Here is a 60,948-nt window from a genome sequence, read left to right on the forward strand (position 1 = left end):
CACTATAGTTTTGCTGTGGTTGTGGGAGGATTTGAGTACTTACCTACACTTTCAATCTTGACCAGAAGCCCCCTCCAAAGTGGATATAATTGGCATTTCTTCCTGGAAAATTGATGTTGAATACAATTTCCTAGGTTTATTAGCAATTTGGATTGACTCTTTGGTGAAGTGTCTTTCACCCATTAAACAAAAAAATTGGTTTTATTTTACTTATTGGCAAGTCTTTTTTTGTCTTACTGTCAAAGCAATGAGTCCTTTGCTCACCAATATTTCAAATATCTTCTCCCACTCTAGGGCTTGCCGTTTTTCTCTAAATATTTTGATGAAAGTAAATTTTAAAAAATATTTTATTCATTTATTTTTAGAGAGAGGGGAGAGAGAGAGAGGAGAGAAACATCAATGTGTGAGGGAAACATCAAATGACTGCCTCTCGCATGCCCCCAACCGGGGACCTGGCCCACAACCCAGGCACATGCCCTGACCAGGAGTCAAACCAGAGACCTTTCAGTTCGCCGCAGGCCCATGCTCAATCCACTGAGCCACACCAGCCAAGATGATGGAAGTAAATTCTTAATTTTTACAAAGCCTGGACTGGCAATCTTCTTCGTGTAATGTCTTTTGTTTCTTACTCCTCGATGAAAGAAAGTATCTTTCTTTCTTTCTTGGCAAGAATTGCCAAGGTCTTAAAGACATTCTGCTATATTTGCTTGTAACAGCTTTACTGTTTTGCCTTTCACATTTAGATGTATGACCCATTAAAATTAATTTATGTGTATGGCACGAGGCAAGGTTCAAGATTCAGGGTTTTTCATATACAGGTCTATTTGCTGACGAGGTAATGCTGTGCCAATTTACAGTGACATCTTTGGTGCAAATCTTTTATGTGTGTTTCTGTTTCTGAACATGTGTTTCTTCTGCCCAACCTTTGTACAGAAACCATGCTTACTTAATTACTGCAACTTTCCAAAAGTCTTGCCATCTAACAGTGTATGTCTTCCAAATGTACTGTTCTTCAAGAGAGTCTTGGCTAATTCTAACTTCTTTGCATGTTAATGTTAATTTTAGAATCATGTGGCACACACTGCTTCATCCTCACCCTCCCTGCAGGGTTGTCGCAGGTGGGCCAGCTCAGTATCAGGGCCAACATGCACTCCTTCCAAGTATTTCTAAAAAAAAAAAAAAAAAGGCTGCTGGGATGTTCATTAGGGTTGCACTGAAGATACAGATTCATTTGGGGAGGAGCGAACACCTTATGTGCCTTCCAGCTCCATGGACATGTTACATCCCTCCACTCACTCAGCTCCTCTTTGGTTTCCCGCAACAGTCTGAGTTTCAGTGTAGAGCGGCTGTGTATCTTTTGTCCAATGCTTTCCTAGGTGTTTGATGCTTTTGATGCTGATATAAATGGTATCTTTTAAACATGTAAATATTTCCTCTTCCAGGTACTTGCTGCTAGTATATGGATACAGGCAAAAGTGTTGGACATTTCACCAAAAATACATGAATGGAAAATAAATACATGAAAAAAGCTCAAGATCACTTGTCATTAGTGAAAAGCAAAGTAAACCCACAACAAACGCCATTTCACACCTAGTTGAGTAGCTAAAACTTGCTTGTAGGTACTTACCCGAGAAAAGACAGAAGTGTATGGCCACACACAGGTCCACCACAGTTTTATTCATAATAGCCCCAAACTGGAACCGACCCCAAAGCAAACCAGATGAATGAATAAACAAACATATACTCTTACAGTGGAATACAGCTCACAGAGAAAAAGAAATCCACATGGATGCATCTCAAAGTAATGATCCTCAGTATAAGAAACCAGACCAAACCAATAAAAAAGAGGCCATCCTGTGTGATTTCATTTCTGTAGAAATAAAAAATTGAAGTAAGTCTATAGTGACTCAGGGAAGCAGGTGCTTGGGGGGAAGGCACTGCAGATGGGCACAGGGGAGAAGGGAGTGCCGAGAACACTGCTGTGATTGTGCTGAAGATTTTGTGAGTATGCACAAAAAACCTTATCACATTGTGTCCTTTAAGTATGACATTTCTTTTATGGAAAGTTTACCTCAATTCAGCTATTTACAGACATATACGTGGCCCTGGCCAGGATGGGTAGCATCCTTCGAACACACCAGGGTTGAGGGTTTGATCCGTGGTCAGGGCACATGCAAGAATCAACCAATGAACGCATAAATAAGTGGAACAAGACATCGATGTTTCTCTCTTTCTTCCTCTCTAAAAATCAATAAATGAAAATTAAAATACACACACACACACACACACACACACACACACACACACACACCTCCTTCCAGACCTGATCATTGTTCTGAGACCATCTGGCAGAGATCAGGAGCCCCAGTCCCCAGCCCACCTCCGACCCTGATTGCCAGAGTCCTGGGCAAGTCCTGCTCCTCAGCTTCCCTCCTACCATCTGCCTTGACTGAGGGGAGGTGAGGGCCAACCACTAAGTCCCTCCCAGACCAGAACCAACACGAGTCTCCCAAGTACTTTCTTTTGAAAGATTTTATTTATTTTTAGAGGGGAAGGGAGGGAGCAAGATAGGGAGAGATACATCAATGTGTGGTTGCCTCTCATGCACTCCCCCCTGGGGACCTGGCCTGCAACCCAGGCATGTGCTCTGACTGGGGATCGAACTGGCAACTTTTTCGTTCACAGACCAGTGCTGAATCCACTGAGCCACACCAGCCAGGACACCTCCCAAGTACTTCTGCACTGCCCCCCTAGCCCTGATGACTTCACTGTCACCAATGAGAGACAGTCACCCCAAAGGGCAGTCAGCCCTCACAAGTCCAGCTTCAGCTACCGCCTGAGGGCAGGGACAAAGCCAAGGACAGAACTCTGGGCTGCCACTTAGAGTATCTTAAGCACAAAAGGGAAGTCATTTGGCTCCTGTGACATTCAGGGGCCTAGATAGGTAGGGGCACAGATGGTGTCCCGGGAGGCCCCCTCTTGTTTCCTCTGGGCTGGCTGTCCTCACTCTTCGAGCGGCTGTGTTTACCCAACAGCTTATACTTACCCAGTTTCAAATCCAGTGAAAAAAGAATTTCTTTTCCCCAACAGTTTCAACAAAAGTCACAGGCCCGACAGCACCAGCCCCAACTGCACTATTTGTCCTCCCATGAACTAAGTGGACTCTGTGGCCACCTCCACACCAGGGAGGTTCCCTTGCTCTAGGCAAGTGATCTCCACATGCACAGAGCAGACCCTGGCCTCACAGGCTGCAGAGGGCTAGACAGAGTGCCCGTAGGGCGACAGGGATGTGTGGACGTGAGTACAGCACTTGCCTGGGATTGCTGCACAGCTGAGGTCCGCTCCGGGCCCCAAGAAGCCATGTGGGCTCCTACCTGGCCCCTGCCCGTACTGGGAGCCCACCCCAGGGCCCCGCTCACCTAAAAATCTACTCTGAGATCAGGTCCGTGCTGCTCGGGCCAGGCTGGATCCATTCCCCACACCACCTGACATCTGGGTTGAACTCAAATTTTATGTGACAACATCACTTGTGCCAGGGACGGACAGCTGTCCTCACCGGGGAGGCCGTACATGGCCATCTCTTGTCAGGTTGCTGGCTTTGGCGGGCTCTGCTGGGTGAGGACACTTGGGAGGAGTGGATGTTGGCCCCGATACTGAGCTGGCCCGCCTGCGACAACCCTGCAGGGAGGGTGAGGATGAAGCAGTGTGCGCCAGACCCCGAGCGTTGGCACACCTGTTATAGAAGTCCCACAGTGTCCCACGGGCCCCGCTGCCCCCTTCAGAGGCGAGAGGAGTGAAGTTGCTGGAGGCCACCAGCGTCCTGACTGTCACAGGGCTGGAGAGACCCTTGGCGAAGGATCGAAGCTGAGGGTGCGCATGAAGGGCAGAGTGCAGGCAGGGCCGGTATGACGGGGGCCGGGAGGGGAGGCAGCAGCCTTGGCACCTGACTCCCGGGAGCAGCAGTTTTCGATGTCTTTCCTCGTAGGGCGCACACCAAGTAGTGACTGAAATTCTGCAGCGCACCAAAAAATGTATTTTTGCCAATCTGACAAAAACTAGGTATAATTTTGACTCATTCATACCAGATGACTATTATTGTGTTGACTGTTGTCACTTTTTTATTGACATTTTGTCATCCTTATTGTCATTTTGGCAATCTAAGGGAAAAGAGGTTGGTGCCCCTGGCTACACAGGCATTGCATGCTGTAAAAATTCTTGCGGCAGGCCGGTTGAAAATCGCTGCCCTGGAAGATGGAGGAGATTCACCCGGGTTGCAAAGGTGTCCCCCCTGCACGCCTTTGGGCTTAGGTTTCATCAAAATCCAACCAGCAAGTATGTACAAAAAAGTTACAAATATCTCAAAACACAAAAGCTCAGTCCTTTTATTTTAAAAATGTTTCCTTTTTCCTTCATAGGGAGCAGCAGGGGATGGGAGGGGAATGGATTGGCGGGATACTAACTCCGGGCTGTCCCCCAAGCCGTCAGAACCCTGAAGGGCCCCCCCCTCAGCCCCAGGGCAATGGGTGACAGCTGCACTTCCTGCTTTGGGCATGGGCCATGTCCTTGCAATCTGCGCCATCAGTAGCCGCAGGGGCCAGCCATTTACAGGCCCCGGAGTGGCTGGGAGAAACATGGGCACTCTAGGCGAGATCTCAGCTGCGCTGGCTGCTGGGGGAAACCAGGCACCAGTAGGGGCCCTGTGCCCATGATCTCCGCTGCCCTCTGGGGAATCAGAGACTGAGTCTCCATGGGGTAAGGGGTCCTGACCCAGACTCTGTGCCCCTACCTCAGAGTCCTGCGCATGCAGAGGAAGGAGATGGAGGCCAGAGGAGGGGGGTCTGGGGCTGTGTGAACCCCTGGGGACTTACGGGGGAGGCGGGCCTTCAGTCAGGCACTTGGGCTGGACCAGGGGCCCAGGGCAAAGAGGTGGAGTGGGGGGAGGCAGGCCCTACAAGAAAATTTATCATCTCTCAAAACCAGCAGCTCACTTGGGGACCCCCACGTCTGTAGTTCCCCCACCGCTGCGGCCAGCGGCCGCTGTGCTCAGGCGGGCAGCCTCAGCCCCGCATCAGCCAGTGGCTGCACAGGGACAAGGGATTTTTCCCAGAATTGTGCTAGGTGAGAGGTTGGCGGCAGACACCTCTTGGTGAGCGACCCCAGTCCCCAGCTCCATGCTCCCTACCTCCGCCCATTGCAGTTACTCCAACAGCTCAGCAGTATCCCAGTGACCCACACGGGTCACAATCTAGAATGCACCAGAATGTTCCAGGGCAGAGAGGGCAGCTTTCAACTACCCCTGTCCCCAGCCTGAGTGCTGATCGCCAAGTCAGGGCTTAATGGGAGCACCAGAACTTGATCACAATGTGACAACCAATGTAGCACTATTCTGTGGTAGAAGGGACAGGTATCAGAGAACAGGCCAGCGTCTTTTTTCTTTTTTAATGGCTGAATTTCAAAGAACCAGCCCCTTACGTAGGACAAATTCCCAGGAAGGAGCTGTATTAGTGCAACAAAGAGAAAGCCTTGACCAGACGCAAGCACTTTCCAGATATCTTGAGGACGAGCTCTCTTCAGCCCAGGCTGGCCACCAAGTCGGGGTCATGGACACTGGCTATGAGAAATGACCAGTGAGCATGGCCTCTCTCCTAACCCTGCTCCACCCTCCCTGGGATGCTGAGGAGACCACCACCTCCCATCCCGTTCCCAGACCAGGAGCTAAGGCACCAGGGCAGCGGGAGCTGGAGCCCCCATCCAGGGCTGGCAGGACCCCTGGGTGCATCAGCAGGCCAGCAACTCACTGCCCTCCACCTGCAGGCCTTTGCTCAGGAGGAAGGCATCCTGCTTGGGGTCACGACCCAGGAAGAGCTTCAGCATGACACTGGCATCCTGGGAGCCACCTGGTCTCAGGATGCGGTTTCTGTAGTCCAGGCCAACCTGCAGTGGGGCAGAAGGGCAGGGCTCAAAGGGGGTCCTTGAACACCCTTCACCGGCTCCCAGGGCGCCTGTGGGTGCTTGTGTCAGCATCGCAAGGAAGTGTGTGCTGACACCTCCGATGGGGATCTCAGAACACGTGTGCGAGCGTAGGTGTGTGTGCGAGTACATGTGTGTGCAAGGCTACATATGCACTTGAGTGTGTGGGCAGGAACGCTGTCCTTCAGGACCAGGGTAGTTGAGCCTCTGCTTTGACTAAGCAAAGGGCTGGAACACTGGCCGAGCCCCCAGCCCCACAGGGCCTGAAGTGGAGCCCTGAAGGGCTAAGGGAGGGCCCACCTCTGCCCCAGCGCCCTGCCCTGCCAGGGCTGGCTGCACAGGCACACAGGCACACAGGCCCAAGGCCAAGGCCAAGTGTCCTTGGTCCTAGGCAGTGGAATCATCATTCGAAGTCCTCTCCTCACCTTGCCATTGAGGACGCCCTCCTGCTTGAAGCGCGTGTGGAACATGTCCATGGAGTACACCTCGCTCCACAGGTAGCCGTAGTACTGCGCGTCGTAGCCTCCCGCCAGGTGGCCGAAAGTTGCAGGCATGTTGGTTCCTGGGAGACAAATGAGGCTGTGGGGAGGATGCCCTGGTCCCTGGTCTGCGCTCACGAGAGGGGGCTTCAAAGAGGCCACGTCAGAGAACCCTCCCCATCCGGAAGGAGGGAAACTGGTTCAACACTTCCAGAGAGCAGAGGCCAGGTGATCGGCCAAAGGAACTCAACTGACCTTTGCCTGTGAGCCGCTGAAGCGCGGAGGGCTCACCTGCAGCATTTTCACACTGCTAGCTGCCACAGCACTGGGGCTCAACGCCGGGAGACCCTGGGACAAGTCAAGGCTCGCCCACAGAACGAAGAGCATGTGTGGATGCAACACACTTTTTGAAGAGTTTTTAAAATGCTCATGAAACAGTAAACCAATGCAGTAATACCTACATTAAATCTCAGTATATGTTTATTATCGTATATGTTTATTGATCGAGTGTTTATGCCAACATGTGCATACATGTGAAGTAGGCGCATGCACTTGGATGACACACATTAAAATGTCATCTCCAGGGTACAAGACCACTCATCTTTTCTACATCTCCCAGGCTGTTCACAAAGCAACATGCAGGAGGGCGCCCTGAGGAAGCGCATAAAGGCGCTGTGGGGATGGAAGCAATGCATAGCCAGTGAGGAAGGATGGAGCCGCCCACACCAACTGCCCGTGAGGCTCCACAGCTAGAACCAAGGACCGAGGAAGGCAAAGCAGAAGTGAGGCCATTGGCTGCCTGCTTCTCTCAGGGCAGCCGAACCTACAAACTGGCCCAACTCCCTTCGCATGGTGCTAGGTCCTTGGTGACTCAGAGAACAACAGAGATGCCTCACCTCTGAGGTGGTCCGGGCCCATGAGCAGTTACCTGGCGTGGCTGGGACGCCGAGGACCTCCTGGCAGAGGCGGGCGTACTCCTCGGCCGGGTCTGCAGCCTTCTGCGTGTGCAGGGCCTGGTCTACCTTGGCCAGGACAATCTGGCGCAGGTTGAAGAGACCTAGTTGAGAGGAAGGAGACGAGAGGCTGGCACTGCACTCCCCAGCACCCTCCAGCTGGGGCTCTCCAGAAATCCCAAGGGCACACCTGGGCCTCGCAGGCTGCAGCAAGGGCACCAAAGACTCCCCTATTTTCCCTGGCCTCAGGGTCCGGAGGACAGAGGCTGGCAGGGTCCCAGAGCTGGCTGAGGCCTCGCTGAGCGGGGGCGCAGCAGGGTGCACCTGTGTTTGCCTGCCGGGACTTGATGAGCTTCTCGAGCAGCTCCTGGGGGATGGCGCTGCCCGTCCTGTAGTGCTGAGACATCCTGAGCAGCGGCTCCTTCTCCCACACCCAGTTCTCCAGCATCTGCGAAGGCGCCTCCACAAAGTCGCGCTCCACGTGTGTCCCACTGAACATGGCGAACTCCGCCTGTGGGGACGGGGCAGAGCACCCAAGAATGCGGACCCTGCTCTGCCAGCTCCTGTCCGCCCAGCCTTATCTGGGTGCACAGGTACACAGTACCCTAAGCACACCTGGGAGGGCAGTTACCATCCTGGGCATAGGCCCTTCCTCCCCGCAGACTGTGACACTTGGCTGAGGATAGGGACAATTGAGTTTCCCTGGGCAGCAGCTGGCCAACCTGTCTCAACCCAGGACACACAGAGAGGCAGAGAGTACGCATGTCCCTGCTGGTCCCCCAGGTTCCCTGTCCCTCCCATGAAGCCAATGCTCTCAAAAAGCCTGTAGCCCAAAAGGCCAAGGCCTGGAAACAGTGAAACCTGATAACGGACGCTGGATACATTCTATTTTGTCCACTTTTGTGGATCTGAAACTTTTCCTGAAAAATAGCACTTTATCCAGTGCAGCCAGGACCTAGGTCTGGCAGCTAATCAAGCCGCTGAGTGACTTAAGGCAAGTCCTATCCTGGCCCAAAGTGACACAGGGAACCCGGAAGAGGAGGATACATGGTCGGTCCTTCCTAATCACAGATTCCGTACCTGAGAACTGTAACTAAAATCTGTAGCCCCCACATCAACCACTGCAGCGTTTGCACGGTCTTTCAACGCTCTGCTTTCTGGTTTCAGCTCTGACTGTAACAGGTCCTTTTTATTTTATTGAGTGCCCTGTTTTTTGCACATTTCTGGTTTTATGGTGATTTCAATGGTCAAAATGGCCACCAACTGTGGTACTGAGGTGCCGGCTAGTGACCTCCAGTGAAAGAAGATTGTGACGTGCCTTAGGGAGAAAACCCATGTATTATAGAAGCTCATTTAGGTATGAATTACAGCACTGCTGGATGTGTAGCAACCATGTACATTACATAAGGTATCTTTAAACAGAAACACACATAACACAAGGCATTGATCAGTTAATAAAAATATTGTGGCCAGGTTTGCAGGAACCTAGCCCTGCATTTCCCTAGGAGCAAGTGGTTTAGGATCTGCTAACTTGGTGTTTGTGGCAACTTCAAAACACAGAACTGCTTTCAATAATGAGACTCAACTGTGTGTATCAGAAAAGACCCAACAAAAATGATATGGAACTGTGACAGTCACTGGTAGAAGGCTGTTCCAGGTATGGGAAATAATCCATCAGCTTGCTGCGCAGAGCGGGGACATGAACTGCCCAGGTGGTCAGAGGCGGTGGGGGCGCAGAGCCTGGTTGCGGACCAGACACTGGCTTTGCCCTGAGTTGCTGTTGGCAGTGAATAGGTGACCCTCACCTGACACCACAGACATTTACTTCACAATCGGTGACAGGTTAAAACAAAGAGCTAAGACTCAAAAAAAATTAGTGAAAAATTAGTGCCTTAGGTTAGAAAACAATGTCTTTTGGACACAAAACCCCTGCAAACTATGAAGGAAGAGTTAATAGACTAAACGTCATCAAAGTCAAAAACTTCTCATCAAAACATATTTCTAAGTGGTCCATCCACACACTGGAATATTACTCAGCCATGAAAAGGAAGGAGGCAGTGACAAAGGCTACAACATGGAAAACCTTGTATACATGATGCTCAGTGAGGGGAGCCAGACAAAAAAAAGCCACACAGTATATAATTCCATTTATGTGAAATGTCCAGGACAGGCAAATCCAGAGACAGAGAGTAGATTAATACTCGTCAGGACTACGGATGGGGTGGACAGAGTGGGGAGTGACAGCTAAGAGGCAGAAGTGATCTTTTGGGGGTGATGGAATGTTCCAGAACTGGACAGTGATGATTGCTGCCCAGATTGGTGAACTGACTAAAAACCACTAAGCACCCAGTTACCACATGCTCCCATTTCGCCCACATGCTCCCATTTAGCACACTTTTGCTATCAAGAAAAATGGCTATGTGTGAGAGGCCAGAGAAGAAATGCCCATGTGTAGCTGGGGTCCTGTGGCTTGGACACTAGGCTGGGGACTCAGAATACCCAAGTGAGTCCTGTCGCTGCCACTGAGAGCTTATTTGGGGAGTAAGCTCAACTTCCTAAGCTTCTGTATCTCCATCCAGAGAGGACAGCACCCCTCGAGCTCTTCCCCAGGCTCGGTGAGTGCCTGCTGGCCCCCGCGGCCTGAGCTCTGGCTGTCACTGCCGGCTTTCCCAGATGGTGCAATGTTTCTTAATGTGAGTGCTCAGGTGATGAGGCGGCATGAGCAACATCCTAGGCATGTTACACATATGTATCTTCACTAATCTAACAGCTCTGCGAGCTATTAAGGGCTAAATTGTGTCCCCCCAAATTCATATATTGAAGTCCTGACCCTCAGGACCACAGAATGTGACTATACATTTGGTGATGGAATCTTCAAGAGGTGATTAATTGAGGTCACTAAGGGGGCCTCGAATTCAATATGACTTGTGTCTTATGGCATCTACACACCAAGGAGAGAGGTCTCAGAAAAACCAACCCATCTGACACCTTGACCTCAGATCTCTAGCTTCTAGCACTGGGGAAGCATAAATTTCTGTTGTTTAAGCCACCCTTATTGGACTTTGTGACGGAAACTTATACAAGAGGGTGTTACCATATCCACGGTAATGTCATATGAAGACTCCAACATGGAGAAACCTGCCTCCAGACCCACTAACCAACAGGTATGAGTGGGGTACCCCTGCCCTCCCCCGCAGCCAGCCCCTCAACCCTGCGCCCACCTGAGAGCACAGCTGGTGCATCACGTGCCCAAACTCGTGGAAGTAGGTCTCCACTTCATCGTGCTGCAGCAGGGAGGGGGCGTCCGGGGTGGGCTTGGTGAAGTTGGCCACCATGGCCGCAATGGCAATCTGGCGGCTCCCGTCCGGCCGCAGGCAGCCTGGCTGCAAGCCAAAGCAGGCTGCATGCCCATACTTGCCTTCCCTGGGGGGAAGGGGGCAGTGTCAGGTATGGCTGGGGGTCTGCTCCACTTGTCAACTGGCCCAGAGGGGTAGCAACCCCAGACTAGTCCCCAATTCTACCAACTCCTCAATCAACCCATCTGCCAGCTGAGGCGACTAGACGCCCCAAAGAGCTCTTAGCAGAGGGGCGAGCACCCAAGTCCCCAGATGGTATGAGCACCCCTGGTCCCCCGCTCCAGCTCAGACGCACCTCGGGTAGAGGTCCAGGTAGAACTTCCCAACGACTGTCCCTGAGGACGTGTCCCTCACTGAGTACAGCTTCACATCTTCATGCCACACAGCGGCGTGCTCCTCCAGGTCAAAGGTCAGTCCTAGCAGCTCCTCATAGATGCCCAGCAGCCCCCTGGTGACCACCTGCATGGGGAAGTACTCCTTGAGCAGGTTCTGGTCCACGCTGTAGCACGTCTCCTCCACCTGGTTCATGTAGTAGCGCATGTCCCAGGCGTTGATCCGCCCATCGAAGTCCAGGCCCCTCTTCTCACATTCGGCCTTCTTCAGCTCCAGGATCACTGCCCGCTCCTTCTCTCCGAGGGGCTTCAGCTTCTGGGCCAGTTCGTCTGGGGGGACAGAGGGGAAGGCAAGGCTACCTCCCTGCAGCGACACCCCAAAGCCACCCATGCTCACCCCCACTGTGGTGAACCCCGATACATTGGTCTTGGCTTTCTCCGCTGTCCGGGTCCTGGTGCCCCCACTGGAAAGGGCGGCCCTGAGACAAAAGCCTGACCGAGGTAGTGCCCTACCACCTCACAGCAGCTCCAGAAGGGGTCCTCGGTCTTATTTTCACAAGGAAATGATAGTCACATGTGAGTCGTTTGTCTGGAGCCTCACTCTCAGGATGGCAGGACTGGGCCAGTTGCAGGCCTTGCCCCAGACCCAGCGCTCAGCGGCGGGGCTGGGATCCCTCAGGTCACATACAGGGCCAGGGGAGGCATTGGGATGCCCACCTCAGGGGGGGACAGAATGGGGTTCTCAGAAGCACCACCACGTCACAGTCAAGAACAGCACGTGGGAGGTAGAGGAAGGCCAGTTACCTAGGAAAGTAGCCACTTCCTGGCTGGTCTTGGCCATGTTCATCTCCAGGACGTAGTCGGCGTGCGTGCTGAAGCCCAGCAGGCTGGATTTCTGGGCCCGCAGGGTCACCAGCTCCCTGAGGATGGCACAGTTCTCCTGGAACCAACAAGTGAGCAGGCCTGTGGATGCCACTTCCCCCACGTGGCGCTCCCGGGCCAGCTTCCGGCTCCCCCAGTGGGTCTCAGCAGCTGTAAGGCTGCCCAAGCCCCTGGTTGGCACTGCTCTGGAACATCTGCTTTCCATCCCTCCTGACCTTGGCCTAGATCTCTACATACTTGCTTCTGTCCTAGCATATAAGCTATAAGCCCTCAGGTCCTTTCTGCAAACACAAAGGGTGTGAGTCATGAAGGGTTCTGAAGCTGGGTAAAAAGCAATGTGGGGGCTGGGACTCTCAGGATGGCCTCCGGAGGGCACTGTGCACCGGGGTGCCCCTACCAAGCAGGGCCTGGCCCAGGGTCAAGGCTGCACTGAGTCTCTACCGGCACTTCTGAGCAGCTGAGCCAATCAACCGAACTCGTGGGGCCAACACAAAATGAAATCTGTCTGTTTCATTTGCAAGGAGAGACAGAGGGCTGTTCAGAACATCCTGCTGGCATGATCGGTCCACAGGAAAACAAATTACAACTGGAAAGCTGAGTGGACAGCTTCCAGTCACATGAGGGGACACAAGGCTGGTGGCCAGCAGTGCCAGTCAGCATGCCATGTCCCATGGGACCTGGAGCTCTTCCTGTCCCCCCGTTCTGCCTCTCGGGTCAAGTCTGGGGGCCAGGACAGGAATAAAGACAAGGGGGCGCCAACCCCTATCCAGTCGTGAGCAGCCAAAAAGCCTGCAGCTGGAGCTCTCAACACTCTATACTGCCACCCTGCAGAAAGCAGCACACGGCATTGGAACCATAGCTCCTTGGCTCTGGGACGAGGCAGCCCCATTTCTACAGGCATCAGTAGTCCCCACTGTGTGTGCTGCCTCTGCCAGGGCTACATCTCAGATTCTGCAGTGCAAACCCCAAGTTATCTTCATATCAAAGTGGTCTGTCTTCTGCCCCAAAATGCGGAGAACACAGGACTTCACCATGTGCGTTTCCTGTTATCCTGTGACCTCTAGCCAGTGGCTCCTCTCCACCAGCCATGTGCGCACCAGTGGTGTCGCAAGAAGGGTGATGGAGGCTCCTCCCATCGCCCCTATCTGTTTGAGGGTAAACAGGAGTTGCCCAGAGGCCACAATGGGGTGTAGACACAAACCCAAGTGCCATGTGGGAATGGACATCTGAGGGCCGAGGCCACGCCCAGGGCCATGGCCAGAGGCCCAGGCCCCACACAAGCTGCTGAAGAGCAGAGGGCAAACCCAAGCTCAAGCCTGGGCAACGAAAGAACAATCCAAAGCTAAGGTGGGGCCATGGGAGACAGCTGAAGAGAGGAGGGTATCGGGATTTATGCAGGAGCAGATGCATGACAGAAGCAAGATGAGCTCGGGACAGAGGCTCTGACCCTTGCTGTGTGTGGCCCCGGGGACAGAACCGACCCAATGAGGCAATGAAGCCACCAAGCTCACTGAGGGCATTCCCGGTCACTGGACCTAGGTCAATAGACACTGGGTGACCCTTGTAGGCAAGCCACTGAGGCACCTCACCCCAGCACTGAGCAGACAGGACAGGCCCGGCACTTCCAAGTTCCTGATGAAGCTGTTTCGCAGACAGGCGCCCCAGGCGAGTCCCTGAAGCCAGACCCTGGCACCGCCTTCTCACCTCCTTGCATCGACAATTGAAGGCCTCCTCCACCTTCCTTCTGGTCTCAGGTACATGGCATTTCTTCAGAAGAGGAAAATAGTGAGGGTACTTGAGGGTGACTTTGAATTTCTCATCCTCAGTCTTTTCCAGCGAGTTCAGGAAGTCCTCAGGAAGCCCTCCTACGAATCAAATTAGGGGGGCTTTTAAAGACCAGTGTACGTACAAGGTGGGAGGGGTGGGCTAGGAGTGGGAGCCAACAGGAAACGACAGGCCCGGCCTCCCCTTCACACTGCGTTTCTGGCTTCTGCCCTAAGCTAAGCCCAAAGGGAAGATGTCAAGGACTTGCCCGCCTAGGAAATCTGCTACCATTTGCATCAGGACTCTCTGGGGAAAGAAAAGCTACAGTCGGCTGGGCCCTTGGACAGGGGGGGCTTCCGAGGGCTATGTTCTCCTCCTGTGTCCTTTCTCAATAAATGGCACCGCAATGAACAGAACCCAGCCAGCAGCCCTGACCACGCCCCCACTGGGCAGCACCCCCGACCCCAGCGGCCCGCACTGCTGCAACAGCCTCCCCGCTGGTCCCCTGCGCCTGACCCGTCTTTCCATGACAGAGATCTAGGTACACTGCCCTCAGACTGAGCACGTTCAGGGCTTCCACCTCGTGGGGAAAAGATGGAATGAGCCTAGAAGATCCTGTGTCAAAAGAAAGCTGCTCAAAGCCTAACACAGACATGCCAAGCTTGAATCTGTCCCTTGAGGTCAAATTGGGACTGTAAATGATAACGGCAGTAGACTCTAATCCATTGAATAAAATAGGATCTATAGTCCACACTGATATGGATAAATTAATAAATAAATGGGGGGCCCGGCCAGTGTGGCTCCCTTGGTTGGGCATTGCCCTGCAAAGTGAAAGGCCACCGGTTCCATTACAGATCAGGGCACATGCCTGGGCTGCAGGTTTGGTCCCCAGCTGGGGCACATATGACAGGCAACCAGCCAGTGTTTCTCACATCGATGTTTCTCTCCCTCTCTCAAAAAATAAATAAATAAAATCTTCAATAAAATAAAATAAATGGGGGGGAAGAGAAAGCTCTGACTTATGAGAAAATCGACTAACATAGGTACAAAACCACCCACGGGTGCTACAGCTGGTGGGTGGAAATGCGGTGAGCAGCCATGTCAAAGCCTCACTTGAGAAATTATTGATCATGAAGGGAAAACTGGTGTTACAATGGGGACACCTGGCAGACAATCACCTAATTAAAATTTGGGGGGAGAAAAGGATATGCAGAGAGAGACACATCATCTGTATTTTTGTAAAATAACACCAAGTGTCTTTTGCAACCAGGAAAAAAAATAAACAAGTGCCACAATCTTGCTCCGCTAGACCTGCAGACAGGGCCAGACCCTGCCAGGCAGGGCAGACATGTCCCAGCCACTGCTGCCGCCCCCACTCCAGCAAGACAGAGTGTCTGAGGCCAGGCAGGGTGCACAATCATCTGTTCCATGTGCTGGGAATTCAAGCTGCCCACACAGGAGGCCAGTCTGACAAGCGAGGCCCTCGGGCTGGACAGAAAGCAAAGCAGTCCCATGGACAGCATGGGCGAGCAGATTCCTGAATTCCAGAGACCTGGGGCTCCCTTTGGTCAGGAAACATGGCGGCTATCCTTAGATGCGAGGAGCCACATAGTGGGACTTGCTGCCCGGGACACAGTGGGAACTGAATGAGAATGAAGGGCAGCAGAATGTAGCTATGACCAGTCTGTAAGCACTTGTTCTAGAAGATGCACATTCACGGGTCTCTGTGTAGTGCAGCCACCTTCGACAAGGGTCTTGCGTCCTCCCACCTCCAAGTCAAAAGCTACTGGACTCACGGAGCCATACCTTACATAACATGACTCCACACTGCACAACATGCAGCTGGTTAGGATACAGAGCCTGGCCGGAGCCACTCTCAGGCTGCAGCACAGCCACTGGCCCGGAAACTTCAAAACTGACAGTGTCGGGAAAGATGGGGGAAAATTTGCAAAAGGCCAAGGAACTGTTCAATAGGAAAGGAGCCTGATGAGACACAAAAAACTAAGTGGACCCCAGTTGGGAGAGAGAACACCGCGGGGAGAGCTGACGTGGGAAACCTGCCTGCACTCTCAAGGACACGCTGCTTGATGTTCTGTTTCCTGAGTGGGAGAGCTACACCTCTGATGCAGGAGAATGTCCTGTTCCTGCTTAAGTGTCACAAGCCAACTAGTAACTCTCACGGGTCCGGAAATAACACATGGGTATCGGCAGAGAAGGTGGGGAAGCAGAACCCTAGCAGGGGATGAGCCTGGGTGAGGTACACAAGGCTTTCCAAGGCATCATTCTCCCAACTTTCCCATAGGTTTGAAACTTCACAAAACAAAATATTCAGGGAAAGAGAAGTAGGGAAAAGTAAAAACTAAAAAGGATGCCTAAGCCCTAACCCTTCAAAATTCCTGTGTACAGCCAGGCTTAGGAACTGCTGATTCAGTCTATCCTCTTTCCTTTCTAAGACTTTTAGAAATAAAAACGACAGCCCTGGCTAGTGTAGCTTAGTGGACTGAGTGCCAGCCTGCGAACCAGGAGGTTCCCGGTTCCATTCCCGGTTGGTTACATGCCTGGGTTGCAGGCCAGGTCCCCAGTTGGGGGCATGTGAGAGGCAGCTGATCAATGTATCTCTTGCACATTGATGTTTCTCTCCCTCTCTTTCTCCTTCCCTTTCCCTCTCTCTAAATATAAAGAAAATCTTTAAAAAAAATAAAATCAATAAAGAGGCATAGAGCATGATCTCAGAGGTGATATCCCAGCTGACTCAGCGGCAAGGCTGAGGCTGCTAACCTGCTGCTCCTACATCCTCACCCAGGCCCCTGCCACTGTCTCAGGACAGCACCCATCAAGGTCAGAATCAACAGGCAGAACACGGCCCTCTCTAAGGAAGCATCTAGAACCTTAAATTCCAAAACACCGAGCGCTCCAAATGAAAAAACCCAGATGAATGCCTTGACCTCTGAGGGAGGAGGCAGTGGACCTGGAGCGCCTCCCCAAGACCGGCTGTCGACGTTGCTACCTTCCCCACCCAGCCCACCACGCACCCAGCTCCTCTCGTGTGAAGGGCAGGAAGGTCGTGTCCTCGTTCAGGTTCTTATTGAAGTCAATGCACAGGAGACTCAGCTTCTTTTTGATGCCTTTGATTTTCTGAAGGAGAGAATAGCCTTGAGAGAAGGGGAGCACCGCTGTTGAGACCCACCACAGAAGAGGCAGATGAGGTAGGAAAAGCAAGAGGTTTTTGGCACAAACGCCTGTCTGCTGTGCTGAGCAACCTCGTGATGTGGGGACTCAAGGGTGTCCTCATCTGTCCAGGTCCCTGGCCAAGAGCCTTCGGGACCCTCCTACTGAGGAAGTGCCCCAAGAGTCTACAGCCTAAGCATTTGGACATCCCACCAGAGTTCAAAGTTCAGGCTCCATCTGGTTTTTAGAAAGTTAAAAATTGACCCGTCCGGGTGAGGGAGTGACATGGGGGGCACAGAGAAGTGCCTAGGCCCAGGGTGTCAGGTGGGATCGCCGGGGCTGCCTGGCACAGGGAAGGAAGAGGGAACAGGGTGAAGGCAGACACCCCACTTACCAACCACGGGACTGGGAGCAGGTGTCGCCCTCCCAGCTGGAAGACAGGGGATACCTGTCTTCTGTGATATTTTGACACAATAAGAAATGTGTATTTTTGACTAGACCCTGTTCCTAAAATGCTTGGAATTTGCTAAGTGAAAAAGCTCTAGGGGGACAAAAGTGACAGGAGCCCCTTGCAACCACACTTGAGTTTATGTTAATGAGCCCACTTTCGGAAAGCCCCAGAACCAGAGGATTTGTTGAACTTTTCGTCCCACCCTATTCCCCACCTTCTGCAAAGGGAGACGGGCTGAAGGTTGGAGGTTGAAATCAGTCCACTGCCCTGGCTGGTGTGGCTCAGTGGATTGAGTGCTGGCCTGTGGACTGAAAGGTTGCTGGTTCGATTCCCAGTCAGGGCACATGCCTAGGTTGTGGGCCAGGTCCCCAGTTGGGGGCATGTGAAAGGCAACTGATCGATGTATCTCTCGCACACGCATGTTTCTCTCCCTCTGTTTCTCCCTCCCTTCCCTCTCCCTAAAAATAAAAATAAGCAAAATCTTTAAAAAAGAAGAAAAAAGCTCCTTCATGTGGGATCCCCACATATCTGTTCATGCATCTGAATTCAGAAGAGAAGCTGTGATGCAGCACTTTACTACGGGCGGAGAACTGAGTTTTTCCTTAATACCATCACACCGAAGTCATGGGGACAACTGAATGCAGGAAGGTGCCTGGGGAGGCCTGCACTCTCTCCTTCACTGAGGGAGCCCCATGACCCTGGGGAAGCCCCGCATGACCTCAGAGAACGAAGAGCAGAGCAGGTGCAAAGAGAGAGCTGCTCCAGACAAAACTCCCACCAGAGTTCAGGCAGCAGAAAGATGGCATCAGGTCAGAGGCTGGGCCCTCCCCAAGGCCCGGCACTCACTTCTTGAGTTTCCTCCGGCAGGTGGAGCCCGTTCCTTCGGCCTAGTTTGATCAGCCGCTCCAGGTACCGTGCTGCCTCTGGCCTCAGCGAGTCCTTCTGAACTTTTTCCTAGAAGAAGAAAATCAAAGTTCTGTTTACAATGAAAAATTGTGACAGTGCCAAAGGCTGGGAGGCAGCGGAGAGACCGGCTCACTCAGACGCTGCTGGGGGAAGGCAAAATAGTGCAGCCACTCCAGAAAGTAGTTTGGTGGTTTCTTGAGAAGACAAATGTACAATGACCCTGTGACTCAGCAACTGCCCTCCTCGGCATCTATCCCAGAGAACAAAGCCTTAAGTCCACACAGAACCTGCATCCAGATGCTCACTACTGGCACAGCAGACTGCCCAGAGGGTGTGCAGCAAGTGAGCACTTGCGCAGGAGTAAGGTGAGCGGGCAATACCCTGCTTGTGAGGGTGACTTTGGTTCCACAAAACGTTACATTGGGGAAAATCAGACAGTGTAGATGAGACTTTTTTGAATCATTTCTCAAAACCGCATGTGAACCTACAATTGTCTTGGTAAGAATTTCAATGTTAAAAAACAATACAGCTTGTGCTTCCCCAGCGTACGCCTCCACGTGCACCAAAGCACACGGGAGCATTTTCCTGATCCTGAGGCCGACATGTTGGCACATTTGAAGGGGGTGGGTAAGCAGCACGAGGAGCGTCTGCGTTCACCTGCGAGCCCTCCGTCCTCAGCAGCAAAGGTTTCCCCTGCCGCTGAGAAGAGCCCCAAATGGAGATGGAACCCACTCTCGTGCTGTCATCTGGCATGTCACTCGACCCTGCTCACCTCAGGAGGGAGACAGGATATTATCTCTGAGTAACACCCAACGAGGTCAGGAAAGTGCGATGACATGGTGAACGCGGGAGAATCGTAAGGAGTCCTAGGCTTTTCATACTGGGTTTTTTGTTCCTCTCCATTTGACTTTTCATTTTTTTCTTTTTTTAATCCTCACCAGAAGGCTTTTTTTTTTTTTTTTAAGAGAGCAAGGGAGAGAAGCATCAATATAAGAGAGAAATATCGATCGTTTGCCTTTTCGTATGCAACCCAACTGGGGAGCAAACCTGCAGCCTGGGTATGCGCCATGACTGGGAATGGAACCTACAATCTTTCTATCTATGGGACAACATTCCAACCAGCTGAGTCACCCGGCCAAGGCTATTTCTGTCCTTTTTAAAATAATTTTTTTAAAACTGTGGTAAAATAAACATAAAATTTATCACCTTAACCACTTTCAAGTGCACAGCTCAGTGGCATTAAGTCCATTGACACTGCTGTACAGCTGTCCCCACCGTCCACCCCCAGAGCTGTTTTCAGCTTTCTGCCTTTTAAAGTCTGGGCAGAGAAATGGTCCAGTTGGAAAAGGTGTCAGCCCACTGGTCCCCCTGGAGACACAGCCCTGCCCCCAGCTTTTTACCTCCCATGTGCCCAGTTCCATGTCCTCGCAACGTCCTCACCTGCAGCCAGACGATCCTCTGGTACACATCCTGCCTCATGCTCATCTCCACGTCAAACTCAGACAGCTTCTTGTCGGCCTCTGTGCTGGCCGTCCGAATGTCCTTACATGGAGAAACGTGCTGGGGGAAGTCAAGGATATTCCGCTGAACTAAAACAGGGAGACAAGGGGGCAGCTGTGAAAATGGGCCCCAGGTGGAAACTGGCAAGCGCGGACCGCAGGCCCCAACCACAGAACTCATCCCTGTTTGTCCATGCGCTCAGTTCGCATTCTCTACACCAGGTCCTGGGCTGGGCACCAGGACAGAGAAATGAGTGCTGTCACCCATGTCCTCAGGGACCTCACAATCCAAATAGAAACATATTTAACTCACAATACTCCAAGGCAAGGAACTGTAACAGAGAAGTATGACAAGACCAGGAGAGGCTAAAGGGACTCCACGCTAGAGAAAGAGCCAGGGCTGCTGATGACTCAATTTAAATTCACGAATGATTTTGTAATTTACATACCACATTCATAGTTTGTTAAATAGAGGAAGAGTGGGTGGCTATAAGGGCATAAGTTTTAACACAGACTCATGTGACCCAGCAATTCCATACCTGAGTGTCCACCCACAAGGAATGAAAACAGGTCCACACAGAAACCTATGCACACCCATTCACAGCAGCAGGATGCGTCTGAACCACATAGTGGAAATAACCCAAATGCCCACTGATAGAGGAGTGGATATACAAACGTGGTTCATCCACACAGGGGACTATTACTGAGTCTCGAAAAGCAGTGAAGCACTGATATGCACTACAATGCGGATGGACCTTGAACACATGGCGCTCAGTGAGAGAAGCCAGACACGAAAGGCCCCAGAGGGTGTGATTCCATTCACGTGAAATGACCAGGACAGGCACATCCAGAGGCAGAGAGTGGATTTGTGGGTGCTGGGAGAGGGGGAAGGAGCTTCTTTTGGGGGTGTCAAAAATATTCTAAAATTCAATTATGGTGAAAGTTGGAAAACACTGCAAATACACTAAAAACCACTGGAATGTATGCTGTAAATGGGTGAATTACACAGTATGTAAATTATATCTCAAAAAGCAGTTAAAAAAAGCACACACTTTGCATGGAGAAGCCTGAATTCAAATCACAGCTTGGCCATTTCCATTGTTCTGGGCCTTTGAAATGTGCCAGGTCTGGGTGCATCTCACTGCACCATGGAGACCTCTGAAGGCAGCACAAGGACTCACCTGCTCAGTTGACTTGTGTTAAACAGTGGGGTTCTGGGTGGGCCAGATGCTGGCTGCCCAAGAGAGAACAGTGAAAAGGACAGAACCAGCCTCTAGGTTTGGGGTTCGCCGACTGACATGCGCTGAGTGTGACATCAACAGTGCAGAGTAAGGGATTAATCTAGGCAGCTAGCGCAGGACAAGAGGCCAGGGAAGGGGCTCCTGTGATCACAGAGCAGTGTGACATCCAGCAAAGTGGAAGGTGAGAACTCCAGGCTGAGCGCACAGGGAGTGAGCAAGTGCAAGGCCACATGGCCGGGTGGACAGCCTTAGAGGGTGAGAAGGGCCGACAGTGCAGGGCACTAAAGGCCGCATCTGGGACTCTGGCCGTCACCCCGAGAGCAGTGAAGAGGCCCTGAAGGGCCGGCCCAGAGGAGCGCCGCAAGTCAGTTTTAGTTTTCCTTAAAATTACCATAGTTACTGAGTGAGGGTGGGGGTAGAATGACGCTAGACAAGTGGGAATTAGCATCCTCAGCCTTCGAGCGCCTCCTGTGAGAAAAAAGGGGGAAACTGAGGCCCATCTGCCCAAAGTGAGGAAGGGGAGGGGAAGCAGGGCACAGAGCCTGACCTGCAGGCCCTCACCTCATGGCCCAGCCTTCAACACCAGCAGAGCTCACATGGTGAGGCCTCAGGAACAAGTGAGAATCCTGCAGCAGGGATTCTCGATGGTTCCCAAGAAAATGACTTTTGCTAGAGATGTGGGGTCAGGGAGTTTCTGGGCTCAGGATGCTCCACTCTGAGACTTCCCTTGCTCTCTTGTCATCACATCATCATCCTGTACAAGAGGGGGCTCTGGGAGGTGGGTGTTGCTATCTATTTAATAGAGTATCTCACTCCTCCCAAAGACAGACCCCAAGGAGGAGAAACGGAGCCAGGCTGGAGATGGCATCGGGTTACCCAAAGCACATGGGGAGGCCTCAGGGAGCAGAAAAGCAAGGGGGCCAAGTTCAGTTCTCAGAGAGAAAACAAATATCCCCTGGGACTAGAAAAGGGGTGAGAAGGGCTCCAGTTTCAAGGCAGGCACCTGAGCTGGCTCTCAGGAGGTGGGTAAGGACCTATCGTGCCAGGTGGCCAAGTGGAACAGGGTACACAAGGGAACAGGCCACACCTGCTGGATGCTTTTACCCTCATCAGCGTCTTCACCCACCACGACCCCAGGCGATAAGTGGCGCCACCTCATGGTAAGGGTTCAGGAACTCCATGCCCAGATCCTGACCTGGACTTACCTGTGTAGAACACCTCCACGTCAGCCAGTGCCTTAAGTGTATTCTCATAGGACACTTCCTCAAACTTCTGGGAGCCCACCTGGTCATACACGCGCTTGGTCTGCTCCATGAGCTCCGCCGTGAGCTCCCCTATTTGTTGGGCGCTCAGGTCCCATCTCAGGTAGTTCACCACGGAGCAGGGGGCTGCTGTGTCCAGGGCGTCTCCTGCACAGGCTACACAGAGGACAAAACCCCACACCAAGCATCTGCTTCACATCCAGAATTAGGGTCAGAGTAAATGGTGGGGGGAGGGGTACAGAGGAATAGGAGAGGACCGCTGTGTGTCCCTCTGCAGATGCGCAAGGTTCAAGGGCTTGGTGGGGATGCACAGGGTGATCAGTCCTCTGGAGAAGGTGATTCTGCTCCCCAGGGGACAAAAGATGACATCCGCGGAGATTTGTGGTTATCAGAACTGAGGAGTAACGCTACTGCATCTAGTGGGTGGGGACCAGGGATGCTGCTCAGTACCCCACAGTGCCCAGGATGGCCCCTCACAGAGAGTGAGTCGGCCCCAAATGTCAATAGTGGGGAGGTGGACATTTGGTGGACACATGCATTTCACTCAAAGAATAATTTGATTACAGGATGTAACTCCCAGTGACATTTATAATGTAATACCTTTCTAAAACAGGGAAAATTCTGATTATCTAAACATCCCTAGCCCTGCGATCTTTCGGATAAGAGACTGGTCTGTACTAATAGCAGTCACTTGACAACTTCCACATGAGGTTCAGAGAATAAGATGTTTTGTACTCTTCCCCTCTCTGAATTCTCAGACAGTTCTGTACTCTGCCTCCCATTTGCCTGTTTTATGGATGGGAATGCTGAGAACTGGAGGATTCAAGTCTCCCGCCACAATGATCCCACAGCCAAGAAATGGTGAAGATAGGGTTCACGGCCGCAGTCTGATTCTACTGCCACACTGTGAACTGCTGTACTGTACTCATAGCACCTTTGTTAATCTGCTCATCTTGTTTTCAGGTCTTCCTGTCCCCTTCCCAGGGCTCCACCCTATACTCAAGATTCAAGTTCAAACCTTTCATCAGCATCTACACCTGCCTGTTTTTATACAGCCCTTGAGCTAAAAGTGACTTCAGGTGGGAGGTGGTATGTGGCAGCCAAGCCTAAACCATGTGTGCCCTTACAGAGCAGGTGCCGACCTCTGATCTACATTGTCCAGACTCTCCTGGATCCAGTACAGCAGGTTTGGTTAGCTGGTTTTGCCAACTGCTCTGTGCCCAGCCACACTGGCCTTCCTGCAGGTTGACATCTCTGCCCTGAGCTCCTCCATACCAGACTTCCTTTCCACATTCCTCTCTCAGAGAGGCCCCGCCATGGCATTCCTATAGCACCTGTAGGTCTGGAATGGCTACACCTGTTTCCAATTACTTGTTGAGTTAGAGAACAGAGTGGGTGTGGAATGTATTGCTCCAGGAAACACCTAGATGTGCCTCATTTTCCCCTTCTGGCCTGCCAGGAGTTGAGCAGGGCCAAAGTAGTCCTGGACTCCCCTTCTTGTGAACACTAGGAATCTTTGCAGGGTGCTGCTGGCTCAGACTTGTGCTTGGCATCTTTGCAGTAGGGTTTTTGAATAGCACTATCAACATTGGGGGCTGGGTCGTTCTGGGAAGGGGGCGTCCTAGGCACTCTTAGGGTTCTAAGTAGCATCCCTGGCCCCCCACCCACTCTATTCCAGGAGGATCCTCAGTCATGACAGCTACAGATGTCCACAGACATCACCCAGGGTCCCCTAGGGTGGCACAATCATCCCAGATGAAGACCACGGATTTACACTAAGGGGTGGGGGGCGGCGGGAGCATTTAAATCAGCCCAAGTCAGATTCTCTGGCCAAAAGATTGCTGCAAACTTAGGGGAAATCTGCTTGCAGAGTATTTTGGATTTCGGAATTGTCAAAAAGGGACTGTAGGTCTGTATTAAAATTGGTGGTAAAGAAGGGCTCCAAGAGCTCAGGAAAGGTGGGAGATCCACTTGAGCTGGAAGAGTTAAAAAAAAAAAAAATCTCCTGGAGAAGCTAGGATTTGAAAAATCTGAGCAGATACATTTATTCCATAAATATTTACTGATTATCACCTATGTGCCAGAACCCCAACCTAACAATCAATCCTGCTGTGAACAAGGCAGACATTCTCTGCCTTCCTGAGTCCATAACCCTAGTTGTAATTATTATCATTAATACAATTATCATCACTATCGCAATGGGCTAGAGAAAGAACTGCAAAGGACAGGTGGCCAAGGAAAAATACCAGGAGGCATGACACAACCTGGGCGATTTTCTAAAATACACACTTAACAGGTCACATCGTTTCCCTAATGAAAACCCATCCATAACGCCCATTTGCATTTAAACGGTGTGATCTAGCCAAAATGACTTCTTATTCTCCAAACGCGTTACCCGTGTTCCTGCCTCCCGGCTTTAGCCCTCACGATTATTGCCTACTGGGACGCTCCTCCCCGAGGTCTTAGCAGGACGGAGGTTTCTCCCCATCTGAAATGCCACCTCCTCCCAGAAGCCCTCCAGGAATACCCTAATAAAAGCGCCACCAGCCCCAGCAATGACCGCTCTCTAAAGCCCTCTCTTCTTCTTCACTTTCTGAACGTCTGTCTCCGGCTCTTGAACTCCGTCTAGAACTCGGGGTCTCTCCCAGAATCCACCCCAGGACCCTACTCGCCCTTAGTAGAAGCGACATGTGTTGGTTGAATGAGTGAAGCACTAGAAGAATTGGTTCGTTCATTCATTCTGCCACCGAGCGGACGAGGTCCTGCGCTCGCCAATCCTTCTCCAGGGACCCGGTCACTCGAGGGTCACTGCGCCCCGATCTTAGGCCCAAGTCTCTACCCCCGAAGGCACGAGGGTACAGGGGGCGTACGGGTCCCACTAGCGGGACCGCACCGAGGGATGACCAGTACCTGCAGGGGTCTTCATGGCGGGAGGGTGTGCACCTGCGATCTCTCTCTCTCTCTCTACCTAGTCCGCGTGGGGCTGCCTCAGCTGCCGCGGACAGCCGCCTCCGTCCGTTCAGCGTACGCTGCCGTAGCGACTAAGGTGCCCGCCGCCCGCGCGCCCACTGAACGCTGGGAGGGTGCTTGCGCCGGAGAGTAGGGCGCACGCGCGCCCCAGCTCCACCCATAACAGGAGCAGCCCTGGCTAGTCATGACACTCACAGTCTGCGCACGCGCTCCGCAGCCGTCCCTGCCCGTCATTGGCTCTCAGCTGCAAAAAGCGAGAGGCAGTGCCCCGAGGAGAGGGATACGTGAAGACAGGCATCGCGCTGCGCGCTGGCACCTCTAACCCATTACACATTTGTGGTTCTCTGCTCAGTACTTCGCCTGGGCTTCTAGTCTCCGTAGTAATTGGTAACTGCGTCCTGTCTACCTAACAACAACAAAAAAAGCAATTAAGTATTATTGAAAAAGCCTCAATGAACGACGGATCCAGAACTTCAAATTACAATAGGTATTTTGGAATAGTGCAGTAACAAGAGAGAGACAGAGACAGAGAGAGTTGTCGGTTAAAATAAAGTCTTGAACTAAGGCACCCAGAAATAAAAACTTACTAGAATTAAACTAAAAAAACAAACAAACAAAAAAACCCCTCTTATTTCTGCAAGAGAAAATACGCCAAGGCGTTAAACGTGCATGCGTTTTAAGTAAGATAAAATGAATCGAGAGAACACTTCTGGCAACTTTAACACTAGCGGTGGGCAATTCTGAGTCATCCTAGGGAATTTCTCGTCACTCCCTCTCTATTAAGCGCACTGAGCTTAATTCTATTTTAGTCTTCATTTTCACTCTTCTGTGTACCTGGAGTGCTTTCCCTTACCTTCCAAAACTGCATTTAAAAATAGAGACCCTCCCTAACCATCCCAGCGAACCTACCTCCCCAATCACGATCACAACACCCCATTTTTTCCTCATAGCGCTTGCCATTCAGTGAAATTCATTAATTTATGTACTAGTTCACTTTTATTATCCGCCTACTCCAATATAAAGTAATGAGTACACTTTGCCGAGCTTTATAGTTATCTTGCAATAAATATTTGTTGACTACTAGGTACCCGCTGTGACCAATTTATGTATTCCTTCACGCCTTGTGTATTGAATGAGTGAAAGCATGCATTTGTGGGTGAGCGGGTAGGTGAATAAACGAACAAAGCTAGTGAATTATACTTGCTGGTATTCACAGAATGCCAATAACGCAAACGCAGCTGCTCCACGTGGCCGGTTCGACCCCACGTGACAGTCCCCGCCTACCCGCAGGAGTCCGTCGCTGTCCCACCATGCACCGCTCCACTTTCGCTCTAGATCTAGAGGACAAGTTATCCCTAATTTCCGGCCTTCATTCGGTCTCAAAGGTCAGTTGCCCTAACGACCAACTCGTTCCCGCCTCTAAATTGCGTCACTTCCCCCGCTCCGGCAGGGACAATTGACGTGCCTGCGCAAAATGAGAGCCAACACGGGCCCGTTCCTTTCGCGCAGGCGTCCCGACTGGGGGGCGGGGCCTCGCGGCGCCACGGTGCGCAGGCGCAGCCGTCGGTGGGTCGGGGTTCGGCCACCTGAGAGGTGAGTTGGGGGCTTGGCGCAGAGCGAGACTGGCTTCGGGTCCGCGGCTCGGGGCCTCCGGGGCTCCGGGACCCGTAAGGGAGGTCGGTCTAGGGCTGGAGTGGCCTCACGATTCTCCGGGTGCTGTGAGTGGGCGGTGCGGAGGGGAAACTGAGGCCAGGCGTCGACTGGCCGTCGTCTGACTGGCCATCGCCGCCCCTTGACCCCAGGGCTGAGAAATGCTGGTTCGCACGTCCGTGGGTAGAAAACGAAAAGTTAAAACACCCCGCACGTAGTGATCGTTCTCTGGGTGTCCGCTGCTGTCTGGAGCACGGTCCTTTGAAATCAGGGGACCCCTGTTCGCGGGGTTCAGGTAGGGGCTCCTGTGTCAGCGCCGCTGTTCTCCAGGTGGGTGACCTTGGCCAGCCTCTTCACTTATCAGAGCCTCAGTTTTCCCCTCTGTAAAATGTGCATTGTTCCAGTTCCTGCCTTGGGGACGGTGGCTGGGGAGAGTTAAAGCCACAGGGCCCAGCTCAAAGGGGCCAGCAGTTAGACTTACTTCACACTTAGGGTCTTCTACGTATTGTGCTAGAGGCGGGAGAAATCCGGACTTGACGACCAGGTGCACCACCTCTCGCTGGCTGTGTAAGCTTGGACAAGTTGCTTTCTCTCTCTGAACAGCACTTTTCCTCAGCAGGGACTGTAGAAGTATATGCTTCCTAGAGTCTATGTGAGAACATTCTTTAATCAGGTTCCTGGTGCTTGTTAAGTGCTCGCTAGAGAATAACTAGTTTAGTCATCAAGTGTCAGAACATGGTGTACACCCTGCATCCCTGAGTGATGCTCCTGTTTCTTTTGTTTTTATCCCTGCTTGTTTGTTTAGTCTGTTTTTCCTCTCCCTAGGCCAGTGATTTTGTCAGCCCCTCCACCTCCCCTTGTGGCACTGGGTGACGGGGACATTGGCCATCACAGCTGGGGTGCTCCTGGCATCAAGTGGTTGAGGGTCCAGGGATGCTGCTCAGTCCCCCTCGCTGCCCGTGATGGTTCCCCAGAGAATGATCTGCCCCAAATGTTAGCAGTTAAAACCTGCTCTAGACAAGTGATTCTTCAGCAGCAGGGCCTCTGCGCTGGTGGGGGAGGTGAACCCCAAGAAATCATATGCAGGGTTTTGTGTGCACACCCATTTTTGTAGAGTGTAGACTGTCAAGTCAGACTGCCTGGGTTCAAAACTGATTTGTGTCTTAGCTGTTTGATCTTGAGCAGAGCCGTTGTCTTTCTAAGCTTCAATTTATCCTTCTGTAGAATGGGGATTAGGTAAAAACAAGACAGGGTCTCAGCAAACTGATCAGGGAGCCAAATCCAGTTGAGCCCTGTTTTTGTAAGTGAAGTTTTGTGGAAATACAGCCACGCCCAGTGGCATACACTTTATCTGTAGCTGCTTTTGCATTGAGTCGTTGCCACAGAGACCCTGTGGCCTGTGAAGCTGAAGGAATTTACTCCAACCTTTTTCGGAAAATGTTTGCTGACAACTGAAGTAAGCCATTGCATGTACAGCACTTAGCTCAGTGGCTGCAAAGTCCTTGGCATTCCAAGGACTTCACCTGAGGTTTATAATTACCTTTTCCTAGAAGGGTGAGCGACTGTAAATGGAGTTAAGCTCTGCCCCAGGTCAAGAGCTGTAGTCTTACTTGATCCTACTTATTTTGGCCTAAGACCCAACTCCAGCCGAGGTAGGAAATGCTCAGTGAGGGTTGAAGGAATAAAATAGATTGTGGGTAGGTAGGCAAGACCAAAGACCTACTAATGAGAAAACTGAGACCCAAAGAATAGGGCCTCCCCAAGGAATCTGGTCATGTGGCTCTGAATTTGACAGTGACCTCACATTTTCCTGAGTCCATGTGGATCAAATGCCACCAAGTGCTAGTGTTCAAAGGAAGATGATCTGGTCTGTCTGATGGCTCACCTTCTGCTGGCTGAAGACATGCCAGGAAAGAGCCTGGTAGAGGGTACTAGACCAGAGGTGGGAATAGTACTTGGTCTTTGCTGGAAAACGAGGGTGTCCAGCTCTGCTTGAGGAGGTGACTGTGCTGCTTGGTGTTGAAAGGAGATTAAGAGTTTTCCCAGTGGGTCAGAGGAAAAGTGAGTAATGGGTTTGAGTGGCGCACAGAAGGTTTGGAGCACAGCAGGTGACACATCGATGCTGAGGGGCTGTGCGTGCACACTAGTTACATTTCGGGGAGCTTTCAAGGGTTCGTAATTGTGCAGGACAACCTGGTGGCATTTTAGAAGAAAACAGGGCTGTGTTTTGGGGAGTGAACCCCAGTTCTAGCTTTGGGGCCTTCTTTCTTGGATACCAGAGGTGCCCTAGGGAGTAGCACCCACAAGTGGTGGACTGTCCTTCAAAAAGTGGGTGCTGCTTCCTGGGGTGCATGTCACTCATTTTAGTAAGGTGTGCCATATTTTTCCATTTGAGTAATCAGTCCTAGGCAGAGAAATAAAAGAAATGGAAGCTTGGCGCGGGGGGGGGGGGGGAGGATTTAATGATAAAATGAAAAAGTAGACTAAGAGCTGGAAGGGATTCTAAAGGTGCCAAAGAGGAGCTGCCTCTGGGACCTCCCTCCACAACCTGGGGCGGCGCCTGCCCACCCTCACCAGGCTCATTCCTGTACCCTGCACCCTGATGGTGCTTTCTGAGAGCTCATACAGGCCTTACTGTTAGGAGAGAGTAGGCCTTTGAGAATGTTGTGCAGCAGCCAAAGACCTACAAGTTGTGATTGTTCCAGAGACACAGAGTGCCTAGTAGCCATCGAGTAGAAGTGCCGTCTCTGTGTCAGGCTGGGCCCTGCTCTCTGAGGAGCAGAAAGTTTGTTCATGTTGAAGCCACGTGTTAAAGTTAGATGTTCCTTGTCCTCCCCGCTTGGTGAGGTGAGAAGAGAGGCAGCAGTTTTTAGGGACTACCTGTGTCAAACACTGTGCCCGGTCCTCTGACGTTGACCCACAGTCCCTCTTCTGCACTTCCAAGACCCAAATAGATACTCAGCACACAGAATATTTCTGAAAATTTGTAGCAAAATCATTTGGCCAGAAAAATCTGATTAATGCTGACCTAGAGCCTTTATTTTTCCCACTTAGTGTCTACCAGTGATTTTCAGCTGGCGGTGGTTTGGCCATATCTGGGGGCATCTGTGATTGTCACCACTTGGGAGTTGCTCCTGGAATCCAGTGAGTGAGGGGTCAGGGGTGCCGCAGAGAATGACCCAGCCCCCATGTCTGTATGCTGAGAGGGAGAAACCCCCTCTTAATTATTTGGAAAAATAGTGAATTTAATCCCTGTTCACACCATATACCGGTATAAATCCCCGATAGTCAGACAGTATAAACCAGGGAGACCCAAGCATCTGTGAGTCACCTCTCTCCTCCCACTCACTGTTTTTATTTAAATGTGTGTAGCCCCCTAGGACCTCAGTAGTCACATGGTCGTGGAACACAGTCTCCTGGGGTCAGTGGAATCCCTTGACCTGGGGGATCTCACCTGGGATGATCCTGCCCCCACCTCCAGCTCCGAGGGGACATTAGACAGATGCCAGGGATGCTATTAAACATCCTATATTGCACAGGAAAGTTCCTCACACAGAAAATGATCCATACGTCAATAGTGCCTGAGGGGAGAAACCCTGCATTAGGTCACTGAATTCCCACGACTACCTGTGAAGATACCTCTCCCACCCCATTTTGTAGAAGAGGAAAGTGAGAGCATCATCTGGGACTCTTCCAGATGTGACACAGGGACAGGGAACATGACATGCAGTTGGCCTTGAGGAGAAATGGCTGGACCTAAGGCATTATGACTCCAGATCTTCTCCTCCAGGAAAATGGGATGTCCCTGGCCCATCATCCATACACTGGCCCAGGGCAGGCTCCAGGGGGGCCTGACTTGGGGACACGGTATGTCACCCTGCACTGTGGGGGGAGAGGGGTGCTGACATTTGGGATATTGCATCAATAGATCAGGAGAAGCCTAGAGGCAAATAGAGAGAGTTGCCTTATATTAGTTCAGTGGGGACAGGAGAGCTGAGAGTAACATGAGCAAAGGCCCTGAGGTACAAAGGGCCAGGAGCACTGGAAGAGCTGAGAGCGTGCCAGAAATGAGTGTGACTTCTTTCCGTTTCCTAAACGCTCAGTGATCCCCTTGGTAGTCACTTCCTCTGGCCTCAGCTCAGTTCAGAAGGGCAGGAAACAGTTATGGTAAAGATCAAGTTTCTTTTTTATTCTTAAGCAAACACCCATCACCACCAGGACCTGTTAGTTTCCCAGGCAGGGAAGCAGATCCCCCCCTAAACACACATACCCCACCAAAACGCACTGTGAATCTCACAGGACCCAGTGCTGGCTCCTGAGGATCAGCAGGGAAACCGTGCTCAGAAGTGGTGCCCAGGACACTTAGGCAGAATCCAGTTGCTCAGCCGTGTGATTTTTGCCTTGCCTCCCGTCTGAACTTGTGGCTTGCCCTATAAGACCCAGGTATGCTGCCATCCAGTTTGCCAGAACTGTGGTTGGGGCGAGGAGGGGTGCCAGCAAACATAAAGGCCCAAGTGGCAAATGCTGTCAGCTTTGGGAGCCACGAGACAAAATCAAAAATGTTCCATAGGCTCTTACATACATAAGAATGCAAAAGCTATTCTCAGCTAAGCAGGCAGCTGCCCCATGTGATTTAAAACCTGACCCGTGCTTTAAAACACACCATGCAAAGGATCCGGGTCCTGGGATCTCAGAGGTTCATATATTAAGGGGGGGACCTTTGAAAAAAAATTTTAAGCTGTAGTAAAATAGACATAAAATTTACCATTTTAACTATTTTTAAGTAACAGCTCAGTGGCTGTAAGTACATTCACCTTGTTGTGCAACCATCACCACCATCCGTCTCCAGAACTTTCTCATTTTCCCACGCTGGAACTCTTAACTCCCCCTTCCCCAGTTGTCACCCACCATCTACTTTGTGTCTCTGAATTTGACTCCTCTAAGGACTTCCTACGAGTGGAATCACACAGTATTTGTCCTTCTGTGACTGGCTTATTTCACTGAGCATAATGTCCTCAAGGTTCATCCATGCTGTAGCAGGTGTCAGAGCTTCCTTTTTAAGGCTATATAATATTCCATGGCGTGGATGGACCACATTGTGTTTTTCCACTTACGTGTCAGTGGGCATCGGAGTTCTGACTACCTTTTGGCTACTGTTATCTGTCAAAAATAGGTGCAAAACAGGAACATTTTTGACATTCTCAGCAGCGTGTCGGTCTCTTGGGTTTGGAGGCTGGCAGGCGTCCAGTTAGCTCTCAGACTACCCCAGCTGGGGAGGATGAGTCACCTTTTGGGGCTTCGCTGTCTTCAAGACAAGCAGGTTGTGGTTGATCTCCATGCACCCCTGTGTATCACCCCCAAGATCCTCTGGATCTGGAACTGGCCATTTGTCCCCTGGGCTCTGGCGCATTCTAATCCTAGACCTGGTTCCAGGGATGCTCTAGGGCTAAAGGCACTTGCTTGGTCAAGGCTCATTGTGTCCAGAAATAGGAGGGAAACTTATCACCATCCCCCTAGAGCTTTCCAGGAATGACTGTAACTTTCTATTCAACTCTACAAAACACAGCTATTTTAGGTTTTTCCTCTTTTTAGAAATTGAGATATAATTCACATACCATAAAAACCAGTAGAATTTAGTATATTCACAGAGTTGTGCGACCATCACCCCGAGTTCCAGAGCATTCCATCACCCCTGAAAAGAGCTGGGTCCCAGTTAGCAGTCACTCCCCGATCCCTGACAACCACAGACTCACTTCCTTTTTCCGGATTTGCCTCTTGTGGACATTTCACTTGAATGGAATCACACATGGCGTGGCCTTTTGTGTCTGGCTTCTCTCCATTTTTTTAATAAGCACTTATTGATGGATGTGTTTTTCCATGAACCAGAAGCAGCTCTGAGCATGGCCAGCATCACACACCTTGACTGCACTAGCACCGCAACCTTGAGGCGTGCCGTCAGCCAGCTTGTAAAGCCTGGGGGTTAATGACTTGTTCTTCTGACCCCTGGCCAGTGAGTGACAAGTTAATGATGATGCAATCAGGAGGCCTGCTCCTTGATTTCTAAGAGGCACAGACTATTCATCCCACTGGAGATGTTTCAAGGGGACCAAGACACTTCGCAGTGTGGCCCCCAGCCATGCTGAGTGGATATGAGAGGCCTTGGGCAGCATGTAGGTCCCTATCGCGCTCCTGTGTCCTCTCTATGGGAGCAAGATGCACCTCAGTGTCAGACGGGAGTGAGATGTGCTGTGTGAGCTACCAGGTGCATCACAGACATTTGGGCAGCAGACTCCTTGCACGTTTCTAATTCTCACCTCAGCACCAGGGACATGAGGGCCTAATCGCTCTCTGTGGGGGGCCATCCTGGGCACTGTTGGGGGTTGAGCAGCATCCCTGGCTGACCCACTCAATGCCAGGCGCACCCCCAGTCATGACAATCGCAGGTGTCATTGGACACAACCCAGGGTCCCCTGGGGCAGGGTCACGCCTGGCCTGGCAGTACAGAACATTGCAGAGGAACACAGGAGGCCCTCAGGCAGCCTGGAAAGGGATCCATGCCCTGCAGTGCCTTTTAGTCTGCCCAGGCCACCCTGTGATGCTTGGGTCACCCTGGCGTCCCTTAGGGACATCAGGCTTGGAAACTTGGGGTTCATAGACCAACAGGGCTCCAGCCCATGCAAGGCAGCCCTCAGAGTCCCTGAGGAGCCCCAGGGTGACCCCCCTTCAGCCGGTGAAAGGGCAAGGGCCTTGTTGACCTCCTGTGAGTACGAGGGGGAGGAACTTCCAGGGGTGCTCTGCCCACCCACAAGCCCAAGAGCAGGGGCTTCGAGCATGGTTGCCTGAATGTCTTATCTGTGAAATGGGATCGTTAACTTTTTACGTCACAGATAAAAGTGGCCAGTGTGCTTAGGTGGGGGACACATGTTCTGCAGATTCCTGCCTGGAGCAGGACCTGGGAGTGGGTGGGAGAGCGCCTGTCTCAGTCGCCCAATCCTCATGCTTTTGCCTAGGGTCTGCAGGTCTGAAACCCCCTGGGCATCATTTCTTCCTGTCTCAAGATGGATAACAAGAAGCGCCTGGCCTATGCCATCATCCGCTTCCTGCACGACCAGCTGCGGCATGGGGGGCTCTCATCTGATGCCCAGGAGAGCTTGGAAGGTATGCACGGACCTTCTTTGGCCTTGGGAATAGAGTCCCCTATCTCCAGCTTCATGCCCACACCTCCTCCTCCCATTCCTGCTGTTCCTCCCCACCTCCCTCCCTTCATTGGTGCCTAGGACCACCACAGGGTGGGTATGATAGGCCAGCACACTTGCCCAGCCATGGACACCGGTCCTGTCCTTGTTTCACAGGCAAGGCTGCCGCTGAGCCCTGGGCAAACACAGGACGGAGCTCTCTGGCCTCCTCGCCCAGGACCCTTCCCCCACCACAGGGTCCCACCCACCGCCCATTGCCTTAGGCCAGGCCTTCTGTAGGAGGGAAAGGAGGCGTGTATTCTGGAGCAGAGAGTAGGCAGGACAGCCCCCAGATAGGTGGCCACAGGTCTCTGAATAGTTCCTGTCTGTCCCATGTGCAGCTGTGCAGTCCCAGGAAGGAGCCTAGTCATGAAGACTAGGGTCGGGGGTGGTCTGGTCTCAAGCTTCGTGTTCCAGCCTAGCTCCTGGCAGGTCCAGCAGAGTGTCCTTGGCACCTGGCTTCCCACATGGCACTCGAGGCTTAGCTCTACAGGTTCCCAGCCAGCTGGCCCCAGCATTGTGACCCCACAGGGAGCCCCGATATCACCCAGCTGAGCCCCATTGGGCAAGGACAGCATCTTCCTCCCCACTTCCTTGCTGTCAGGACTCAAAGCATGGCCATCCATCCTGAGTTTTCTAAGGCTCTCAACTGCAGGAAGAATCCAGACCAGGGCTCGAGGGGCACACACCACACAATGCGCCTCATGGACTCTGCCAACCCACTTAAAGAAACCTAAGCCTGAGCCCGGTCCCCTGAGTCCCTGTGGCAAACTTGGGTACATTCAGAGGATAATACCTTCGTGTCTCTTGCAGTTGCAATCCAGTGCCTGGAGACCGCTTTTGGGGTGACGGTGGAAGACAGCGACCTCGCACTTCCTCAGACCCTTCCAGAAATATTTGAAGCGGCTGCAGGCAAGGTGAGCCTCAGGGCTGCCCCCATCACCACCCAGAACAGTGAGAACAGCGCAGAGAGCCCGTGGCTCCAAAGCGTGTTCTCCCAAGGGAAGGAGTGGGGCGCTTGCATCGCAGGCACTGCGTCTGGGTTCCTCTCCCTCAGAGCTCAGCGGCCCCTGATGGGGAGGGAGGCTCAAGGGGCTAGGTTTGGGAAAGGTGGAGGGCAGTGGGATTGCCATCTTTTCTTTGGGGCCAGGAGATGCCACAGAACCTGAGGAGCCCTGAGCGAACCCCACCTTCAGAGGAAGACCTGGCCGAGGCAGAGCGCCTCAAAACTGAAGGTGAGAAAAGGGCTCTCCATCCCTACTGAGCACCTCACCCACCTGACCTCCAGGTGTTACGGGAGGGTGAGGCCAAGGGAGGGGTGCTGTTGGGCAGTGGACAGCAAACCAGCCTTTGGAGATGGGAGCCCAGGTAGGGGTGGCGTTTAAGAACACTGATGTGATGATGAGGAGAAATCAGAGCCTCACATACGATGGGTGGGAATGTAAATGGTGCACCTGCTGTGGAAAATGATCTGACAGCTTCCCAGATGGTTCACAGAGTGATCACATGACCCCCCAGTTCCACTCCTGGGTACATCCTCAGGAGACATCCAAACACACGTCCACAGAGATGCTTGTAAACAAATGCTCACAGAAGCACTGTTCTTAGTAGCCAAAAAGTGTAAACTACTCAGATGTCCATCTGCTGGTGAACGGTTACACACAAGGTGGCCTATCCCTGCACTGGAATATATTACTCCCCACGAAAAGGAGTGAAACACTGACATTCACTACAGCGTGGAAGGACCTTGAACACATAGTGCTCAGTGAGAGAAGCCAGACACAAGAGGCCCCAGAGTGTGTGATTCCGTTTATGTGACATGTCCAGGACAGGCACATCCACAGACACAGGAAGTAGGTTCATGGTTATCGGGCTGGGAGGGGGCAATGGACGACTGATGAGGACAGGTTTGCTTTCTGGGGCGATGGAATATTCTGGAATTAGATGGAGGTTATTGTTGTACAACTCTGAATATACTAAAAAAACCACTCAGCTGTATACTTGTAAAGGGTGAGTTTTGTTGTATGAATTACATCTTACTGAAACTGAGCTATTTCTGAAAGAAGATGCAAAAATAACAGTATTTGAGACTTACGCCCCCAAGCACCACAACCAAAGCAGTGACAGCTGCTATCACTGAGTGCTGGCTCAGGCCAGCCCCTGTAAGACACTCAACGCAAACCGTGCCCTCCTGCCGGTGCCTGACTGTTGCATCCTGACCCCAAAATTTCAGACCTTTAGTTCAGACTGAGGATAGCTAAGAATGTTGCTTTGGATCCCTCAGGTCTCTTATGAACAGCCAGCTTAACGTTTTATTTTTCTTTTCTTTCTTTTTAGGAAACGAGCAGATGAAAGTCGAGAACTTTGAGGCCGCCGTGCACTTATACGGGAAAGCCATTGAGCTCAACCCTGCAAATGCCGTCTATTTCTGTAACAGGTACCAGCGGGCTGGCTCGGAGGCCACGCTGGCCAATCTCGCACCCTGGTAAAAGGGATGGACCGGTATACTGTCGGTTACCGATTGTGCCACCACAGTCCCGAATAGCACAGTGTCAGGCAGTCAGTGAACTGTCAGAGTTGATGGTAATGTTAAAATTAGGTGGCACCATTCTCTACTCAGATGTGGAGCTAAGAAAATAACCCCAAATTTGGATAATGTGTCATGTACATGTTCGTGACAGCATTTACAATAGTGAGGAAGTGTGTCTGGCCTGTATTTTTTTCTAAAAAATTAAATTTATTGTGCTAATAACATATAAATTTCAGATCTACAACTCTGTAACATGACATCAGTATACTCTGTGTGTGCTCACCACCCAGAGCCTAGTCGTCTTTCTGTCACTATGTATTTGACCCTGGCCTGTGCTTTTAAAGGAAAAGCCAAATGAGCTATTACATAGCCTCACTGTGTGGAGTATTGTGCTAATGAGAGGGACTGGGTGGCGAGCAGGAGGCAGTGTCGCACAGTTGGCATAGAAGACGTGGAAACACACAGCGTGTAGAAGACACCGGAAGTGTGTATGCCGAAGGTTGTCCACATCGCCTCTGGGGTAGAGGTGCTCTTGTTTTGATTTCTTTCTTTAAAAAACTTTTTTGAGGGGGAAATAATTCTAGATATACAGGAAAGTTGAAGAGAGGATACAGAGACTACTTGGCAACATAAAACAGGCATGCGCCGCCCGCCCGCCCCCCCCACCCCTGAGCAAGAAGAGCATACACAGCAGGACACTGGCTGTGGGTTCAGAACCAAGTCCTGTCACTTCTGGTCTGCTCTGCAGTGTTGGGTCATAACCCTCTGCTTCCCTTCACCTCAGTTTCCCCTGGTAAATGGGTAGCACCCTCACATGGCCCCCCAACACAGGTGCCCAGCAGACATGCCCCCTTCAGAGCCTGCATTCATTTAGCAGTGTTACATACCCCTTCATGACCCCATATCCTCCCTGCCTTACAGACGGGGAAACCAAGTCCCGCCCCTAAATGCCTCATCCTAGGTGGCCAGTGAGGGGTACAACTTTGACCGCCCCGCTTTGTTTCCCAGAGCCGCAGCCTACAGCAAACTGGGGAATTACGCAGGGGCCGTGCAGGACTGCGAACGGGCCATCTGCATAGACCCGTCCTACAGCAAAGCGTATGGGAGGATGGGGTGAGTACCTGGGTGGGAGGCTCCAACCGACTTCTCTGTCTGGGCCTGGCCTGCCCCGCCCCTCCCCCTGTATCCACCACATTCCTCCTCTTCTGATTGTTTGGAAGGCTTTCCATGCCAACAACCAGCTCTCCCAGTGCCAGCTGCAGGTCCAGCCATTCAGTTCAGTCCTGACACCACGACCTGGTGTTAGTCAGATTCCACAGGTTCAGGGCTCAGCCCCACTAGACCATCCCCACTTCAGATACCAGTCATGAGTCCAGGTCATCACCTGTGTTTCTGACCAACCAGCTTTCATAGGGGTTTCCCATGATCCCCTTCCCTGGATGCGTAATTCTCTAGAATGTCTCACAGAATTCAGGAAAGCACTTTACCTACATTTACCAGTTTATCAGAAAGGTTATAGATGGAGCAGTCAAATGAAGAGGCACACGGGTCAAAATCCAGCCTTCATCCCTGTGGAGTTGGGGGTGCACCACCCTCCTGGTACATGGATGTGGTCACCCTCTTTAGGTGTGATCAAAGGGGGCTCCTTACGAATAAGAAAGGACACACCTATGACTTGGGAAATTTCAGGGATTTTAGGAGTTCTCTGCCAGAAGCAGGGACAAGGACCAAATAAACATATCTTTATCTGACCACCCTGCTCCTCCATCCTGTGGGCCTTCAGAGCCCTTGACGTTGGGCACCAGCACTAAGACACAAGCACCCGTGCATTTGAGTGTTGTCATACATCCAACCTCTTAGCCCCCCCTCTTGTGTCTGCTCCCCTGGAGCCCAGGTTGGACAAGGAATGACGACAGTGACTTGTAGACAGTTTGCAGTTTGGGGGCTGAGGGAGGGGCCGGAAGCTCCCGGGTCCTCTCCCTCTCATTCCCAGCATCTCCCCCTAGCCTGGCGCTCTCCAGTTTGAACAAGCACACAGAGGCCGTGGCCTACTACAAGAAGGCCCTGGAGCTGGACCCCGACAACGAAACATACAAGTCCAACCTCAAGATAGCGGAATTAAAGCTGAAAGAGACACCCAGTCCAGTAAGTCCCCCTGGGAACGAGGGATATGACTCTGGCAGGGAGGCAGAGCACGGGCAGGCCAGGCAGACACTCTCAGCGCACTATCTGAGGGCTGGGCTTGACCCGTGTGCAAAAAAGGTCTGTGCTGTTAGGGGGCCGGGCATGTGCTTACTCAGGTATGAGGCATACATACAGAAATGCTTGTCGGGGAAGAAGACGGATTTATTTTCCCAGATCCCTAGAAACAGGAGAGAACATGCTGTAGGGCCATCCAGAGAATTACCAGGGTTAGTCATTAGGCAACAGGAGGGAGGATATGTGGACAGGAGCCTTTATGATGATTTCATGGGGAGGAAGGGGTGATGCAGGGGAAGCAAGCTTAGGATGGGCTCGTTTGAGTAATCCCCAGAGGCTCTGGGGTGACTAGGGCCGGGGACTAGTGGCCCGAGTGTGAGCCCTGTAGGGGCGGGGTGGGAGTAGAGGCGGACTTGGCTCACTTGCATTGGAAAGGTGCACTCCCGGGTGAGTTACTGCCTCTGCAAATTTGTCACCTCTGGAAGGGCCCGTTGTCCCTCCAGGGTCTACCAGACCCCAGATGTCAGAGCATCAGTAAATGAAATATGTGGTTAACGAAGTGCTTTTCCCAAGTGATGGCCACCTGGGCTCACGCCTTTTATGCAGTACCCCTAGCCATCTGGCTTAGCTACTCAGGCTGAGAATGCATCTGTTTGAGCTGAACACTTCTTAGAACTCCACATGGACCCCACACAGGGTCTTACCTCTCAGTTCCTAAGGCCAATATCATAGTCCTGTGTCCTGATAACACTAACCAGCCCTTTCCTCATCCCTACAGACGGGAGGGGTCGGCAGCTTTGACATCGCAGGCCTGCTGAACAACCCCAGCTTCATGAGCATGGTAACTGCCCTTATCTCCCCCCAGCAGCGTCCTCGCCACCACGGGGTCTGCCACATCGCTGCCTGCCATAGACCAGGGCCACTGGCACTGTGGACACTGGGGCCCAGGTCATTCTCTGGGGTGGGGGCCTGCCTGGGGTGTTGAGCAGCATCCCTGGCTCCACCCACTCTGTGCCAGGAGCACCCCCGGTCATGACAACCACAGATGTTTTAGTTACTGTCATGTGTCTCCTGGGGGTGGGTTTGGCACCAAGTTAGACCCTCAGTACTGGGCACCAAGGACAAACTGAATCCTACCTCTACTGGCTGCATGACCTGGGAAAACTACCTCTCTCTCCTCTGCCGCAGCATGGTGTTCTTACAGGGGGACAGTAATAGTGTTATGGCCACACCTGCAGGTTCAGATGGGACACTGGAGCGCTAGATGTCTCGAAATGTTAGTGCCACCAAAGATTTGAGTCTGAAGGCACTTCTGTCCTTTGAGCGCAGACTCCCAGGTGTCTGGACTTGTAGGGGCTGGTCCCTGTACTCACGCATCCATTTCTGGGTAACTTACTCGGCCTGACGCCACGCTGTTGGCTCATGGGGCCTCAGGCTGAGGGTCTTAAACTGTCAGGAAGAGAAAAATCCGGAACGCACTGTGAGTGAGAGAAACATCCTCACTACATCAAGGAGCGTCTCACCTTCTAAATTGACAGAGGTTGCCCTTTTCATCGTAGGCCACCCAGCAGCAAAAACCGGGGTCTCTGTCCATGGACAGAGATGAGCGGGTACCAGTTCTCCAAAGGGCACCCTGGTGCAAGGACTCGGCCTAGCAGCAGTTGCTCCTTTTGACCCCATCTACACAGTCGTCGCTGGTTGTGTACTTACACTGGGCCAGCCACGCCTGTGTGTTTACTTGTTCCTGCGGCTTTTGGCGGAGCTGATTGGTTGGGGCAGACACTGTCCTGGAAAGCCAGCAGTAGTTAAGCTCCAGCCCGTTACCAAAAGTTAGGCAGCCTGTGAGCGGTGGAGCTGGCAGGCAGCTCGCAGTTCTTACCCTGCACCCCCTGACCCAGCTTCTAAGGAGATGTCCTCAGCAGAGGAGTGAAGGCACGAGAGGGCCCAGGGCAGTGTTGTTTGCTGCTGGGGCAAAGCTGGGGACTGCCTGGCTCTCCTCATGTGCTCAGTGACCCAGAAAAGATCTAAAATACATCCACCTGGTGAAGCCTAAGGTGCCAGCAAAAAAAATGATAGCTGCCCTGGATTCTCCTCAAATAAGGGTCCCAAACAGGATCAAAGTGGTGAAACATGAGTCTCAGCGCATGGAGGAGGAAGCAAGGTGCAGGGAGGAGGTGGGGGGAGCAAACACCCGGGGTGACGCGCTTGCAGCAGAGCCCAGGGTGCTTGAGAGGGAGCGTCCTCAGAACGCGTTGGAAGCTGCTCTCTGACTATCGGTTCTTTTCTTCAGGCATCAAACCTGATGAACAATCCCCAGGTTCAGCAGCTGTAAGTGATGGCCCCTCTCCCCTGGGTCTTGTGCTTAGATCTCTTTTTATTGTGGTAAAACACGTAAGATTTACTCTTTTAACCATTTAATTTACAACTCAGTGGTATTAAGTACATTCACAGTGCCATGCAGCTGACACCACCATCTAGTTCCAGAACATTCCATCATCCCCAAAAGAAACCCCATCCTCATTGTAATCACTCCCCCTCCCCCAGTTTCTGGCAACAAGTAACCCACTTCCTATCTCTGTGAATTTGTCTGTTCTGGACATGTCACTTATATAGAATCACACACTGTGTCACCTTTTGTATCCTATTTCTCTGTCCCTTGGGAGCCAGAATTGCCCCATTAAGAATCAGTGTCTTCAGGGCAAAAGGCTGATCCTGGGAAAGCTGATGGAATTCACAGGGGCTGCAATCAGGGAGAAGGGTGGGCCCATGGGACCTGCCAGATAGTGGCAGAGAACGTCTCCTACCAGTAGAGGCCAAGGGCTGAGTGGAGGCACGGTGGGACTGGGAGGGCTGGGCCATCTTGTATGAATCATAGGCTCTCTTTTTGCAGCATGTCTGGGATGATTTCCGGCAACCACAACCCCCTGGGGACTCCCGGCACCAGCCCCTCGCAGAACGACCTGGCCAGTCTCATCCAGGCGTGAGTAGGCCTGCTCGGTGGGGGCGCAGTGGGCCAGCAGGGGCACGCCACACGGGGAAATGGAAGTGTCTGCACTGTGTCCTCCAGTGAGTGGCCACGCTTCCTTTCCTGGGGACACACATGGGGGACTCATGACGAATGCCCAAGGGACATTTGTGTGTGATCAGCAGGGGAGCCACTGGGTATGTCCCCACTCAGCTGAGCCTGGCACCTCTCTTACAGGGGCCAGCAGTTTGCCCAGCAGATGCAGCAGCAGAACCCAGAGCTGATTGAGCAACTTCGAAGTCAGATCCGAAGTCGGACGCCCAGTGCCAGCAACGATGACCAGCAGGAATGACCACCTACGTGAGTCCCCTTGGGCCACGGGGGTGGGGGTGGTGCAGACCCCCATCCAGGTGTTTCCACCGAATTTTGCTCCTCCCCCTCCCAATTCCCATGGAGAGACACAGGCCAAAACACCACTGTTCTTGGAAGGGCTGGTGCCAGAGTGTCTACGGGTGGTGTGCATGCAGAAAGTGATGACAGAGTGCTTTTCTTTGCATGCACGTAACGTGTCCAGGTGGCCCTAGTGGTGCGAGACGAGGTCGCCTGGGCAGGGAAAGGACAGGCCAGTGCCTGGCTGCTTCTTCATGCCCAGGAATTCTGACTGGGTACTGTGATTTGGGTTTTTTGTTTGTTTTGTTTTTACTGTGAGCATATATTACATCTAGAGTTGCTTTAAAAACATACTCACAGGGTCCCTGGTGGCCTTTGCTGGCTTGGTTCGCCATCCCCCAGGCCCCTGACCTCCACCCTGTCTGTCTCCAGTGATTCTCCTCCCTGGGAATGGGTGGCAGGTGGCTTTCCTACATGTTCCCATCCTGCTGGGGTATCACTCTTTATTTTGTCATTGACCTCCTCACATTTTTCTTTAACCCATGATTTTTTATGAAAAATGTAAAAAAAAAAAAAAAAAGGAAAAAACAACTTTAATCTTTCCATGAAAAACAATTCATGTTGATATTTGGGCCACTTTTTTTTTTTGGCTTTAATTTTAAGCGGGGGCGGGGGGGGGACATAGCTCAGGTCAATTTTGTATTCGTTATTCATTGGGACCCCATCCCCAAAGTACCTTCAACATTTTTATGTCTGGGCCCCAGAACCACCTGTGATGCCGGTCATGCTGTTTCTGCGCTTACGTGGCAGCCGCAAGCCACTCAAGGGTGGACTGAGTTGAGATTTCATCAGCCACAGTAGTGCCCTCTTGAATGTGGGCACCCACCTCACCACTTGCATGTCTTGTCCTTCCAGCCGTTCCAGCACATTGGGTTCTTCCTAGCTGACCGGAGCCTCCATGTGTTCTGCGTTTTCTTCTATTGGATTGCCCAAGAGGGAAAAAGAAAAAGAAATTGGACCTGCATGAGATAGATTTTTATGCTTTTATTTTTTTTCCCTTCACCCTCCCCCTTCCTTTTTGTACTCCCTCATGGCTCCCAGACCCTTCTCAAAACAGAGCCAGCAAGCTGTGAACACAGACCAGCACCAATCTCCAAAAACCCAGTCACTAAAGTATTTCCTAGAATATTCCAGAGTGGGGATTGTCCTCGGGCCGCTCTCCGAGAAGCCACCGGTTTTATTTCCAGCCACATCTGAAGCCCACTCCTGGGTCCCGCTCCCTTGGTCTGTCTTCACGAGAAGCCTCTTTCTGAGTCAACTTGGGCTGCTCAGACGAGCTCACTGCCAGCCGTGGTCTGGGCACCAGTGTCCACCAGGCTTTCGGACCACAGGTTTTTGCATGAGGAACTCTAGTTGCAGATTCCTAAAGACACTTTCATTGCTTGTCGGGAGTGGGACCGTCTTGGGGTGCCTAGGGCCAGTTTCTGGGACAATCGAGCATTTTTGATAGATGCGCTTTTCACCCCCTTCGTTCCTTCTTCCCCCGTGCTGACACCCGACAGACCCCAAGGGGCACAATCGTGACCTTCCTGCCTGGCCCCCTGAGCAGTCCTAGCCTGCCTGTGTGTCTGGGCCCATGGGCTCCCAGAGGGCTCTGCCTCCTGTTCCGGGGCCCCTGGTGCCACCCTGCTCAGCCTGCAATTGCCAAGCAGGCAAGAGCTGCCTCCAAGGAGGGCAAACACACAAGCCAGGGCTGGGTAGCCTGCCCAAGATGCAAGGTCACCATGGATGTCCCTGCATCCTCTGCTTGGGCAGGGGGTTGGGAGATCTGGTGAGCCCCCCTGTGCTGGCAGCAGTGTTGGAGGCTCCCTGGTGGTCTACAAGGTCGACCCGGTGCCGTGTGTTATAGGAAACTAGTAGGAAGAAGGGCCACTGCCAGCCACCTGCAGTCACCACATGTCTGGCAAGGTGGCCCTGACTCTTGAGTACTAGCCATGGTAATGAGAGTAATGTGTGGGGAATAAATAGACATCGCGACCTCTGCCTGTCTCTGCATTAACCTCTTGGCGCCACCCCTGCCCTCCCTCCCCCAAGTTTCCAGAACCCCTCAGCCTGGAGTTTCCAAATTTCCCAGCACACGCTGAATTACTTCACTGCCTTATACCACATGACTGTAAGCTCTTGTGCCAGAGGTCACAGGTGGTTCCAGAAATAGCAAACCTCTGGTCTGCCTTGTGTTCCCTCACCTTTGACCCCAGCCACATACACCCTCATCCTCAATGTACAGAATGACCCCAGGGATCAAGATAGACTCCTAGGTTTGCAGTAAGGTTATTGTGCGTTCCTCTCCTAGTATGTTGTCATGGCATGTAAACTCGCCATTTGATAACCTAAATACCCTGCCTTCTATAACTTAACAGGGGAGAGATGTCCTAGACAGGAAGGAGCCCAGAAAATTTAAGGTTCTGTCCCCAACTGCTAAACCTTTGTGGATCTATAACAGGGAGCACTCCATAGTCATTACGTAATCCTTGAATGGACGCCCAGTTCCTATTTACAACATTCCATGGTGAGCACCATCATAGCTATTTCATGGGCGGGGTGGGGGGGGGTGGGGGGGGGACGGGAACAAACTTAACCCTTGAGCTCACCTAGCCCTTGAATGGAAACCCTGGTATAGGGCCTGACTGAGGACCCCCACCTCTGTGTGAAGGCTGCCTGCTCCATCCACAGAGGAAGAAGCGAGCTTATTAGGCACAGCAGTGTCTGTCACAAATCGGGGGAAAAAGTTACAAAACAGGGGCTGGGAGTCAGCCGCCCCAGGAAGCACTCAGTCTGGTATGGACAGTAGATGGAGAGAGGGAAGGAGTGAGGTCTGTGCCTGTCTTACTGAGTCTTCACCAGGCGTGATTCTGTCAAGGATCAATCTTCGAGACAGAGTGTTGGCATCCAGCGGGTGGGGCCAAGAATGCTGCTTAACCCCCACAGTGCCCAGGACAGTCTCCCACAGAGAAGGATTTGGCCTGAATGTCCACAGTCCTGAGGGGGAGATCCTGCACTAGGACAATATCAACATGTGGCCTCACCCACCCCAAGCTCAGCAATATCAGAAGATAGGAACTTGGCCTGACCCATGTGGCTAAGTTGGCTGAGCATTGTCCCACAAGGTGAGAGGTTGCCAGTTTGATTCCTGATCAGAGCACATGCCTGGGTTGCAGTTTAGGTCTCCAGTCAGGGCACGTGTGAAAGCAACCAATCGATGTTTTTCTCTTGCATCTACCATTCCCTCCCTCCCTTTCCCTCTCTCTAAAAATACATAAAATCTTTAAAGTTGGTATCTTCATAGAAATGCAAATTCTTGTCCTCCCACCCCCAGACCGACTGGATCAGAAACTGGGGGTGGGTCTCAGTCATTTGTATTTAAACAAACCCTCCAGGTGATTCCGATGCCCCGCAGTGTTCCAGAACCACTCGATAAGTCTATGCGTTCTGAATGCATTTAGCCAGCCCCCTGGGGGTTCTGCATTTTAAACAGGCAGTCCAGGTGATTCTGACCTGCATGTTTGGAGAACCCCACTTTGAGAAACTGGTGGGAACTTGAAAATGAGCCATACATTCCAGAAGCGTCTGCATAAGCCTTAGTTCTTCCCAGACAACCTTTGCTGTCCCACGCCCGTGTCCATCACTATGAAGCCCTGCACACGTACTTCCAGATTTACCCCAAACTCAGCCTACCTGATCAGGAAAGACCCAGAAACTTTCTGGTTTGGAACCACTGGCTGAGTGGGGAAGGAAAAAATAATTAACTGTCAACATCTCATCCCATAAGCCAGTGACTTCCGTGGGATTTGAGAAGTGTGTCATGATAATTACTGCCCCATCCCACACGAGTCAGAAATAGGGTATTTCTGAATATTCTTGTCAGAGGGTGCACTGAGGAGGGGGAAAGGCAATTAAATATGGATTTAACAGAAGTCGTGACTTGGAAAATGCCTCCAGGAGTAGGTTGAGCCCAAGATGTAAGGCAGGGGCTGCTACCATAGATGGAGTTACGAAGGTTCTGTCTCATCTCTACAGATTTAGGATGTCATTCCTGTGGGCTAGTCCATAAACCCCACCCAGATTAAGTCCCCGGAAGCAAGGAGAGGAAAAAAACAGTGTGTCTCACAGAAGCAGGGTTCTCAACTGGGAGCAGTTTTGCTCCCCAGGGGACACTAAGCCATGTCTGGGAACATCTGTGGTTGTCACAACTAGGGTGCTCCTGATTTCAAGTGGGTGGGGGCCAGGGATGCTGCACAGCACCCCAGAGTGCCCAGGATGGCCCCACAGAGATGACCCAGCCCCAGTGTCAGCGGTGCCAAGGCTGAGAATCTCACCCTCTGGTATTACCAGCACACAGGCCCTAGATAAATGTGTCAAACAAATATCCCAAACCATTTTCCCACCAGCAAAAATAATTTGTTCACTGGCTCTAGAGTGCTCTTGCATCTTTGCAGCAAATATTTCGCCCCAGCGTGAGTAACGTGAAAACCCCGAACTGACTTGGCTTCCCTACTCCACTCCTCTCTTGCAAACTGCGGATTTCAAAGTTGGAGTATAGGTGGAGCTCTCTGGACGTGGCCCTCCTGCATAGGAAGCTGAGGCCACCAGGTGGCGCGCCAGCACCACAACCTCTATCCCTGCCGCCTCCGTCCCTGGCGGGGCACACAGCATCAGGACCATGAAGTAAGATGCCACGTCTGATCATGAAACTACCTAAGTTTGGGCCTAGAAACGGATCAGTTCTAGAGAGTAACATTGTGCTTTTAGGGCTGATTTTCCTCTCAGAAATATAAGTTTTCCCCACCATGGATGTCTGCTAGGCTCTGTGCTGTGATGGGGCCACCATCCTGAGTTGCTTGATGCAATACAGGGTCAAATATGAACCCTCTGATTGGTGAGGGTGGAGGGTACAAACCACAGATTGTGCTCAGCTCATAGTTCTTCCCAGGTCTTTGTAAACTCTGGTAAACTAGGAGTCCATTCTGTATTTTCTATTACTGTGCTTCTTAAGCTTATCAAATTGTAACACGCATACTCAAAAGTACACAGATTATAAGACACAGCTCAATGAATTTCCACAACGCCATGTCATTGGCACCCAGACCAAGAACAGAACCTGACCAGACCCCTGTCATGTCCCCTCCAGTAATTGCCACCCCAAAGGGTAATGCTACCCCAATATTCAATGTCATGGGTTAGTTTTACCTGTTTTTGAAATGTGTACAAATGGAATCTGTGAAAGGTAATCCATAAAGATTGTATAAGAAAATGTAAAGTATGATTTGGGGTAAGCAAAGTTTTCTTAAAGAGAGCACAGAAGCACTGTGATGGTTCATTTTATATGTCTACTTGGTTAGGTTACATTACCTGGTTATTTTGTCAAACATCAGTGTAGATGTTACCAGAAAGGTGCTGTTAGATGAAATTAACGTATAAGGTGGTCGACTTTGAGTAGGGCAGATTATCGTCTCCAGATGGATAGGCTGCAACTAATCAGTTGAACGCTTTAAGAAAAAACCTGAGGTCCCCCCAAAGAAGAGAGAATTCTGTATCAAGACTCAAGCTGCAACACCAACTCTTTTAAGGGCCTCTGGCCTGCTGGCCTGTCCTGCAGACCTCAGGCTTGCTAGCCCCCATGACCACATGAACCAATTCCTTAAAATCAATCAGTCAATTAGTCTGTCTATCTATCTATCTGTCTATCTATCTCCTCTATTAGTTTCTGCCCCGCTCTGGAGACCCTGACAAGCTCTACCATAATTTTTTTTTAAATCAACAAATTAAACTGCATTGAAAGTGAGGGAAAGGGTGAGCCATTGAGTGGATGAAAGCATTTGCAATGTGTAATTGACAAAAACATAAATTACTCCTATAAATCAATGAGAAAAAGAAATAACTCAATTTTCAATTTTTTTAAGATTTTACTTATTTTCAGAGAGTGGGGAGGAGATGGAGAAAGAGGGGGAGAAAAATATCTATCTTTTACCTCTTGCACACCCCCAACTTAGGGACCAGGCATGTGCCCCAACTGGACATCAAACCGGTGCCCTTTTAGTTTGCAGGATGACACCCAGCCCACTGAGCCTCACCAGTCACAACTAACCCAATTTTTCCAATGGGAAAAACACTGGGGCATTTTAAAAAGCAGGACATGCAGTTGGCCAATGAGCATAAGAAAAGGGGCTCGATTTCACGATACATCAGGGGAACACTAATTAAAACCATAATGTGAGGCTACAGCAGAATGGCTAAAATGAAAAGCAAGTGCTGCTCATTACAAACATGTGTCAGTGTCCCCAGGACCACTCTCAGGTGCAGGAATTCGCCAGGAGGACCCCAGCCCTCAGCAGATGGTTGTCCCGTGACTCTTGGTTTGCAACGAGACAGGGCAGAGCAAAATGAGCCCAGGGAAAAGGCATGCAGGGCAAGGCCAGAGGCCAGGTGCAAACATCCAAAGTCGCCTCCCAGTGGCATCACCAGGACACAATTGCCTCAAAATGAGATGTGACAGTGCAAGGGAGGTGTGGTCCCCAAGGGGTTCCTAGAGACCCAGTACCAAGGTTCTCACCAGGCTCCAGTCATGCTGGCCCTCCGTTCAGCATATACAAGACCCCAGGTTCTGGGAGTGCAGGTGCTCAGCATGAACCTCGTGTTTGCGCAGACAGTTTAGGGACAGGGAACCCCCGCCAAGGTCCAGGTCCACATGCCAGTGAGCGCCAGCCTTGCCAGCCAGACTTTCCAAGGACAAAGGTCTCAGGCCTGCTGTGGGTTTGTTTGTTTGTTTGTGGTGCCTGTGTGCACCTAAGGGGAGAAGCTAGCTTGTGGATTAAGTTCTAATGCCAAGCGTTGGCATACCCTAGGACTCCTGGAGGTCCAATTCCACCTATAGACATACACCCAACAGCAGCATGTAAGAACAGACACTCAAAGACAGGCAGAGGAATATTCAGAGCAGCGCTGTTAGCAACAGCCAACACTGGAAACTACCTAAGTGAGCAACCACAGCAGCATGGTGACTGCTTGGGAGTTGAAGTGGAAAGAGGCAGAAGGGAATTTTGGGGGATTGAGGTTATTGCACTATCTTGACTGTGAGGATGATTTCACAGATATATACATATGTCAGTACTTATCAAATTGTATACTTTAAATCTGTGTAGTTATTGTATGTCAACGATACCTCAATAAAGCTTTTAAAATGGTTTTATTTCATATTTCCATGATTATCTGTATGGATCAAGCATCTTTCCATGTCTTCACTCCCATGAATTGTCTGTTCATCTCCCTTCCCACTTTTATTTTCTTTTTTTAAAGATTTTTATTTCATTATTTTTAGAGAAAGTAGAAGAGAGGGAGGGGAGAGGTAGAAAGAGGGAGAGAGAAACATCAATGTGTGGTCGTCTCTCACACACCCCCAACTGGAGGAGACCTAGCTTGAAACCCAGGCATGTGCCCTGACTGGGAATTGAACCTGTGACTCCTTGGTTCACAGGCTGGCACTCAGTCCACTGAGCCACACCAGCCAGGGCCATTTTTATTTTAAAATGTCTGTTCATTACCAAGTGCTCTGTACCATCTACTATCAGCATTTCCTCCTGGTCAGTCACTTGTGTCTTAAGCCAATTCATTGTGTTTTTCACTATGAAAGATTTTGAAATATTCAACAGAGTCAAATTTGCTGGTATTTTTTTCTTTCATACCTGCCCATACAAAAATTTTGGAGCCTACGACTCTTTCAAAAATGTGTCTTAAATAAAACCCCAGACCTTATGTGGCTCCTCTTCTGAGCAGCTTTGTTCCCTAACCAATCATGAATAAATATTGCATACCCTGAATTCTTGTATAGGAAGGAGTCATCCTGTGGGAATTTACCTGGCGTGCTATTAATACAAGTGATCTTTTTTGTTGTCATGAATGATGAAGACCAGGAAAAAAAAAAACAAACACCAAGGCAGCCCTGGTTGGGTAGCTCAGTTAGTTAGAGCACCATCCCCTTATGCCAAGGTTGCTGGTTCGATCTCTGGTCAGGGCACATACAAGAAATAACCAATGATGCATAAATAAGTGGAGCAACGAATCAATCTCTCTCTCCCCCTTTCTCTCTCTAAAGTCGATTTTTAAAATTTTTGAAAAGTCAAGGCACTCTGTGTCTAATGATAAAAATAGCTACCACCTATCATGTGCTTATCATAAAGCATACAGAAAGTGGCATTTCAATATTAAAAACTCACAGACGTCTCATACTTTACCTCTGCAAAATCAAACTCAGTCTTTTGACACCTCCAGTCTCTGCTCCTCCTCCAGTCTTTCCTATTTTAGTGAATGCCAGCAGCCATCTCTGACACCTCCCCCCCACAACCCACCCAGGGAAATCAGTGCCAAGTCCTATCGATTCACCCTCCAAGATATTTCTCAAATTCATCCACCACCCTCTATCACCCCTGCAAATGCCTTCATCTAAACTAGCTTCCAGGCCCTGGCAGCGTAGCTCAGTTGGCTGGAGAGTTATCACAATACACTAAGGTTGTAGGTTTGATCCCCGGTCAGAGCACATACAAAAAACAACCAATGAATGCATAAATACATGGAACAACAAATCAATGTTTCCTTTTTCTTTCTCTCTAAAATAAATTTTAAAAAACTTAAAAAAATAAAAAATAAACTAGCTTCAATTCCTGCCCAAGTGCTTCCACTCTGGCTCCCTTTGAATTCAGTCTTTAAAAAAAATTTTTTTTATTTTTAGAGAGAGGGAAAGGGAGGGAAAATGAGAGGGAGAGCAACATCGATGTGTGAGAGGTACATCGATAGGTTGCCTCTCCCATGCCCCCAACTGGGGACCTGACCTGCAAGCCAGGCATGAGCCCTGACTGGGAATCAAACCTGTGACCTTTTGGTTCGTAGACCAGTGCTCAATCCACTGAGCCACACCAGCCAGGGCAAGTCTTTTTTTTTTTTTTAAGCAAAAGTTTTTATTTCACCTCAGAGATAAAAATTCTCATCATTTTAGTAGCTATGCCTCCAGCATGTGGGTGTATAACAAATGGTTTTAACAAAATTGTGCTCATGCTGTACAAAGTGAATTGTTTTTTTATTTTTTATTGTATTTTTCCCATTACCATTTATCCTCTTTATGCCCTCTTCCACCTTCACCCGTCTCCCCTCCCCACCAAATTCAGTCTTTCTTTACAAAGGAGTCAGAATAACCTTAAAATATAAATTGGATCACAACCCTCACCTGTTTAAAACCCTTTAATGGATCACATTGCATTTATGATAAGATCCAAATTCCTTGGTATGGTCTATAGGACAGTCCCTAATCTCTCATTGCTCCATGATTCATTAACATTCAGCCAGCCAGTACTGCAAGCTCTTCTACTTTTGCATCAAATATCCTCTCTGCATCCTCTACTTCTTATCACTCTACTTGGTTAATTCCCACACAGAACCATCTTTCTCTTTTTTTCTTCGTGGCACTTAGTACAACCTATACTATTTCCATATGTGTATTATATGTGGATATGTAAAATATATGTATATTATTTATCTTTTGCTTCATAACAAATTACCCCAACACTGAGTGGCTCACGTCAACAACATTTATTATTTTACAGTTTCTGTGGTTTAGGAATCCAGGTCTCCTTAGCTGAGTGCTCAACTTCAAGATCTCTCAAAGGCTGCAGTCAAAGTGTCCGCTGGGCATCAGCTCTCCGAAGGCCTAATGAGGGCAGGATCCCCTTCCAAGATCACTCATGGGGTTGCTGGCAGGATTCATCTCCTTACAGTGTTTTATAAAAAAGGTCTCAGTCCTTTGCTGACTGTTAGTGGAAGGTCACTCTTAGTTCCTTGCCACGTGGGCCTCTCCAACAAGCCAGCTTGCTTCATCAAAGCATGCAAGCTGAAAAGACAATAGAGTCATGCTAGCAAAACAGAAATCATGATATCCCATAATTTTGCCATATTCTGTTAGAACTAAGTCACCAGGTGCAGCCCACACTCGAGGAGAGGGAATCACACCAGGGCATGAATACAAAGATGTGGGGTCATTTGGAATCATCTTAGAAGTTTGCCTACTGCAATATGTTATTATCAATATTTCATCAATACTCACCTTTCCCACTAGACTGAACTGTGATGGCATGGGTTTTGTTTTTTTACTCCATTTTTATAATTTTTTGTAATAGAAACAGGACTTCAATAAAATAATATTGAATCCTTTACTATCATCAACTGATGGTTGTTGGTGCCAATTCAATGCCAATAAGAACCTCCAGTTAGGGGCGTGGTGAAGAAGGAAACTATTCTGTGCAAATAATTTTTTTTAACTGTGGTGAAATGGTAATATTAAATTGACCACGTTAACCATTTTAAGCCTACAGCTCAGCGACATCAAGTACATTTACAATGTCATGAAACCACTCCCACCATCTCATCTTCCCATCCAGAAGCCCCGCCCCCATTACACACTAACTCTGCTTGCCCTCTCCCAACCCCTGTTATCCACTATCTACTTTCTGTCTCTATGTATCTGACTCCTCTGTGGGTGAAATCATGCAATATTTGACCTTCTTTGTCTGGCTTATTTCACTGAGCATAATGCTCTCAAGTGTCATCCACGTCGTGGCATTCTCCACATTATCCTTAGCATCTCTCCCCCTGACTGGCTCATGGTAGGCTGACAATAAGATTTTAGTTAACAAATGAATACAGTCCTCTCTCTCCTTCATAATTCTGGTTGCTTTTATAAAGAAGTAAAGAAAGCTATCCCACCAATGTTCCCTCTCCCCATCTAAAAGAATATCGACAGTCAATTTGCAGTTTTCATCTCACGACCTATCAGCAGCATTGACACAATAACCAAATGATTCCGTTAAAATCATTTAGCTCTGTTACATCTCTGATCAAAACTCTGCAATGGCTCCCAGTTTCCCTCAAAGTCCTTTCAATGCCCTCTCTTCATCTCCATATACCTTCCTCACCTCTCTGGAATTCTTGTACACTCCCGCCGGCTGGGCTCCATACTCTCCAGTTCCGTCTGTGTGTAATGCTTTGCCTCCATATACCCACTTGATTAACTTCTCCATGTTCAATTTTTTTCCTCAAATATCTCTTTCTCAATAAAGACTATTAGGACATCTTGTTTTATTTTAAAAAACATTTTGTTTATTTATTTTCAGAGAGCGGGGAGGGAGAAAAAGAGGGAGAGAAACATCAATGCGCAAAAGACACATTAGTCAGTTGTCCCCCTCACACACTCCCAACTGGGGATCCAGCCCGCAAACTAAGCACATACCTTGACCTGGAATCGAACCGGTAACCTTTCATTCCCCAGGGTGGCGCTCAGTCCACTGAGCCACACCAGCCAGGGCTAGGGCATCTTATTTTAAATAGAAACCCACCACCCTTACTGGGATCTATTATTCCAGAGTGCTGTCACTTTCTGACATAATTCCATTATTTATTATCTTTATCCATTATCTTCTGTGCCTTCTCCTTGGACTAAGTTCCAAAAGGGAAGAGATCTGTGTTTTGCTCACAGACGCTCTCCTAGAAAAGGTCCTGGCAGAGTAGGGACAAATGTTGAACTGATAAATCTGCTTCTTAAGCCAACGAGAAGGGCATCAGCAGCGAGGACGCTCAGAGAGGGACAGTCTCACGCAGGAAATCGTTCCCAGTCGATGGCCAAGCCTCAATCCGAGAGGTATTCAGCACCAGGTGGCCCTGGACAGCTCTGGAAGCCAAACCCTGTCGGAACTGTTGTACCACGGTTGGAGTTTCCCGCCGGAACCACTCGGTGGCTGTACTTACGCTTTAGCGAGAGAAAACTACTTTTCCGTGCCGGTAGGAGAGGTGGGATCGCAGGATGAGTGGCAGCCACTTAAGCCAATAGAGAGGCCCTTTAGGCCCGCGGTGCTTGGGAGAACCAATAGGTAGGGACGTGGGCGGGACGTGGCTGCGGCGCGCCGACGGGGGCCGCCGCCGGGAGCGACGCTGTGAAGTCTAGACAGCCCGGCCGTTGAGCAGCAGAAGGCGCTGGTGGGTGAGCGAGGGCCCCGGCGGAGGTACTCTTGGTCTGGGGATGGGCCGGGGCTGGGGCGGGACCGGGGCCCTGCGGACACTACCTCCCGTTAGTCTAGGCCCAGACGAAGCGTCCGCCCTTGGTTTCACTATTATCGGCGCGATGTGTGTGATTTGCTTCCGATTCTCCCAGCTGAGCTCGAGTTGTCCCCTCTCGGGCGGGGCCAGGTGAGCCTCGCTTTCTGCAGGGCGTCTTGTGCCGCGCAGGGCTCACAGAAGGCGCTCTATAAGTGCTAAATGAATGAATGAGCCCGTCCCGTCTCCGTCTAGCCCTATCAGTCCTGAGTTTGATAGCGTTAAGGCCACCTTACCCCCACGCCACAGACTGGGGCATAAGGACACCCAGCAGGTATTTATTGGGCGCCTACTGTGTACCTGCAGGCCAGAGCGAGTGAGGACACGCAGGGACTTTATGCAGTTCTCCTTAGCACGAATAAGGCCAGAAAAATGGCAGAGATGGTGGGGGAGGCTTACAACTGGTGGCATTTGAGCTGAGGCCTGAAGAACTCACTGAAGTGGGGATTCAGGTAGTGGGTACTGGGAAATTGGGAGAAAACGTGAGAACAGGGTAGTAGCCAAGATCCCTCATACTAACAGTGACATTTTCAGGTCCAGGGTGAAAACTGCTCCACTTTGGCTCATTGAGTTATGTAAAGACGTCCACATGCTTCAGCACATCCATTTGTTCAGCCAGCGGTTACTGACTCTCTGTTATATGCCAGGCCTCTGGGTAGGTACAAGGGATACAGTTTGGGGCAGAGGTCAGCCAGGGGAGGCCCTTCTGAGGGTTCCTGGAGGCAATGACCTGAAAGACAAGATGTCATTGAACGCTGGGGAAAGAAGTGTCCCAGGCCAAGACAACAACCTATGCAAAAGCCCTAAGGCAGGAACAGGCTTGGCACATTTAGGGACCACAAAGGCCAGAGTCAGGTGAGGTGCAGCAGGAGGTAGCTGTTGGCCCAGAGCCTTTGCCTCAGGGTAAAGCATTTGGATTTTATGTGAGAGCAGTGGGGAGCCAGTGGAATACCACCACCTGATAGAACATTCTGCAACAATGGAAACATTGTCTGTGCTCTCCAGTACAGTGCCTACTAGACTCACATGGCTTCCAAGCACTTGAAATACAGGTAGTTCAACTCAGGGGCTGATTTTACATTTTCTTTCATTTTAATTAATGTAAACAGACACATTTGGCTAGTGACTGCTATCGTGGACATCGCAGCCATGAAGAATTTTCTGCAGGAGGCAGGAATATGTGCCAGGCCAAGAATGGGGTGAAGTACAGTGGGGGGTGGGGGAGTGGGGGCAGGGGAGTAATGGGCTTGATCACTAGAGTTGGTCAGATAATTCAACAGCTGATGTGATTGTCTCTGGTGTTTACAGTGGCTGGACTGAGACATGAGCCCCCGGTAGTACATCGTGGGACGGGAGTGTGCATCCACACATGGTTTGGCCCTGTGGTGACCACAGCAGCCCAGGCCGTCACCATGGTGAAGCTGTTGGTGGTCAAAATTCTTTGCATGGTGGGCGTGTTCTTCTTCATGTTGCTGGGTTCCCTGCTCCCTGTGAAGATCATTGAGACAGATTTTGAGAAGGCCCACCGCTCAAAAAAGATCCTTTCACTCTGCAACACCTTTGGAGGTGGGGTTTTTCTGGCCACCTGCTTCAATGCTTTACTGCCTGCCGTGAGGGAAAAGGTAAGGGCTCCATGGGTGATCTCAGCAGCCCTTGGCACCTTACAGCCAAAGGTCTCTGACACTTTTTCAATTCCAAGCCTAAACTTGGTGGGTGCCTTGACACCACAGAGGTGATGGGAAGTAGAAAATTTGCTGTGTGACCATGAGTTGGTTGCTTCTCCTCTCTGGGCCTAGATAAACAAGGGGTTTAAACTATATCTGGGGTTCTCAACCAGTGAGCTCATTAGTTGTTTCCTGACCAGACCACCTACCCTTGGTAGCGCACACTTCATCCTGATGCTGGGAGTTGTGGCCTTTCTTCAACTCCTGTATCAATCAGCTACTCAGCTACTGCTGCGTAACAAGTGACAATAAACTTAGCATCTTGAGACAACACACATTTATTATCTCACAGTGTCTGTGGGTCAGGGGTTGGATCCTCTGTTCCAGATTCTCAAGAGGCAGCAATTAAGGTATCTACCGTACTGTGGTATCATGTCAAGATTCAATTGGGGATGGGTCAGCTAAGCACATGTAGTTGTAAGGCGGGTTCAGTCCCCTCTTCGCTATCAGAGTCAGGGCCTAGTTTCTTCCTGGCTGTTGGCTGGGAGCTGCCCTCAGTCCCTTGCCCCATGGGCCTCCCCGACATGGCTGCTTGCTTTATCCTCAAGCTGCAACCTGTGCCAGATTTCTCACATTCGTATCTGTGAGAGAATGCTTTTGCATTGCACTATACTGCTAAGCTCATGTTCCTTTGTTATACAGGACAGGATATTCATTCACAGCATCGATAAGGTTAAATCAGAGTCTTGTCTGATGGCTTCTGCACCCCAATGCCATTTTCAAACCCCCCATTTACCAGGTTCCCACGGTGTCACCCCTTGTCACCCTCCTACCTCAGGCCTAGCCTGCTTTAATGGCCTTGTTCTTCCTTGTGCTCCTTCAGTGCACATGGCCTTCTCAGGGTCCTCCAAAGCCACTCCCATGCTGCACCCCTGCCCACAGTCTTCACACGCGTCAGAAGCTCGAGTCCCTCCCAGCCTTCACCCAGCCTCAGCCAGCAGCACCCATGGAGACCAGTGCCACAAGCCATGGCCTTTGTGTGTCGGCCTTGTCTTTTCCAATCCATAATTATCCCTCTGGGAGTAGTTTGTGTTTGTCATAAGCTTGCATTTCCCCCACTGGGGCACACGCAGGCCTCCATGAGACATTTAACAAATGAATGAAAGGGCTTTATAGAAGTACAGCTTTCTGCTGCAGCAAGGGTGATTCTGCCCCCAGGGGATAATAGGCCATGTCTGGGGACATCTGTGGTTGTCATCATGACTAGAGGTGTTCCTGACATCAAGTGAGTAGGTGTCAAGGATGTTGCTTAACACCCCACAGTGCCCAGGATGGCCCCCCACAGAGAATGAAGCTACTCTAATGTCAGCACCTTCCCCAACAAGTCATGACAACCAAAATGTCTCCAGACATTGCACCTGTCCCCTGAGGGCAGGATCGCCCCAGTTGTGAACTCGGTGTGTGTGCACGTATAGGTGCGCATGCATTCACAGGTTGTAACGAAGGTTGCTATGGGAAAGAAATGATTGGGGCACTTAGTGTAGGATGAGTACTTGAAAATTATATGTAAACCAAAATCTAAAGCATGAGCATCTATCAGCTGTGAGTAAAACTGAAGGAGGAACATTTTAGACAGAGGCAGAGTCCCAAAGCTGGAAAGACTCAGTGTGTGCAAACATCCTTATGAGTCCAGGGAAAATTAACCCAGCCTCTGAGGAGCCTACTGCACACCTTTCTGGACAGTGTCCAAAGCCTCACTGACCAGTGTGGCAGCTGCTTGCCATGCCTGGCTAGTCAAGTTTCAGTGAATTAAAATGACGTACAATTCAACCAACATGCCCATTCTCAGCCACACCAGCCATGTTTCAAGTCCTCATATGTGGCTAGTGGCTCCCATACCAGAGAGAAAATGTGTCTATTATCTAGAACATTCTTTTGAATGGCACCAAACTCAAGGGATATGATGGGTAGCTGACTGTGCTGGCAGGCATTTACCCAGGAGGACAGAGCCCCACCTGGGTTATATGGAAGCAAACCCTTGTAGGCATCGGGTCTGGAAAGGCTGGTTGATATCACAGTGGTAGAGGCTGGAAGTCCTAGATCAGGGTGTCGGCAAGACTGAGTCCTGAGGCTGTGAGGGAGAATCTGTTCCACACTTTCTACCAGCTTCTGGTGGCGTCAAGCAATGCTTGGCTTATAGGCGTGTCACCCAATCTCTGGCTCTGTCGTCACACGGTCATCTGCCTGTGTGTCTGTCTGTGTCTCCTCTGTCTCATAAGGACACCTGTCATTTGATTAAAGGCCCAGGATGATCTCATCTCAAGAGCCTTATCTTATGCGTGAGTTTCAGGAGGGGGCCAAAACAAAATACCACAAACTGGGTGACCTACACAACATTTATTCCCTGCCAGTGCTAGAGGCTGGAAGTCCAAAGTCAAGGTGCTGACAGAGCTGGGTCCTTCTCAGACCTTCCTTTTTCTGCCTTTCCACCAGTCCTGTTGGAGTAGGGCCCGCCGTGACGGCCTCTTTTTAACTGAATCAACATTTTAAGGACCCTCTCTTCTAATTAGTTTTGAGGTACTGGGGCCTCAGGGACTTGAATATATGAATTTTTATTTTAGGAGGACAAAATTCAGCCCTTAATAGTTTACTTTCTTTTAAAGATTTTATTTATTTATTTTTAGAGAGAGGGGAAGGGAGAGAGAAAGAGAGGGAGAGAAACATCAATGTGTGGTTGCCTCTCATGCGCACCCAGCTGGGGACCTGGGCCACAACCCAAGCATGTGCTCTGACCAGGACTGGTGACCCTCTGGTTTGCAGGCCGGCACTCAGTCCATTGAGCCACACCAGCCAGGGTGGCCCTTAATACTATATCAACACAGATCCTTCTTCCCAATAAAGCCATGTTTTGAGGTTCCAGGTGGACATGTCTTTGGAGGTCACAATCCAGTCCACTTTGGTGAGGACTATGACTCCCTTTTATTATACCGTTTTTGTTTAATTTGTGAAGGATGAACCTACCATCCCCTCCCTTTTTTCCTAACTTATATGAATTGGGCATTTCTGTGCTTTGCTCATTGAACAGTGAGGTCAGACGAACCCTGTTTGTGTTGGGTCCCTGCCTCTTAAACCCCTGTTGACTCTCTCCTCCCTCCCTCTCCCATGTCCTCCACTGCAGCTCCAGAAAGTTCTGAGTCTCGGGCACATCAACACTGACTACCCACTGGCGGAGACCATTGTGATGCTAGGCTTCTTCATGACCATCTTTCTGGAGCAGCTTATCCTGACCTTCCGCAAGGAGAAGCCTTCCTTCATCGACATGGAGACCTTCAATGCCGGCTCAGATGCTGGCAGTGACTCAGAGTATGAGAGCCCCTTCATGGGGGCTGCACGGGGCCACGCACTCTACATGGAGCCTCACACCCACAGCCACGGGCTGAGTGTCCAGGAGCTGTCACGCTCCAGTCCCCTGCGCCTCCTCAGCCTGGTCTTTGCTCTGTCGGCCCACTCCATCTTTGAAGGCCTGGCCTTGGGCCTACAGGAGGAGGGGGAGAAGGTGGTGAGCTTGTTCGTGGGTGTGGCCATCCATGAGACACTGGTGGCTGTGGCCCTGGGCATCAACATGGCCCGGAGCTCCATGCCCCTGAGGGAAGCGGCCAAGCTGGCTGTCACCGTGAGCGCCATGATCCCTCTGGGCATCAGTGTTGGCCTGGGCATCGAGAGTGTGCAGGGCGTTTCCAGCAGCGTGGCTTCAGTGCTGTTGCAGGGCCTGGTGGGTGGCACCTTTCTCTTTGTCACCTTCTTTGAGATCCTGGGGAAGGAACTGGAGGAGAAGAATGACCGCCTGCTCAAAGTCCTCTTCCTGGTGCTAGGCTACACCGTGCTGGCCGGCATGGTCTTTCTCAAGTGGTGAACTTCCCGTTGCCATTGTTACTCATCGTAGTCACCCCGCCCTGTGGGAGCCCCAGGCTGGACATAGGCCGTTTCCCCCAGCGGGGAGCTCAGGCCCTCAGCTACTGCCTGTGCACAGAGGGACCACCCAGAACCAAACTGGACCCTAGATTCTACACCCCAAGCCTCAGGGTGACACTACTATTTGTAAAATACTTCACTTAAAGGTATTTACCAAAACTGTGTGACCATGTCAACCTGGGCATGGGGATCTGGCAACTCATATGGGAGTCAGGGCTGGGCATCCACATGGGGTCAGGGCAAGAGCCTCCCCTTCCCCACACAAATGAAGACCAGGAGAGGAGGGAGGCTCTGAGGCCTCTGTCTTCTGCCCCCAACTGGCTCTGTCGCTAACAGAGGAGGCCACCAGCATGGAGAGTCCATTCTGCAGTTAGATGGGACATCTCTGTGATCCCTGCCACCTGAAGCCTTGCCTACATGGGGATGGGCAGGGTCCTGGGTGCGCAGGACCACCCTCTCTGCCTTCTGGTGCTGACCCACCTGTGGGGAGGTTGCCCTCCTGGGGGTTGGTGCTGGGCCGGCGTGAGCATGTGGGTTTCCTGAGGGAACAGACCCATGTGCCGAGAGATGTGCAAGAGGGGCCAGGAGGCAGCTTTGCCATTGGTTCATAGCCCCGTGTATGGCCAGGGTCTCTGGGGCAAGAGAGACCCTTCAGGTTGTCAGGTAGGGGCCACAAGACTCAATTCGCCCCACTAGACACATGAAGGAAGCCAGTCCCAGGTAGTGCAGGAGGGCAGAGACTAACAGAGTGGCTGGTATAAACTGGGCGCCGGGGCAACCTCTCATTAGCTTCCATTGTTGTCCCGGTAACCTGGAGTGTGCCTGGGGAGTAGGAGTGGGCTGAGCATTTCTTGGGGGATTTGCTTGGCCTCATTTGGAGGTATGGCTGGAGGGTGCTTGGGCCCAGTGATCTGGGCTGCG

The 60,948-nt window shown here is 51.0% G+C and overlaps 3 protein-coding genes across 9 annotated transcripts; 2 read left to right on the forward strand and 1 right to left on the reverse strand.

Moving 5' to 3' along the window:
• Nucleotides 1–5,396: 5,396 nt before the first annotated feature.
• Nucleotides 5,397–25,361, reverse strand: THOP1 (thimet oligopeptidase 1). Of its 3 annotated transcripts, none has more exons than XM_054586857.1 (14): nucleotides 25,174–25,361; nucleotides 22,207–22,419; nucleotides 19,702–19,850; nucleotides 18,202–18,309; nucleotides 16,769–16,871; nucleotides 13,677–13,837; nucleotides 11,895–12,030; nucleotides 11,054–11,420; nucleotides 10,624–10,825; nucleotides 7,727–7,913; nucleotides 7,378–7,506; nucleotides 6,396–6,532; nucleotides 5,809–5,934; nucleotides 5,397–5,611 (listed from the first exon to the last, which is right to left on the reverse strand). In XM_054586857.1, the coding sequence occupies exons 1-14, from the start codon at nucleotides 25,187–25,189 to the stop codon at nucleotides 5,453–5,455; spliced, it is 2,193 nt and encodes a 730-aa protein (XP_054442832.1). In that variant the 5' UTR covers nucleotides 25,190–25,361; the 3' UTR covers nucleotides 5,397–5,452. The 3 variants fall into 3 exon arrangements, 2 of the variants coding, with proteins under 2 accessions (XP_054442832.1, XP_054442840.1); XM_054586865.1 differs by having other exon boundaries at nucleotides 5,449–5,611; nucleotides 5,799–5,934; XR_008530300.1 differs by having other exon boundaries at nucleotides 5,583–5,611; nucleotides 5,725–5,934.
• A 1,398-nt stretch (nucleotides 25,362–26,759) lies between these two features.
• Nucleotides 26,760–44,241, forward strand: SGTA (small glutamine rich tetratricopeptide repeat co-chaperone alpha). The gene is made up of 12 exons (XM_054586880.1): nucleotides 26,760–26,826; nucleotides 33,894–34,041; nucleotides 34,932–35,035; nucleotides 35,269–35,353; nucleotides 36,456–36,555; nucleotides 37,657–37,761; nucleotides 38,655–38,793; nucleotides 39,626–39,688; nucleotides 41,138–41,175; nucleotides 41,738–41,827; nucleotides 42,050–42,172; nucleotides 43,118–44,241. The coding sequence occupies exons 2-11, from the start codon at nucleotides 33,942–33,944 to the stop codon at nucleotides 42,162–42,164; spliced, it is 939 nt and encodes a 312-aa protein (XP_054442855.1). The 5' UTR covers nucleotides 26,760–26,826; nucleotides 33,894–33,941; the 3' UTR covers nucleotides 42,165–42,172; nucleotides 43,118–44,241.
• A 9,954-nt stretch (nucleotides 44,242–54,195) lies between these two features.
• Nucleotides 54,196–60,302, forward strand: SLC39A3 (solute carrier family 39 member 3). Of its 5 annotated transcripts, none has more exons than XM_054586627.1 (4): nucleotides 54,196–54,300; nucleotides 54,914–55,046; nucleotides 55,700–56,013; nucleotides 59,234–60,302. In XM_054586627.1, exons 3-4 carry the CDS (start codon nucleotides 55,804–55,806, stop codon nucleotides 59,966–59,968), a joined length of 945 nt encoding a protein of 314 aa, XP_054442602.1. In that variant the 5' UTR covers nucleotides 54,196–54,300; nucleotides 54,914–55,046; nucleotides 55,700–55,803; the 3' UTR covers nucleotides 59,969–60,302. The 5 variants fall into 5 exon arrangements, with proteins under 5 accessions (XP_054442602.1, XP_054442584.1, XP_054442595.1 ...); XM_054586609.1 differs by having other exon boundaries at nucleotides 54,926–55,046; XM_054586620.1 differs by having other exon boundaries at nucleotides 54,196–54,278; nucleotides 54,926–55,046.
• The last annotated feature ends 646 nt before the right edge of the window (nucleotides 60,303–60,948 follow it).

Source organism: Pteronotus mesoamericanus, unplaced genomic scaffold, assembly GCF_021234165.1.
Source record: "Pteronotus mesoamericanus isolate MK-2021 breed Mesoamerican mustached bat unplaced genomic scaffold, CSHL_Meso_final contig_1210, whole genome shotgun sequence".
Classification (NCBI taxonomy): Eukaryota; Metazoa; Chordata; class Mammalia; order Chiroptera; family Mormoopidae; genus Pteronotus; species Pteronotus mesoamericanus.

Bases quoted from the DNA above. Each gene is read 5' to 3' on its own strand.
- THOP1 (XM_054586857.1), bottom strand. The intron at 19,851-22,206 runs GTAAGTCCAGGT...TCCCTGTTTTAG, and splicing joins CGTGGAGGTGTTCTACACAG to TTCAGCGGAATATCCTTGAC. The intron at 13,838-16,768 runs GTGCGTGGTGGG...TTTGATTCGTAG, and splicing joins CTTCACACGAGAGGAGCTGG to GAGGGCTTCCTGAGGACTTC.
- SGTA (XM_054586880.1), top strand. From the start codon at position 33,942: ATGGATAACAAGAAGCGCCTGGCCTATGCCATCATCCGCTTCCTGCAC. The intron at 37,762-38,654 runs GTGAGTACCTGG...ATCTCCCCCTAG, and splicing joins AAAGCGTATGGGAGGATGGG to CCTGGCGCTCTCCAGTTTGA. The intron at 41,828-42,049 runs GTGAGTAGGCCT...CCTCTCTTACAG, and splicing joins CTGGCCAGTCTCATCCAGGC to GGGCCAGCAGTTTGCCCAGC.
- SLC39A3 (XM_054586627.1), top strand. From the start codon at position 55,804: ATGGTGAAGCTGTTGGTGGTCAAAATTCTTTGCATGGTGGGCGTGTTC. The intron at 56,014-59,233 runs GTAAGGGCTCCA...CCTCCACTGCAG, and splicing joins TGCCTGCCGTGAGGGAAAAG to CTCCAGAAAGTTCTGAGTCT.